At 36.4% G+C, this 72,089-nt stretch overlaps 3 protein-coding genes across 5 annotated transcripts; 2 read left to right on the top strand and 1 right to left on the bottom strand.

Moving 5' to 3' along the window:
* The first annotated feature begins 1,184 nt into the window (after positions 1-1,184).
* On the top strand, positions 1,185-2,517 carry CDSP32 (chloroplastic drought-induced stress protein of 32 kD). The gene has a single exon (XM_086440837.1). The coding sequence runs from the start codon at positions 1,304-1,306 to the stop codon at positions 2,198-2,200; it is 897 nt and encodes a 298-aa protein (XP_086296963.1). The 5' UTR covers positions 1,185-1,303; the 3' UTR covers positions 2,201-2,517.
* A 32,809-nt stretch (positions 2,518-35,326) lies between these two features.
* Positions 35,327-53,289, bottom strand: LOC147404765 (Phospholipid/glycerol acyltransferase family protein). 3 transcript variants are annotated; one of them, XM_086440834.1, is made up of 5 exons: positions 52,909-53,283; positions 52,683-52,810; positions 50,785-50,870; positions 49,432-49,569; positions 35,327-35,912 (listed from the first exon to the last, which is right to left on the bottom strand). In XM_086440834.1, the coding sequence occupies exons 1-5, from the start codon at positions 53,115-53,117 to the stop codon at positions 35,640-35,642; spliced, it is 834 nt and encodes a 277-aa protein (XP_086296960.1). In that variant the 5' UTR covers positions 53,118-53,283; the 3' UTR covers positions 35,327-35,639. The 3 variants fall into 3 exon arrangements, with proteins under 3 accessions (XP_086296960.1, XP_086296961.1, XP_086296962.1); XM_086440836.1 differs by lacking the exon at positions 35,327-35,912 and adding an exon at positions 43,733-45,097 and having other exon boundaries at positions 52,909-53,287; XM_086440835.1 differs by lacking the exon at positions 49,432-49,569 and having other exon boundaries at positions 52,909-53,289.
* Positions 53,290-64,589: 11,300 nt separating this feature from the next.
* Positions 64,590-65,927, top strand: LOC147404764 (putative WD repeat-containing protein C2A9.03). The gene is made up of 3 exons (XM_086437766.1): positions 64,590-65,156; positions 65,242-65,328; positions 65,410-65,927. The coding sequence occupies exons 1-3, from the start codon at positions 65,067-65,069 to the stop codon at positions 65,548-65,550; spliced, it is 318 nt and encodes a 105-aa protein (XP_086293892.1). The 5' UTR covers positions 64,590-65,066; the 3' UTR covers positions 65,551-65,927.
* Positions 65,928-72,089: the final 6,162 nt, after the last annotated feature.

Here is a 72,089-nt window from a genome sequence, read left to right as displayed (position 1 = left end):
TTTCAATTTGACCTCAAACTGAACCAAGTTGCACCCCTAGTTGACACGATGTCTCTATATATATGAACTACCACATATACTAGTATAATATAATTTATATACTTTCTAACATATTATAAAATCGCTTAGTTCAGGATATGATTGATCCAGATCCAATCCAATAAGATATTGGGGTCGAAATCTTATTGGATTGGATCCTTATCAGAATCCAATACATTAATCCAGACTTGAAGTTATTGGACCAGAACGGATTGGACTTTGGATTGGAGCAAATCCAGCCCTACTCAAATCCAAGGAGAAACAAATTCATCAACACATGCCCATCACATCATTATAAGCCCAGCTGAAATGGTCTTATCTAGTTCTAAGTTCTAACTAATTCAGAACCCAAGCCCAAGACATCATTATAAGACAAAAATGTTGAACATTGTTAAGTAACTTGGGCCCTATCAACCGACCACGATGACATTTCCATTGGAAGAAGGAATATTCCAAGGACATTGGAAAAGAGAGAGAGAGATGCTATGTTCAATCTTTTTTTCCATCTTATCATATTGATTTTATTTTCCACCAAGTTGTATGTGCGTAATTCAAGTTTTCACCCCATTCACCTTCGGGAAGTCTTATCTTCTTTCGAGCAACGCATTTTTGTATTTTTTATACAAAATGAATATTTTAACTTGGGCCTATCAATCGACTATAATGATATTTCCATTGGAAGAAGGAATATCTAGAGGAAAATGGAAGAGAGAGAAATGCTATTGCCACCCAAAATTTTACTCATCACACTTCAATTTCTTAAATTATTAACCACAATCCAAACAAAGATTAAAATGCACTTTTCAAATATTATCGAGATTTGATTCAGATATTAATCTTAATAGTATAACACTCGTTCAAATAATTTGAATAATTGTTTACAATTATGATTAGGCTCATGTATAATCTTATTAAAAAATTAAATAGAAAAACACATTTTTATTATCACCCTAACTTTTACTTAATCTTAATCATTGACTTAATTTTTCTTAATTTTTAATTGAGATGTAATAAGTAAAATTTGATGTGCCAATAGCAGTTATCAAAAAAAAATCTATCAAAAATACCCGAATCGTGGACACAACATGAGCCACAAACAAAACGAGTGGATAAGGACTTAATAAACAAGTTTTTCTTCTCATCTCTATCTCTCTCTCTCTGATCTTTAGGAGACTCATCACCAAGGTCTCACACTCCTTCAGCTTCACCAACCCTTCATCATCCCCTTTCATCTTCATATTTCTCAAACCCAAATCAGACTTTCATGGCTACAATAAGAAACTTCTTTTGTAAACCACCTTCATCTCTTCCGACAAGCTTCACAAAAGTCGATTCATGTTACTCTTATTGTTCCTCTGCCCTCTCTTTGTTCTCTAGGTCTAGACCTCTAACACCAAGGCTAGAGATTACTCGTCACAAGATCGTCGCAAAGGCTGCAACCGCCTCCGGTACCAAGAAAGTTGAGAGTGATGAGAGGGTTCAACAAATCCACACCATCGAAGAATTCGACGAAGCTCTTCGAATGGCCAAGAATAAGCTTGTTGTGGTGGAATACGCGGCTAGCCATAGTTCTCATAGTAAAAAGATCTACCCATTCATGGTCGACCTCAGTAAGACATGTAACGATGTCGAATTCCTCCTAGTAATGGGTGACGAGTCCGAGAAAACTAAGGCACTTTGTGAGAGAGAGAAGATAGAGAAAGTCCCACACTTTAGTTTCTACAAAGGAATGGAGAAGATCCATGAAGAGGAAGGAATTGGACCTGATCAACTCATGGGGGACGTGTTGTATTACGGCGATAATCATTCGGGTGTCGCGCAATTGCATTCTAGGGAAGATGTAGAGAAGTTGATTGGAGAACATAAGGTTGATCATAAGTTGATCGTGCTCGATGTGGGGTTGAAGCATTGTGGCCCATGCGTGAAGGTGTATCCGACGGTTCTCAAGTTGTCGAGACAGATGTCGGATACAGTTAAGTTTGCTAGAATGAATGGAGATGAGAATGATAGTTGCATGGAGTTCTTGAAGGACATGAACGTTGTTGAGGTGCCTACATTTTTGTTCATTAGAGATGGAGAGATTTGTGGAAGGTATGTGGGTTCAGGTAAAGGAGAGCTGATTGGAGAGATCCTTAGATACCAAGGAGTTCAAGTCACATAAAAAGATAAGTTAATGTGACGATTATGAAAACATCACTTAATATTTGTTAATAAAATTTACAAGGTCAAATATGGGTTAATTGCTCTGATGTTATTAGCCCTAAATGGTCCATTGCAGTGTTTTAAAAACCGGACTGAACGGGTATCAGACCAGGTTCGACCGGATTTAGTAATGAAATTATTTTAGTTACCCAATCATCGGTTTTTGTGAATGTTATATTTGTATGAAACTAAAGTAATGTATTTCAAGAAAAAAAATATATGTATGTACTTTTTAATTGATGTACATTAGTATTTAATATATTTCTGGTTAAATCATCAATTTGGTTTTTAAAACTGTTGTATTTAGTCCCATGCTGGCCACACATTGCCTTGTCTCTCTCCTTATAAGTTCTTAGGCCTCGTAGCCAATTGGTCTTGAGTTGAAGCCCAAAATTTGTCAAAAACTTCTATCCACAACAGTATATAAAAATTTCCTGAACAAATGAATCATATTGAATAATTCACATACCAAATAAATTGCATGAATGATTCATAAAAAGAATAAAGGCTAGGGTTTTTCATGTCAGAGTTAATTGAATACGTGAAGTGATGCAATACTTTATCACCCTCGTTGTATCTCATCACAATCACAAATACCAAATTGTGGGGGGAGATTAGGTAAGGCTTTCTTTATTATCTAGTGATACTGATGTAATTAGATTGAGCGAAGCTCTCTTTTTTCTTATAAGAGGTTCAGCTCCATGACCATGACTTCGTTAATTATTAATTTCTAGTTCTACTGCTCGTCTCCAAGTCGTTGGGCATGCATCCTACTGGGAATCATTGCTTCAGGTCTATACACTAGTGAAAAGGGAGATTTTTGGTTCATCTTCTAGCAGTAGATCTGTATGCCCAAAGTACCTCTTGCAGTTCTTCAGCCCATTTCGCCTTGAAGTCATTCAGTTTCATTTTCGGATGATCAATAATCACCTTGTTGGTTGTTTTAGCTTGTCCATTTCCTCTCGAGTTTGACACAGATGAAAACAATTGCTTGATCTTGAGCCCATCACAAAACATTTTATGCTTGGCACCCTTGAATTGAGTGCTATTGTTTGAGATAATGGTGTGAGGAAGATCACATCTACAAACAATATTTTTCCTCAAACACTTTACCACTTCTCTCTCGGATTTGTGCTAATTGTAGATGTGTTAGTTTCAATTAAGAAACTTTCTCACCAATTCGGTTTTGGAATTGCCACTATATATAAAATTTTGAGGTGAGAATGGTCACCAAAAACGATTTTAAGCTAAAACAATTTTCTTAACATCATTTCTTGTTTAGAAGTGACTCCAAACTAGTCTTAATCATGAGAATGCGTAAGGAGGTATGATTGAAGTATGGGGAAGGTATTGTTACTTAGTTTTTAGCAAGTACAAGAGCTCTAAGTTCTTTTTTAAAGTATTGTGACATGTTGGAAAGAGTGAGACTTGCAAATTTTGGACTATAGTTTGGTTATCCCAACAAGTGTAGGCAACTTATCTAAGTCCCTTGATGCACAATGTGATGGTATGAGTGCATGAATGAGGTGTCAAATACAAGGGTGCTTGAAATCAATGTGAATGCATGAAATGTGTAGATATATGAGAGTTCAAGATTTTAAATCTCATGTACTTGAGATTAATTAGGAGTCCCCACCGTTCATAGAGTTCAAGGTGTGAATGATAGCATAAAAAAGGTTTTCAAAATATATTTTTTCAAGATTTAGTATCTCACATCTGGTCTAATTTGAGAGGTCAAGGGTAAAGAGGTTCGGTTGTGAGATAAGGAAGGTGTTAAAGACCTTGTCTAACCCATCAAGTTGGTGATTATCAAGTATTGGTCAAAGGTGAAGTATAAACTGATTTTTATTTTTTATTTTATTAATAACTCAAAAGATAGTAGATATTTACAAATCAAAAGAAGTAAATGTATGTCTCTTATCTTGCCTTTGGGTGCAATAAGCAAGTTTATAAAGAAGAATTGAACTTGCTGGAATTTTTTTGTGAACTTGTGAGTTTGGAGTAAATCTAGGTAGATATTACCTTGTGGAAGACCAAGCATTCTACCTCACATATATGTACTCACTTGGGATTTCTTTTTTTCTTTTTTTTGGTTATGCTCTAGGTACACATCCATAGGTTGGGTAAATCCCTTTGGGAGCTTTTACCTTATACATGAAAATATGTCTTCTAGGAACTGTTTATTTGTTGGTTTAGAGTACTAATTAACGAGCCTTCTTGACCAATCAAAATAATAAAAATTGATTTGACTTAGTTTCATTTGATATTGGATTTCCTATCTTAATTATTTATGCAATTGGAATTGGTAGGAGGCTACTATCTCTAAGAAGTATTCATATGTATCTAAAATGAAGACATTTATAAAATCAATCTTCTTAAAATTAATTGAAATTTGCTCAAAATTATTATTTTTTTATTAATATTGATTTGGGCTTTTATAAACTCATAAATTTTAAAATTTTAAGCCCATAAATTTTAAGATTGTTAATTATTGGTTTGGGTTTTACAAACCTAAAAATTTCAATATTTTGATGGAATAAATTTCAAGATTTTTATTATTGGTTTCGATTTATACAAACATACAAAGTTTCAAATTTTGACTATTGTTCAGTTTGTACAAATTCATAAAGTTTCAGATTTTTATTATTAATTGGGTTTATTGAAACCCATAAAGTGTTAGATTTAGATTATTGAAATCCATAAAATTTCAGACTTTCGAAATTATGAAGTTCCAGATTTTCGATTCACAACTGCCATTACTCTTAATAAATCTTGTAATGTTTCAATTTGGGATTATTAATAATTTTATTAAATCTTTAGTTTCTTGATTCCCAATTATTGTTATTATGAATATGTTACAATGTTGCCATTGTTTTAAAGTGTATTACTCATTAAGTTTTCATAGCTGTGATCCTATACTCATAAAATTTTTATGAAGTATTATAATATTTGGCACCTCTTGGAGAGTAACCTAAAACTTTAGTAAATATTAGTGGACAATTTTGATATACATAAATTCTATTAATTTTTTAGTCATCAAAGTAACCTAAATTAATAAAATTTATGAAATATCAAATTGTATTAAATTTTGATCATCGAGGTGACATTGAAAAATAATAATATTTACGATGACAAATTTAATTAGGTAAACGGGATTAGTCCAAAGGAGAATTTCATTTAACCAATTGAGATCTAGATAAGGTAATATAATTTAAGAATTTAATAGAACTACGATTAGATGCCCAAAGATAACAAAATTGACTGAATAAATTATGTAAATTATACTAGCCTTATAAGATAATCCAATTAGATTATTACCCTAAAAATAAGTGAACAATAAATATGCCTAGTTTAATCTTAAGATAAATTTAGGTGATAATAAGTTCATTATTATCAAATAAAACTCAAGACACTTATTAGAGCATTGTCTTATTTTATTATAATTCTCGATTCGTTGCACTCTTATACCTCTACCGTCTCAATCCTTACTGGATCTATTTTTTTGGAATGGTTAGCACATCCAATCACTCTGGTGTTTAGGATCTTGATGTAACACTTATTTCGGTAAAACATGTGAATCTTACTGAGAATAGTAAGGCAGAACAAGAGACTTTCATTCACGTTTGGAAAGATCGAATAGACTCAGTTTGATGTCTATAAGGGTGATAATCGCTAATAGCATCAAAACATCCCTATCTCTCATTGAAAATGCCCGAGAATATTGGAAGGACAAGGAAGAAAATTTTAAATCTATTGATAAATCACTTGTGGCACGTTAATAATTAAGTTGACGATTATAAAGTACGATGGGGTGAGAAGAATTCAATATCATATCCTTAACATGACTGATAAGACTGCGAAACTTAAAACATTAGGAATAATTATGGATGATTCCTTCTTAGTATAGTTTATTCTCAATTCTCTCCCAACTCAGTTCGATCCCTTCAAGATTTCGTACAATACCACTAAGGATAAGTAGAGCATAAAAGAACTAACAAATATGTGCATTCAATAGGAAACGAGATGGAGATAGGAAGGGAAACAAACTGCTTTTATGATAACTAAAAGATTCACAAAAAGTAAAGAACTTCTTTAGATCATACATACTAACATTTGTGGATCCTTTTCTCACTATATTTCTAAGTGGAGAAAGTTATTTTATCACCTTTATAAATGAACTCTCTAAGTATGGTTATGTCTAACTAACTAATACATAAGAAATCTTAATTTGCAAATATCTTCTAAATATTTATAATTGAGGTAGAAAGATAATTACATAAGAAAGTTAAAATAGTTAGGTTAAATAGAAGAGGTGAATACTTTGGTAGATTTAATGAATCAAGCTAGAATCCTGACCCATTTGCAAAATTCTTAGAAAAGTTAGGTTATGTACAATACATAATGGTGTGGTTGAATGGCATAATCATATGTTTATGGATATGGTTAGAAATATGTTGAGTTATTCAACAATTCCATAATTCTTGTGGGGAGAAGTATTAAATACGGTTATGTATATCTTATACAGGGTTCTTAATAAGACAATTCCCAAAACTCCTTTCGAATTATGGACTGGTTAAAATTTTAGTTTTAGACATTTACATATTTGAAGTTGTCCAACAGAAGTAAAGATCTACAATCCACTAGAAAAAAAATTAGATCCCAAGAACATTTTTAGATATTTCATAGGTTATTCAAATAAGTCTAAAGGATACAAATTTTATTGCTCTAACTACAGCACGAGAATAGTTGAAACTGGAAATACTAGGTTCCTAAAAAATGGTGAAATTAGTAGGAATGTAGAGCCACGTAAAATAACTCTTGAAGAAATAACAGTGGGTATCCTACCACATCTTAACCTTCAAGAAATTATTGATTCTTAGGTTGTTCAACAGCCTGGAGAGAATGGACAACAATTAGAATAAATTGGTTTACCATTACATCAGGACCGAATCATTATGATTGAACATTCACCATAGATAGTAATGGGAAGATCTCTCAAAGAAAGGAGACTTGCCATTTCAGATAATTACGTAGTGTATAAATAGGAATCTAATTATGATATTGAGATAAATATAAATCAGGTTAAGTTTTCACAAGTAATAGAAAGTAATGATTTTTCTAAGTAAATGGATGCCATGAAATCAAAGTTAAAATATATGGATCATAATCGTATTTGGGATCTCATTGAATTGCATTCTAAAAATAAGAAAGTTGACTTTAAATGGGTCTTCAAGATCAAACGTGACGTAAAAGACAATGTCAAACGATTTAAAGCCAGACTTGTGGCCAAAAGTTTTACTCAGAAAGAAGGTATCGATTATACTAAAGCGTTATTTCCATTTTCAAAGAAATAATTATTACGAATCATTATAACATTGGTGGCTCATTATGATTTGGAGTTATACCAAATGGATGTTAGAACGACTTTTTTGAATGAGAGTTTAGATGAAAAAATCTACATGGAATAACCTAAAGGGTTCATAGAAAAAAAAAATTAGCATACAACCTTAAGAAATCTATCTACGAGCTCAAACAAGTTTCGAGGCAATGGTATATAAAGTTCAATCATATTATTACATCCTTTGGATTTAAAGAAAATACCGTTAACTAGTATATATACCTAAATATTAGTGGGAACAGGTTTATTATGTTGGTTCTATACGTGGATGATATTCTGTTAGCTAGTAGTGATTTTAGTTTATTGTATGAAACTAAAAATTATCTTACTAAAAATTTTAAGATTGTTGATATGGATGAAGCAACATATGTCATTGGCATAGAAATCATTAGGAATCGAATTCAAGGATTATTATGGTTTTCTCATAAAGAATATATCAATCAAGCCATAGAGAGGTATACTATGCAGTTTTGTTCTAGTGGTGACACACATATCGAGAAGGGTGATAAGTTCAACTTGATGCAATGTCTACGGAATGATTTAAACCGGGAGCAAATGAAGGATATTCCGTATGCCTTAGCCATTGGAAATTTGATGTATGTTCAGACTTGTACCAGACCAGATACTAGTTTTATAGTTTAGACATTAAGTAGATACCAGAGTAACCCAAGAACGGATCATTGAAAAGCTGCAAAAAAGATTATAAGATATTTATAATGAACTAAGGATTGTATTCTCACCTAAAGGAGATTAGATCATCTAGATGTGATTGGGTATTCAGATTTAGATTTTGTTAAATGCTCTGATAGTAGAAAATCTATATTAGGTTTTATATTTCTGCTAGCGTGGTACTATTGCATAAAAGAACATGAAGTAGTGTATTATTGCTTCATCTACTATGGAGGCTAAGTTCATGGAATGTTTTGAGGCCATGAGTTAAGTTTTGTGGTTGTGAAATTTTATTTCAAGACTTGAGATTGTCGACTCTATAACCAAGTCGCTAAAGATATATTATGATAATCCCGTGGTTGTATTCTTTTCTAAAGAATTGAAAGTACTCGAATAGTGTGAAATACATGGAGGCCAATTACTTGGTGGTTAGAGAGAGTCCAGAAATAGTTAGTGTTAATCGAGAATATCAGTAGCTCTCAAATGATAGTCGATCCATTGACAAAAGGGTTATCACAAAAAAATTACAAAGATCATGTTATAAGAATAAGCTTTTTTTGGAGAAATCTCTTATGTACTTGGAATAAGTTGTTTTGAAGTGGTTATGTGATTGACATTAACATTGGCACTAAATAAAATTTTGTTTCTGCTTATTTTCTATTTCCATTTATGTTATAATCATATTTTATTTTAGATATAAGTAATACAAAAAATGTCTTGACATGACAAAGTATAAGAACACAATTAAAGTCTAGGTTAGGAAGGATATTAATGGTGTAATACATGGAATGAGATATAACATATATGACATACAACCATCAAGACTCACATTAGTATCTAATCGAAACATAATATTATAGTATTTAATTAAATAATAGGATTGTAGACATCCTAATTTGATTGAACAAGCCCGATAACTCATTCAAATCCAATGGTGAAGATTAATTTGAGAGTATTTCAATCAATTAGCTGTGACCCACTTAAACCAATCAAAATTAATCAATTAGGTGAAATAAAAATGGGTTTTTCCTAGCCATATAGGCCAAATGGCCAAGTATAACCATGCCTAGCCATGGTACATATGGCCAGGTTATTTGTTGTTCTAACCTTTGTTTTGTGATGCACAGGTATAAAGTTGTATTGGCCTTTCTTTAAGAAAGACCAAGAATAATTATTTATGGCCATTCTTGGCTTATGGCCAAGTCAGTTAGGCGGTTAGCCTACCCATATGTGCACGAGATTCTTCCTAGGAAATGACCTTACCAACCTATCTAAATTTAACTTTCCTTCATCTAATCCCCTCTTAATTCCCTAAGTACCTATGTCTTAAATCTCATAAGTATTCTTCACCTAGGTCTTTTGGTAATCTCCTTTGTCCCCTAATCTTGATCCCAAGTCACCTTTGGTCCCCACTTAAGGAGAATTACTTTCTCTAACCTTAGTTTGTTGAGACACATTAGGATCAAATCACTTTTCTACCCTTTTACTCTTCAAAAAACAAAGAGATTCTATAGCATTCAAGGTAGAATGACCTAAGTCTAGAGGTTATGACAAGTTTACCCATCCAAAATAATGCTCTAGAAATTATGGGCAAAGACACTCTTAGCCCTAGGTTGTTAGACGCCTAGCTAGGTAGAAAATCTTAATGTCTAAAACTCAATAACCAAATTACATGCCATTTTTTATAATTCTCTCTCAATTGACCCAAATCCTAGGATCTAAGACAACTCTACCCCCTCAAAGAATTCTCTAGAAACTATTGGACTTTTACTAATCTATCATTTTTTATTAGTTAGACCCATGGGTGAGTGAAAGACCATTAATGCGAAGTTGATGAGGGGCAAAATAAGTCATTCATTATGATTTTCTTGTGAATTATGGGAAGTATAGGCTTTACGACCAAACTATACCTAAGGGTCTCTCAAAATCCTATAAATAGGAAACCCATCCAAGGCAAAGGGAATGAGCTCTAGAATGATCCAAAATTTTATCAAATATTTGCTAAAATCTCTCTAACTTTCCTTTCCTCATACCTCTCAAAATCTATAAGAATAAAATCCAAGAAAAGAAGAAGACTTAGGTGGGATCAAAAAACTCCTTCTGACCCCCCTACTCTTATTCTCTTGTTCTTTATTTTTAAGTATTTTTTCTTCTTTATTTTCATGTTTTCTAATGTAATTCTTTAAATCTGAGTCTCAATGCTAGGTGAGAAAGAGTAATTCCTCATTGTGGTAATATCCCCCTATAAGTCCTTAATAAGCCCCTTGAGAGTATTATAATAGTTTGTTCTATTTTCATTTATTTTCTATGCAATTTAAATTCTTAGATTACTTGTTTTGTTTTTTTATTTACATTCTATTTGTAATTTAATTTTTTAGACTAGATGCTTTAATTTTTTTTCTTTCGTGGCAATAGAGCTAGATAGTAATCCCTCTTAGGAGGTAATCTTATCTTACTAAGTCCATCCCATGCATTCACATTTGCACACAACAAATCCAATTTTCCAAAAGGTTTAAGAGTCAGAAGTGATGATCTTCTTAGATCCCTACCAAACTCTCTAAACCAACACAAAAACAATCTCAAAAAAGATACAAATCATGCATAAGGTCTTTAGTATTTCCATGGCAGTGTTCAACTCATGGGCACCTCCTTTAAGCTAAACTAACAAAATGATGGTCCTAAGTGAGCTTTTTAGCCTCTAAAAGATCTTTTGGATCCAAAATGGTGGAATCCAAATGGATTCCTACAAAATTCCTAGACTCAAACAAAATCCCAACAAGCTCTTTTTTCACTTTTAGCTTGCTCATTAGTTCAATTTGCCCATTTTCTAAAGATAAACTAGGCAATTTTCTCTAACTCTCTCTATAATCCCTCTACTTTCAAAATCTCAAAAATAGATTTTAAAGCTTTATTTATGATCAATCTATGGAACCATCTTTGGATGGGAGGACAAGGTGCCTAACACCTTCCTTATTCCTCAACCGAACTCTCTTAACTTATATTTTATAAGAATACTTTTCTCTTTATCTTTTGAATATGAGAGTCATTTCAAGCTAAAAAAAATAGATTTTAAAATATTTTTATGGTGTCTATTCACATCTTAATTGAATGGTGGTGACTCCAAAATCCAAGTACATAAGCATAAACTCTCAAGGTTTTGAAACTCATATATTTATAGCTTGGCAACTCCATTGAGAATATATGCTAAGCGGGTTCAAACCAAATATTTTTGACCTTCTTAAAAAAAACTTATTTTTTGTTTCCTACTATCTCTTTGTAGACACCCCACTTTGCATGAACCTATTAGAAAAATCCAAAACTGTCTTAAATTGATTTCAATTTAGAGTTTAACCCCTCCAACGGGCATGTATTGCCACTTGGCATCATTTTTATGCATACATGCATCATGTCATATAGTTTTGCATGCACATACCTTGTCCTTAATCCAATCCAATTTCACACCTACCTTATGAAAGCGCCCTCAATTCGCGGGGTGCAAGGATCTACTTTTGACCTTTGAGGTTTGGGAGTCGCCACCTAGTTATTACGGTCTAGGAACCGAATATAGACTCTAAACGGATAAATCAACTAATCTACTACAAAAATATAGGTCTGGGGATCACGTTACGGGATTGAAAGGTGTTAGGCACCAACCCCGCTCGGCCAATGCCGGTCTCTACTTATCCCAAATAAAACTACATTGCTAACAAAAAGACCTAGATAAAAAAAGTAAAAGAATTTTACCTTCGAACGCAACGATTATATTCCCTCAAATCTAAAAAAAATGTTCCTTGTACAGTACTCCTCGCTTTGTTCTGTCTCAGGATCTGATTTCTGATCTCCGAGGCAAAGTATCTCTTTCTTAAATCTGGATTCTTCGGATTTTTTTACGGATTTCTAGGTATTTTTAAGGACTTCTAGATGTTTTTCAAACTAAAATCGAAGTATGGATTTTAGGGAAGGAATTGGGGCTTCAAAATTAGGGTTTATGGGAGGCTAGGGAAGCTTTTTAACCTACTTCTCTTAGGATTTTTTCTTGGATACAAAAATAGGACATGAGGACCCTTATTTATAGATTTTTTAGGGGTTTGTTTAGATAGAATTAGTGTTTAATTAGGGTTTTAATTAGGATTTTGACTTTAGTCTTATGAGATTAACTTAGTCTTTAGGGTTTTAATTTAGGATTTTGACTTTAGTCCTATGAGATTGACTTGATTAGTTTAGATTAGGGTTTTGAATTTAGTCTTATGATATTGATTTGATTAGTTTAGATTAGGGTTTTGACTTTAGTCTTATGAGATTGACTTGATTAGTTTAGATTAGGGTTTTGACTTTAGTCTTTCTTTGTTGACTTTTAATATCTTGACTTTAGTCTTACTTGATTGACTTTAGGATTGATTTTACTCTTACTTGATTGAATTAAATTTTTGGAGAACCCCCTTTTATTATATCTTTAATTCTTTGGGCCCCTAGATGGAGGGGTCCTTGAATAAATATCTTGGCAACCATCAACAATTTTGCCTAAAAGCCTGATTGATCGATTTTTTGGTTCAAAATTTTAAATTGATTTTATTAATGTTTCACTTTACATTATTTAATGTTTTATTTATTAATTTCAAAAATTTTAATTATTAAAATTGTGAAATTACTATTTTGCCCTCGGAAAGGATTTTTTGCGTTTTAAGTCATTTTTCAATATTTCAAGATGTTTTGAAATCAGTTTTTCGTAAAGAATTAAATGGGAATATAGATTTTTATCATTTATGAAATTTTGTGCGAAATGGTTGCGAACTTTATAAGGGGCATTTTTGTAATTTTGTCGAATTTTATAAAAATTGGCGAAATGATTTATTTGGTTTCGATTTGTTATTTTATGTGTTTGAAAGGGTTTTCCTATGCGTAACGTAGGCTCTAAGGATATTTTAAGGTTAGGGATATTTTGGTAATTTGATCATTTTTTAGTGATTTTTATCGTGAAGCTTCTTTTTGTCTGCAAGATGATGATTTCTATGTTTCTGAGGTCATATTTTTCTAGCGTAGCGTGGTTTCTACAGTTCTTTTAGTTCGAGATACCTCATCTGGATTTCTGAAACATATCTAGTAACAAAATAAAGCATTGGAATAAACATCCATCATTGGGAACCGTTGCGATCGGGTTGACGAGTTGATTAATCAGGCGAATACAAAAATGGGGTGTTTACAGATGCCCCTCTTTGGCAGAGGGTTGAAGCAAACTAGATAACAAATTTATTTTGGTAGATAGTGCGATATTCGAATGCCAAAGCTAGTAACAGTTCATTTTGCAGCCTGATTTAGCAATTCGTCAGGGTGTTCGGATCCTTAAGCGTAAAACTTTCCTCGAACTAAAATGTTGTCAGGTCATTGAACGAGAACTCTCATTGACAGTGTCAGATCCTTGAATTTTAAAAAATTCTCCTTAACTAAAGTAACAACTGTGCAAGTGTGTGTACTTAAAATCTGAGATAAATTTCGAAGAGTTTAAGTTGGAACTGAGTAAAATCTGAGTACAAAGTGAATATAAATTGGGCATAAACTGAGTATAATCTAAGCACAAAGTGAATATAAATTGAACATAAACTGAGCATAATTCTAAGAAAATCCTCGACGGTAACTAAGCATAATTCTGAGAAAACCCTCGACGGTTACTGAGCATAATTCCGAGAAAATCCTCGACGATAATTGAGCATAATTCTGAGAAAACCCTCGACGAAAACCCTCGGTGGCAACTGAGCATAATTTCGAGAAAGCCCTCGACAGCATCTGAGCATAGTTCTGAGAAAGTCCTCGGTGGCAACTGAGCATAGTTCCGAGGGAAGAGGTATTTATAGATGTTTGGAGGGGGTTTGGGGGTATAATGGGGTGAAAGTTTGAAAGGAGGGATAATGGTATAGATTTTAGGGGTGGAATGTTTGAGATTTAGAATGAAAGTGAGGGTATTTGTGTAAAGGATGAAAATGGGTGAGGTTTTGATCCAAATGGTTTGGATCCTACCCAAATCCATTTGGGTAGAGTGTTTGGTGGGATGAGATGAGTGATGATTGATGGGGGAGTGGGGGTGTAAGAGGGTTGTTTAGAGAATGAGTGTTACGTTGGTTGAAGAGGTAATGTGTTTAGATTTAGGAGAATGAGTTGTGTAAGAGGTGGGTAGATTGGTGTTTGGGAGGAGAAAGGGGATGATGCCATGTGGCATATGAGATGAGATAGTGTGGTGATGAGATTGGTTGATTGGTTGATGGTGGTTGTTTGATTAGAGAGAGAGGTATGGGTAGTTAGTTGATGATGAGGGGAGTATGGGTTGAGGTGATTTTATTGGAGTGTTTTAAGGAAGATGATGGGTAGAGATATGGGTGGTGATGTGGGTGGTTGATGATGTTAGAGAATGGTGATGGATTAGGGTATGGGTTGAGATGTGGTTGGTTGGAGAATGGGGATAGGTTAGGTTAAGGTAGGGTATGGGTTGATGTAATTTTGGAGGGAAGTGATGTGAGTTAGATGGGTTGTTTGGAGAATGGTGATGGGGGTAGGTGATTGGATGAGGGAGGTGAAGGGTGGTGATGACATGTGTCATCTTTTGGTGTGAAGATTGTGATTGGTTGATGTGGGTAGTAGTTGATGGATTAGGGTTGTGGGTTGGATAATTGGATATGGATAGGGTGATGTTTTGTGGGCTTTTGGTGTTGGGCTTTGGGGTTGTAGGTTATTTTCGATTGGGTTAGGCTTGTTTTGGGTTGGACTTTGAGGGTGAGTAGGTTTTAGGATTTAGGTGATATGGTTAGTTTTAGGTTAGGGTGTGAGGTGGAAAATTAATTTAGGAGAGGGTTAATGGTCTATGGGCTTTGAATGGGTTTAAGGTGTTCGCGGATTCGGAGATGGAGCGGTGGAAGGTAGATGAAAGATAGGCGTCCCAAGTCTCACATTTTTATTTTTTAATTTTTTGATTTACGATCATTGATTTGATAAAAAAAAATGCCACGTGTTGGCATATCGGGCTTTTTGGGCCCGTTGAAGGATTTCATCGATCGTTCGATTTTCTTAGATATAAAGGCGGGGTGGTGATGTTGAACATGTGCAAGATGGGTCACAACCCTTTTTGTAGGTCCCCTAGACCATTGGGAGGTCTTAAGGGCCTCGGTTAAATTGAATTGCCACTTTTTAACTTTTGGGCCTTAAGAGGCCCGTTGGCCTACTTTGTTGGAAAGTTGGTATTTCGAATGGAGAGGGGTAGATGGGAGCATGCATAATCCTTTTGGTGGACCTACTAACCCATTGAGAGGTATTAAAGGCTTTGATTTTGGTGAAAATGCCACATTCGATGATTCAGGCCATTGAGGCCCGTTGGCAAAATTATTGGAAAAACACTATTTTTGGGCCCTTTTGAGTGAGGGCCCGTTAAAATTGGGGTGTCAACAGCTGCCCTTCTTTGCAGGAATTGCGTGTAAAGAACTGAAAAAAATAGACTAAACCCCTATTTGTACAGGCCAGACGAAAATTTACAAAACACAACTTTGAATTACTAGTCGAGTTTATGACTTTTGTAGAAAATGGTTACTCAAGCACGGGTCTGATAGAGTTACCTTATTGATTCCTTGGTCTCGATGGCGCGAAGCTCGTGTGAGACCTTGGATTTGATGAAGATTTAGTGATTTTTTAAATTTAAGTATTTCTTAATCGTGTTTTAATAATCAAAAATGTGTGCAACTCGAAAGGATTTTTGAACTTTTCTTGATTTTTCTGTCTTTTTTTTTTATTTGATTTTTTGATTTTCTTGATTTTTATTTGATTTTTGATTTTTGATTTTTTTATATTATTTTATTCATTGAGTGATCCGTGCTCGGAATACGGATGGCATTCGATTCAATTTAATCCGTGTTTAAAACGCGGACAACCCTTCCGTTTCTTTTATCCGTATTTGGGGCACGGATGACGCTATTTCTGTTTCAACCGTGTTTGGAGCACAGATACAATAGATTGAGCTGCATCCATACTGGTACCACGGACCAGTATGAATTTTGAACGTTAAAGCCTGCGCGCCCTTCCATTTTCTCCCTCTTCTTTGTTTTCCTTCGGTTTTCCTTCTCTCTCTGGCGATTTCTCTTCTTGTCTATTCATTCTCTCGTTGATTTCGTGGGTTCGGACCTTTGGCGAACTGATTTTGATCATTTTAAAGTGTGCGAGCATCGAGACGCTTGGAAGAGGTTCAAAGTTTCGAAGAGCTCGATCGGATTGTGATTTCACTTCGAGGTAAGTCCTTTCTTCTTGTTCCCTTTTCTTTTATTTTTCGATTCTTATTTCCTTTTCATGAGAACCACATGTGTACCTTGATTTTTTTATTGTGCTATACCATGTCATCTTCTACCACACCATGAGAATTTCATGTTCATCTTAATTTTCTGATTGTTCTTTCTATGCCAATATGATTGTTTGGTTTTGATATTGATGGATATGGTACGGATGTAATAATGGTGGGGTGGACGTGAGTGAAGGTGTTGTTTTGACTGGTTGGGGCATTGGTCAAAGGATTATGGGTTGGGTTTCGATTTGGTTGGATTGGGATTGGGGGTGTTGGTATTGAATGATCGGTGTTTTGGTTTGCAGGGGTGTGGTTGGGGTGACATGGATGGGGTGATTGGGTGTATTTTAGAAGAGAGTTGGCTGGGTTGGATGCATTTTCTAGTCTAGGTTCACATAGTGTGATATTAGGGGATTTGAATGATGGCTTGGATTGTTGGTTTTGTAAGGGGGCTGCATGGGGGTTGTTGGGTTTGTTTAGGGATTGTTGAGGTATAGGTATGGATTTTGATTGCTATCAAATTGCTTGAGTGAGGATTCGGGCCGGTTGTTTAGATTGGATTAGGGGTAGTTTGGAGCGAAAATGGGGTTGTTTAGTGGATTATATAGGATCCTAAAAGGGGTAATGGTATAGTGTGGTTAAGGGTAATTGGGAAGCTGTTTTGGACAATGATTGTTTTGACGATGGTTTAGGTGTCGGTTATGGCCTGTTGAGGGACCGATTTAGGCATCGGTTAAGGGACTGGATTCAGACTGCTTAGGGATTATCTGGATGAATCGATTTCTTTCTCCCTTTTTTTTTTCTTGATCATGCTTGTCACATTTCTCATCTCACTTTAAAATATGGATATTTCGTTTTGCTTTGAGAACCCATGTTTTTTGCTTCTCTTCAAATGATCTTTTGATATCATTGCGATGATTCATGGGTATGAGTTTGATTAGGTAGGATGGGTTATTCTGGGATTTGAACTAAGTTTGGCTAGGTCAAACTAGGTTAGAATGGGTTGACTGGATTTGACTAGGATTAGATGGATTTGACTGAGTTGAATTGGATTTGACTCAGATGGGGTAGGTTGACCGAGTTTGAGTGGGTTGATTGGGTTTTGATAGAGTTAACTGAGTTGACTAGATTGATTTGGGTTGAATGGGTTGACTAGTTTTGGTAGATGGGTTAGGTTGACCTAGATTGGGTAGGTTGGGACTGGGTTGGGCTCTGGTTGACTATGTTTAAACTAGTTTGACTCAGTTTGGGGTTAAACTGGTTTGAATTGACTTTAGTTGATTGGATTGGTTGGGTTTTGGCTTAGATGGATTGGTTTGACTTAGATAGGATAGGTTTGACTAAGTTGACTGAGTTCGGCTAAGTTGGATAGGCTTGACTGAGTTGACTAAGTTAGTTGAGTTGACCCTGGACGGGATAGTTTTGACTTAGATTTGGATAGTTTTGACTGAGTCAACTGGGTGTGACTTAGATTTGACTAGGTTTGGTAGGTTTGACTCAGATTTGACTGGGTTTGACTAGTTGGATAGGTTTGACTTAGATTGGCTAGGTTTGACTGGGATTAGATGGGTTTGGCTGAGTTGCCTCGAGATAGGCAAATAGGACACTTTCCTTTGTCGGCTCAGCATTTTATTATTTTACAGTGGGTAGAGGAAGAGCCGATTAGTACGTTCTTCTGATAAGGAGGAGGAGGTGAGGCCCCGGACCTGGGCTCGCTTTGCTTTGGGGTCTGGGGTGGCGACAGAGTATGGCTGGCAGAGGCAGCCTTCACGGAGACCCGAGTCATCTGTAGCTGGTTCTTTTTCTGGGAGCAGGGTAGACGAGGCCAGTACTTCTCAGAGTGGCCCAGCTGAGGATCTCCCTAGCAGTAGTGGTGGGAGAGGCAGACGTGGTGGCCGAGGCCGGACTGATCGGGCTGTAGGTGCTGGCCGAGTAGGTCGTGAGGTTCCTAAGGTTGAGATCCCTGCGGAGGAGAGTGAGAGGGTCCCAGATACCTCTCTTCTTCACGGATTGGGGAGGCACGTATCAATGTTGGTTCGGTTGGATATTCCTACTCCCTACCTGTCAGCCAGTTTCAAAGGGAGATGGAGCGCATTTCTTGTTACCGCTGCCCTATTTTCTGATGATATCCGGACCTAGTTTTCGACGGTGGACTTTGGCGCATTCCTGCAGATTCCAGCACTAAGAGCGGATCGCCCTTTGTTCTTGGCTATGATTGAGAGATGGTTCCCAGCGACTCACTCTTTTCATATGCCGGAGGTTGAGATAGGCATCAGGCCTTCAGATTTAGGTACTATTACCGGCATTGCGATGGACGAAGAGCCTTTGCCCTTGACCATGCTGACCGTCCAGGAGGTGGACGAGCTGTTGGGCATCACCAGAGTCCCTGCCTCCATGGTGGAGAAGATGGGTAGGATTAACACAGAGGTGCTGAGGGGACTGTTATTGATAGAGGGAGAGGACGGAGCTCCGCCCACTTATAGAGAGAGATCGGCCCGCTTTGGTGATCGTGACTTCGATATCATTTTCCAGATCTGTTTTCTCCTTCTCATCGGTAGCTATTTCTTTCTAAAGGATGATTCTTCAGTTTCCACCACATTCCTCTCCGTCATGCATGATATCGATCACATTGGCGATTTCGATTGGGGTAACCTCATTTATGGTACCATTATGGCGGGTTTGGATCGGGTCGTCGAGGGGATCACTGCGCCCCATGGAGCTGGGATCTCCACACGCTTCTTTTGGCAGTTTGTTGAGGTAACATGGATCTCAATTTCGTTTCTTTTCAATTTCTTTCCCCATATTTCGTTCGTTGTCTGATGCCTTCTTTCTTTTTTCAGATTTTTATTCATGTGTATTTTCCCTTTTATCTACCCACCCGTTGTCATCCAGACGAGGGTTATCCATTGGGGGTATTTTGCGCCACCAGAGATGCTAGGGCCATCCGGAGCAGCCTTAGGAGTGCCCGGGCCCACAATGATAGATGTCGTCTTCGAGACGTGAGTATTCGAACCTTTTCTTTTTATTTGACTCTGAAACTGCCTGTATTTGTTGTCTGACTATCTTTTTTGCAGATCTTCTCTGTTACTGAAAGCGCCCTCGATCCACGGGGTGCGCGGATCCGCTTTTGACCCTTGAGGTTTGGGAGTCGCCACCTAGTTATTATGGTCTAGGAACCAAACTGACTCTAAAACGGATAAAAACTAATCTACTACAGAAAATCTGAATCCGGGGATCATGTTACGGGGTTGGAAGGTGTTAGGCACCAACCCCGTCCGGCCATTGCCGGTCTTTACTTATCCCAAATAAATCTACATCGCTAATAAAAAACCTAGATTAAAAAAATAATAAAAAACTTACCTTCGATCTGCAAAAGTGTTATTCCCTCAGATCTGGTGAAAACAGCTCCTTGTACCGTATTCCTTACTTCGTTCTATCTCCGGATCTGATTCCTGATCTCCGAGGTAAGGTATCTCCTTCTTGGATCTGGGTGCTTCGAATTTGTTGTGGACTTTTGGGATGTTTTTGAGAGGTTTTTGGGTGTTTTTTAGGCTAAAATCGAAGCAGGGGTGTTAAGTAAGGAGTTGAGGCTCCAAAATTAGGGTTTTGGAGAGGTTGTGGAGGCTTCTTCACCTACTTTTCCTAAGGTTTTTTCTTTGATACGAAAATAGGGTGTGGAGACTCCTATTTATAAAGTTTTTAGAAGCATTAGGGTTTGATTAGAGTTTCTTTTAGGGTTTTGACTTTAGTCTTATGAGATTGACTTAATTAGTTTAGATTAGGATTTTGATTTAGGATTTTGACTTTAGTCTTATGAGATTGACTTGATTAATTTAGATTAGGGTTTTGATTTAGGATTTTGACTTTAGTCTTATGAGATTGACTTTAATACTTGACTTTAGTCTTACTTAATTGACTTTAATTTTGACTTTAGTCTTATTTGATTGACTTTAATATCTTGACTTTAGTCTTGCTTGATTGACTTTAAATTTTTGGAGAACCCCCCTCTATTATATCTTTGATTCTTTGGGCTCCCAAATGGAGGGGTCCTTAAAGAAATATCTTGCGAACCCTCAACAATTTTGCTTAAAAACCTGATTGATAAATTTTTTGATTTAAATTTTAATAATTAATTTTATTAATGTTTCACTTTACATTATTTAATGATTTATTTATTAATTTCAAAAATTTTAATTATTAAGATTGTGAAATTATCATTTTGCCCTCGGAGAGGATTTTTTACGTTTTAAGTTATTTTTCAATGTTCCAGGATGTTTTGGAATCAGTTTTTCATAAGGAATTCAATGAGAATGTTGGTTTTTGTCATGTATGAAGTTTTTTTATGAAATGGTCGTGAACTTTATGAGGGGTATTTTCGTAATTTTGTCAAATTTTGTGAAAATTGGCGAAGTGGTTTACTTGGTTTCAATTTGTTGTTTTATGTGTTTGAGTGGGTTTTCCTAAGCGTAATGTAGGCTCTAAGGTTGTTTTGATGTTAGGGGTATTTTGATAATTTGATCATTTTAGGTGATTTTTATCGTGAAGCTTCTTTTTGGTTTGCAGGATGATGATTTCTATGTTTTCGGGGTAGTATTTTCCTAGCGTAGCGTAGTTTCTAAATTTTGTCAGTTCGAGATACCTCATTCGGATTTCTGAAACACATCTGGTAACAAAATAAAGCATTGGAATAGACATCCATCATTGGGAACCTTTGCGATCTGGCTGACGACTTGATTAATCAGGCGGATGCAAAAATGGGGTGTCTACAGTTACGCTTCGAGACCTCCCCTGCACTGTCAGCGGGAGGTAGGAGGTAAGGAACGCCTATCGGCGTAACACCAGACGACATCACTACCCCTTCTTCATCGAAAAGTAGAGATACACATTTTACCTAGAGAAGCGTCTGTTCTTCCAGCATGACGGGAGTCTTCGTATTCCTATCACTCCACCTGAGCCCATCTCGGGGGTCATGACGGTAGAAGAGTATCTCACTCAGGCGGGGGGCGTAGATGCTGCTGGACTGGTGTGAGGGGGTGACTACCAGGCATGGTTCTGAGAGGCGTCCATTAGATGCATCATGCCTGCGGTCACTGCCCGTGCTGGGATCACAGAGATAGGAGGGGTCTTGCTGCAGGAGCATGTTGTCACGGTATACATTCCATCCTTGTCTCTTTTATGTAGAACTCTTAGTTTCTCATCATTCTCACTTGTTCGCTATTTTGATTTCAGGCCGATGATCTTCGTCGTCTCTGCGAGGGTTACGATGTTATCGAGGCCCAGGCAGCTAGGGCCATGGAGATGGAGAACAGGTGGAGGGCCTCTAGGGTAGAGGTGGAGGAACAGGTTGCTCGCATCGAGGAGCAGGAGGCTCGTCTCGAGGCCCAGGCAGCTCGTATCCAGGAACTAGAGTTGGAGGCGGCCTTGCGGGAGTCTCGTTTCCAGGCTGAGATGGTATGTCATTGTTTGCTTCTTTTTCTCATTCCTGTGTAGACCGTAACCTATTTTTCATCTGTTCTGATAGATTTTCTTGTGGTCTTCTCAGGATTACTATCGACACCGAGACGGAGCGAGCACTTCAGCGCGGCCTTCGACACCTCCTAGGGTAAGTATCTACGTTTTAGTTGTTTATTTCCTTACATATGCTGCATATATCACTACCTGTGTTTTAATCTGCTCTATTTTTTTATTTTCAGGCCTCCCCTTCCACTGGACCCTCGGTCCCTGGCGCTGATCTTGCGGAGACTACAGAGCAAGATGCTGCCCTGGATGTAGAGCTCTTCTTCACAGATTCCGAGGGACGACTGCGGATGCATGGTCTACCTTCTTCCGGGGTGTCGGGTTCTGGTGCTGTGGCTGGATCCTCTTTTGGAGCGGTTCCGGAGACTTAGAGCGCTCGGGACAATGCTTCCTCCTCTATCTGATTTTATTGTACCTTGCAACATATGTAGACATTCTTGTATTAGACTCAGACATATTTGTAAATAGTTCACTTATGTATATATATATATGTCTGTATGTTTATCATTCCTTGCTTTCGTTGTATGATCACATGTACAACTGATTCGGGCTCGAACGAGCTTTTTGGGTATGGTATCCATCATTAAAGCTTTTGAGCCTTCTTGAGTGTTGGTGAGTCTACAGGTGGGTAAAGGATGCGATTAGGGTCCCAAGGACCCTTCGAACATGCTCTTTGAGTGATGTGAGTCATTTAGGATCCATGGTGAGTGAGGTGGTCCTTCGAGGTCTGATTTGACCCAATATAATCTTAGCGAGTTCTTACGTGCCCAGCATATGTTTTGAGAGTTTTTGAGAGTTTTTGAGAGTTTTGAATGCATTTATTGAGCACGTAGGAATTTTCATCATTTCCGTGTGATTTTAAGGTATCGAGCCCTGAGGTAATCATTATGTAGTCCGGCATCATCAAAATCTCGAATGACTCAGGCCCTAAGGCTTAAAATGTTCTGGTCCGTGTTCTCAACACGGATGGGGCATTTTATCTTTCGTCCATGTTCCAAGCACGTATGGGTTACATTTGTCTTCATCCGTGTTTGAAACACGGATAGGCTTGTTTTCATTTTATCCGTACTCTGGGTACGGATTGATCAATTTTGCCTTCATCCGTGTTTAAAACACGGACCAGTACAATTTACCCTCCATTTAAGCCTATTTTACCATTGTTTTGCCCTAGTATTTCACTTTTTACTTCCCTCTTTCACATTCTGGGCGATTTTTACTCTTCTCTTTCTTCAAAACTTCCTCTCAAGCTTCATGGAGGTGTTCTCTGATCTTCGCAACTTGAAAAGGTACGGCATTGTTGATTCTTTCTTGAGTAGTTGGATAGATGGCATGGATAATGATGATAGAGCCCAATGGTGTTTGAATAAGTTGGGGTTCATTCTTTCCTTGCCCAAGATCCCCTTGCAATGGAGTTTAATTGAGGCCATGTTGAGGTATTGGATCCCTGAACTTAATCTCTTTCGGTTTGGGGTGCACTAAATGACTCCCACCATCGAGGAGTTTGAAGTGTTGTTGGGACTTGAGATATCGGGCCCCGTTGTGATTCCACCATTGAGTGATGGATACTGAAGTGAGGCTTCCGACTTCTTGGGGATAAGCCGCAATTTTTTGAAGATTCCGGATGATAAATCGATTTTGAAGACAATGTCCAAATCCTTCTTAATTGAACGCCTCACGGATCCCTCGAAGCCATTGATTTATTTTAACGCTCTCACTTTGATGGTGGTGAGTCAACTCCTTTTTTCAGGTGGTGGAGACATCATAGATCTTTCTCTTATTCACGTGATTCAGCAAGTCCGGGAGGGACATCGGTTGGCACCGATGCTTTTGAGCAAGATGTTTCAATCCCTCACAGTTTGTTCTTCAGGTCGTGATCGGATTTTTCGAGTATGTGTTCCCCTCCTACTTGTAAATTCCAAACTTAATTTAGATTTTAAATTTAAATTTGAATTTACTAGTTTCCAAAGTTTAGAATGCTCCTGTTATTGTAGCTTTAGTTTATGAATCATCTGGCTTCAACTAAAATCCTTAACCGTCCATTTTGCGTTAATGCCAATTTTGTGCTTATGATGTTGAGGCGAGTTGCTCCCTTCATCTTGGGTGGCAAAGAAGAACGGTATTCTTTTATCGGTAACCTTGATGATGAAGAAGTGAGATGGGTTGGTGCTTTCCAACCTCGAGGGTTTCCCGTGATTGCATTTGATGGTGCCCGTTTTCTTATTTTGATCGGTCTTCACGCGGTAACTCATTATGTACCACTTCGAGTTCTTCGTCAATTTGATTATGACCAGGGTGTGCTTATCCCTGAGAATTTCAATGAGTTGGTCGGTCCTTTGTCGACTACCCTTTTGAGTTGACTCGTAAAAGAATGGGGTCGAGTTGATGTTCTGAGTCGACCCATCTTTGCAGCGCATCTGTTCCCGGCATACCTTCATTGGATTCGAGAACTCATCTCCAGGAGACTATCAGTGTCGATAGTTCCTCGAATACGTCCTGGTACTTCATCCTTCTTTGATTATCGAGATCGAGTGGAGGAGTCTCAGACTGATCATCGTCAAATTCAGGCTATTTGGCTTAAATCTGAGAAGAAGATGCAGAAGGAGATTGCTCGACTGACATCTGCCCTTGCCCAGTCTGCCCTTGCCCAGTCTGGATCTAGTGATAGTGGTGAAGTGACTAGGCTTCAAGCTGAAGTTGCTGAGTTGAGAGACAAACTTGCCTAGTGTCCTCATTTTGAGGACTTTACAGCGTATTTGGTGAGCCGCGATGCTTTTGATGCTGAAAAGGTGATGATGAGTCAGGCTGCCCGGATTCGTGCCTTGGAAGAATGCCTTGACTCTTTTTTCATTTCTCACCATGATGTTTGACTGGTTGCGCTGTATTCCCACTTTTGTATTTTCTTGTCATTAACTGAATGTATGCAAAAACGTTGAAAGATTAATGCAAAGAAAATAAGTTTTGTACTTACTTGGCCTCAAGTATATCTAATGTTTCTGAAAATCGAAGTTTTGTCGAATGAGTCCTAGATTTGTCATCATTGACCAAAAATAGTAGTTTTGAAATGCGATTTTGTGAAATATCTTTATCAAATGAGTACGATAAATTCAGAGTTTGTAAAATTTTTGGTTATGACGATTTTGGTACTTTTGCCAAACACAGGGCATGCAAGTGTCAATTATCTTTGGGTTCCTTTAGAGTCATCCCCAGTGCCCTAGTATCGAAAAATTGTTGTTCGTTTGGACCACAGGTTTTCTTGGAAGGATGTCGCCGTTCACAATTTATACTCTTGCAAGTCAGGAGTTCTTTTTTTTTTGTTTTTTTTTTTTGTTTACCCTTATTGCCCCTGGTGCCAGTTACTGTTTTCACCAGACCTGGTTTCCACATTTTTGCGCATCGACGTCCTTTTTGAGATTTTCATTGTGCCGGTGGCTTTGATCTTGCCATAGTTTGATTTTTTTACTCATAGAGCCCTTTCGGGTTTTCACTATGCCCTTTCAGACTATGCTTGTATTTTTGGGTTTTTTTACATTTCAGTTCTGTTCGGAGTCTCTGTGTCTCTATGACTTGGTGACTTAAGTTGAGCTACGAGATCAGCGACTCTACTCTTATAGTGACACTCTTTCTTCAGTAATCGATCTAGATTCCCCTCTCGAGTTTGCTGACGACTATTCGTGGTTCGACAACTCAAGTTGAGCCGCGAGATCGGCTACTCTACGCTTTGAGTACTCTTTTTTTTTTAATATCCGACCTAGATTCCCCCCTTGAGCCTTCCAACGACTAATAAGACTTTGAGGTACAGACCAAGTCGCAAGATCATTGGTGCTGCCATTGTCATTGTGTTACCCTAGAACTTTTCCTGATCAAAAAGAACTTTTGTTGGGACAAAACGTTGGCTTAGGCTTATGGTAGTGGAAGGTTACAAAAAGGGTTAAGGTCTGGAAGTATTTAGAGTGGTTTAGACATGGAGCTTATCTATTTTTGTTTCGAAAAGGTGATCTATGTCTCCTCCCAGCGTCTCTCGAACTTGTTTAGGCTGGAGATTTGGGTCGAGCTCAGATCAAGTGTTTGAGTTTTTAACTTTTTTTTATTTTTTTATATTTTTAGCTGTTCACAGTTTATCCTCATGCGGGCTAGGAATATTTTGATACTTTTGATTTTTGATTGTCTCTTTGATTTTCTTTTCTTTTGTCTATTTTTTTTCATTTTTTTTTCATTTTCATATATATATATATATATATATATATATATATATATATATATATATATATATATATATATTTGTACCGTTTTGTAGTTGTTGACTTGCCCCAGTCTTAGGTTAAGAAATGAATGTGATGGCTCAAAAGGGTTAACTAGGGTAGATAGTTTGTACAGGATATCAATGACGACCTTTCGTCATCTCAGGGTCAATTTTTAGGCGTAATATTTCTTGACAGTGTCAGCATTGATCGGTTGCGGGAATACTTGTCCGTCCATCTCCATAAGGATCAGAGCTCCTCCCGTCATCATCTTCTTCACGATGAATGGTCCCTCATAGTTTGGTCTGAATTTTCCTCTGACATCTTCTTGGATTGGCAGAATCTTCTTCAGTACAAGGTCTCCTGGTGAGAAATCTCTGGGTTTGACTTTCTTATTGTAGGCACAAGCTATTCGTCGCTGATAGATCTGTTCATGACAGATGGCTGCAAGGCGCTTCTCTTCAATCAGATTCAATTGATCAAACCGAGCTTGAATCCATTCGGCTTCATCCAACTCTACTTCTTTTAAGATCCGGAGGGTAGGGATCTCGACCTCTACAAGTAAAACTGCTTCCATTCTGTAGACCAATGAATATGGAGTTGCCCCAGTCGAAGTTCTGAATGAGGTTCGATAGGCATGAAGTGCAAAAGGCAACATGTCGTGCCAATCTTTGTACGTAACTGCCATCTTCTCGATAATTTTCTTGATATGCTTGTTGGCTGCCTTAACTGCTCCATTCATCTTAGGTCTGTAGGGTACAGAGTTGTGATGAGTGATCTAGAAGTCTTCACACATCTTGATCATATCCTTATTCTTGAAGTTCTTGGCATTATCGGTCACTAATCCACTTGGAAGTCCATACCGGCAGATAATGTTATTCTTGACAAATTTCAGGACATTGCTTTTGGTGACATTAACGTAAGAAGCGGTTTCTACCCACTTGGTGAAGTAGTAAATAGCTATTAAGATGAAGCGATGCCCATTTGCAGCTTTAGGTGAGATTGGTCCGATGACGTCCATTCCCCAGAGTGAGAAGGGCCAAGGAGTAGTCATATTATGCAATTCTGATGGCGGAGCATTGATTTTGTTGGCGTAGATTTGGCACAGATGGCATTTGCGGACATGCTAATAGCAATCACTTTCCATTGTCGACCAATAGTACCCCATCCTCATGATCTTCTTGGTTAGCATATGACCATTCATATGGGGCCCACAGACTCCTCCATGTACAGCCTCAATTAGTCGTTTTGCTTATGTTTCTGCCACACATCGAAGTAAGACCTCGTGGTGCAATTTCTTGTACAGAATGTCATTGCTGATGAAAAATTACCCTGCCAATTTCTGGATAGTCCTTCTGTCATTAGGCGTTGCATCTGAGGAAAGGGTTCGATCCTCGAGATATGCCCTGATGTCTTAGTACCAAGGCTTTTCTTCGAATTCTTCTACTTCGACGGGAAGAAAGTAAGCCAGTTCATCTTGAATTCCAATCTCGATTGGGTCGATGACCAGATCTTCTGAAATACTAATCATGGAAGTAAGCGTAGCTAGTGCATCTACGAACTGATTCTTAGCTCTTGGTATATATTTAAATGAGATCATGTCAAAGCGTGAGCTTAGTTTCTCCAGATACTCGTGGTAGGGGACCAGTCTTTGTTCTCGGGTCTTCCATTCTCCGGTCGTCTAATAGACTACTAAGTTTGAATCTCCGAAAATATCGATCTCATCTACCTCGAGATCTAGTACTGCTTTCAACCCCGCTATGAATGCCTCGTATTCAGCTTCGTTGTTAGAACATTGGAATTTTAGTTTGATTGCAATTGGTACATGGGACCCATCTGGTTTAATCAAGACTGCCCCTATTCTGTTTCCTTTCTGATTGGCTGCTTCGTCGAAGTACATTTTCCAGCTTGGTTCTTCATCATTATCATCGTTCTCAATCTCGATAAATAGTATGGCTTCATCCGGGAAGTTAGTTTTTAACAGCTCATAGTCAGGCAACGGGTGCTCGGCGAGGTGATCGGCGATGGCTTTCCCTTTCATGGCCTTTTGAGTGACATAGGTGATGTCGAACTCGGATAATAATAATTGCCACTTCGCTGTATGACTTGTCAGTACCGGTTTGTCGAAAAGGTACTTTAGGGGGTCCATCCTAGCTATAAGCATAGTCGAGTAACTTAGCAAATAATGACGCAATCGTTGAGATGCCCAGACTAATGCACAACAAGTCTTCTCGAGCGTTGAATATTTTATTTCGTACTCGGTAAACTTCTTGTTGAGATAATAGATGGCTTGTTCCTTCCGTCCTGATGCATCGTGTTGCCCTAGCACACACCCCATTAACGTTTCTTGTATCGAGATATACATCAGTAGAGGTCGCCCTGGAGTAGGAGGGACTAAGACTGGTGGATTGAACAGATATTGCTTGATTTTGTCGAATGCTTTCTGACAGTCTTTGTTCCACTTCTTCGGGGTATCTTTCCTCAGTAGCTTGAATACCGATTCACAGATAGGCGTCAATTGTGCTATAAACCGACTGATATACTGTATCCTCCCCAGAAAGCACCGAACGTCTTTTTCCGAAACAGGTGCCTTCATTTCGAGGATATACTTAGTTTTTGCCGGATCTATCTCGATACCTCTTCTACTGACTATAAATCCCAATAGCTTGCCTGATATTGCCCCGAATACGCATTTTGCGGGATTTAACCTTAAACTGTATTTCCTCAGCCTGTTCTTTAGATTCACCAGATGGTCTTCTTCAATGCTGGATTTAGCAATCATGTCGTCTACGTAGACCTCCATTTCCTTATGGATCATATCGTGGAATAATGCGGTCATTGCCCGTTGGTAAGTCGTCCCTGCATTCTTCAGCCCAAATGGCATGACTTTGTAGTGGAAAGTACCCCATGGTGTGATGAATGCAGTCTTTTCTAGGTCTTTTTCTGCCATTTTTATCTGATTATAGCTCGATAAGCCATCAATGAACGAGAACATGCCGTGCCCTACTGTACTATCGACTAGAGTGTCGATGTGTGGAAGTGGAAAATCATCCTTAGGACTGGCCTTATTTAGGTCTCGATAGTCAACACACATGCATACCTTCCCATCTTTTTTGGGTATTGGGACGACGTTAGCTAACCATTCAAGATACGTAGAGACTGCAAGATATTCAGCTTCGAATTGTTTCATGACCTCGTCTTTGACCTTGAAGGTCCATTCTGGTTTCATTCTTCTCAGTTTCTGCTTGATCGGCTTGCTTCCCAAGGCAATTGGTAGCTTGTGTACAACAAGATCTGTATTTAAACCCGACTTATCCCTATATGACCATGCAAAGACGTCATGGTAGTTCCGTAGGAATTCGACCATTTCTTCTTTCTGCTGCTGTGTCAGTAAGGCTCCAATTTTGACGATTCGTGGGTCCTCTTCGGTACCGAGATTGATTAAATCTGTATCCTCGATGTTTGGCTGAACACCTCTCTCGTGACGTTCTACCAAGTCTTTGATTTCTTTGGGTGGGTAGTCCATTTCGTCCTCAGACTCTTCTTCTATCCCCATGAGGTCGAAGTCGAGTTCAAGATCGAAATCATACTCATTCCTTTCAAATTCTGTTTTATCTAGGTACTCATTTGATCTAGATAAATCCCTTGAAAACTCTTTTTTTGTTGTTTTTGAAAAATATCTATTTTTTTATAATTTTGAAAGTTTTTTTATTTTTTTGGTTTTTGAGAAATTTTTGATTTTTTTACTTTTTAAGAAATATTTATTTTTTTGTGATTTTCTGGATACCTGAAATAAGAAGAACAATCATGCAAATTTGTTAATAAAGATAGGGAGCCCTCAAAACGGTCTTTACCCAAGGACAAGGGCTCATTATGATCCTCGAGCAAATTGACGTCGCCTAACGGTATTTTTTTTTTAGGCTATGGTAGCCTCAAGGGTCAATGGGAATTCCTCCCAATTGTTTAGAACTTCTCCTTCTCTTAGGGGGCGGATGAAATGATTAAGTAATTTTTTGGATGATTTGATTGATGGTTCGGAGATGATCATGATCTCCGATGGTTTGTTGTCAGATTGGGGCATAGTCCCTCCCAAGCTTGGTGGGATGATGACTGATGCCCAGTCGATGCTGGTAGGGAAAGGTGATTATTTCTTTTGGCTTGTGGTGATTTCTACTTTTGTAGGTTCTTGGGTAGTCTTTGATGGATTTTCATCTGGATCCCCATTTAATAGAACATCAATGCCTTCTACGAAGGATGATTGGGACTCAACGACTTGGTCTTCTTGAATATGTACTGGTGCGAAATTTACCCTTTTTGACTTTTTTGCTGGTTGTGGTTCTGATAAGCTGTTGGGTCTGATATATGATTTTGGGAAGCTAACACTGATGTGAGGAACTTAGCCCAGATTCCAGACGTTCGGTTCACGGTTTTGCCTTCTCGCTAGTCGAAGCTCCTTTTTCTTGTCATTCATTTCTACAATATCCCTTTTTGTGGGCTTAAACCCCAGACCAAAATATGGAGTGTGCTTTTTCGTTTCGACCGGCGTAGCTCTCCCTCTTCCTCCCGGCCCCAACCCTTGCTTGGGTTGGTAACCTGCCCTTTTCATAACCTGACCAATCATCAAATTTGTTCTTGACAGCTTTGCCTTTATTTTCTCTTTCCCCTTCTCGATATTATTGACAGCAGCGAATTGATAATAATGATAGAGTGCCTTGTCCTTTGTCATTTCAATATCGATGAAAGGCACATCTGGAGCTCTCCTAGTCGGAATAAGATTTTCTGCCAGCACGGATATCATATTTTGCCCCATGATAAATTTGACTCTTTAGTGCAATGAGGATGGTACTGCTCCGGCTATATGGATCCATGGTCTGTCCAGTAGCAAATTAAAGGTTGTCGGTATTTCCATGATCTCTAATGTTACTTCAAAGGTGCAAGGACCTATAGTGACCGATAAATCTACTTCACCCAACGAATCCCTTCTTGAACTATCGAACCCTCGGACGACCTTGTTGTTGGGTTTCATATGCGACCAATCAGCGTTGAGTTTTCGAAAGGTTTCAAGCGGACAGACGTTAAGTACTGAGCCGTTATCAATCAGTAGTCTAGCAACCATCATGCCCTTGCATATGACTATAATGTTTAGTGGCTCGACGTGCCCCGTTCCTTCAGGCATAAATTCATTTTCTGTGAAAATAATAGGATTGGGGGCCATGATCTAGCCGACCGTTTGCTCCAACTGCGCCGACGAGGTGGTTGCAGGTACATGTGATTTTCCCAGAACTCTCAGTAATGCCTCTTGGTGTTCCTCTGATTTCTGCATTAGGCCCAAAATACTGATTTGAGTTGGCTATTTGTTTAGCTGGTCCATGATATTATGCTCACTTTTTCGAACAAGCTTAATGAAGTCTGCAGCCTCTTTGTCTGTTATTTTTGCCTTCTCTTCTGTCCTGTCATCCTTATATAGTTTACCTTTTCCCTTTGCTTTCCTTTTTTCTTCGTCGGTTACCTCTTTTGCAGTCTCTCTCGTTTTTTCCTTGATGTTCACCCCATTTTTTGACAATTTCTAGCACTTCCCTGCCCTTGTTATACAGTCGATATTGGCCACCATTGCTTTCTTCATTGTTTCGACCCCGATGGTTGTGGTGATAGTGGTCTCATAGCTCCAAGGAACTACCTGGTCGGAGCTATAGGGGAATGGTTTAGGCGAGCGTATGGTTATGGGGGGTGGATCGGGTTTCATATTGAGGATGAGGGGTGGCAGTGACGATTTGGATGTAATGGTGGTAGGAGGAGCTATATGAGGATTGTATGGAATGACGAATGGTGGACGTGAGGAGTAGGTGTATGGTATATGAAGGGGGGGTCGAGTTGATCCTTGAGGAGTTGGCAGTGTGTATGCTATAACAAGAGGAGGTCGGTTGAATTTTGATGGTTCGGTGATCCATAAGGTATAACTAGAGGTGGTCGGGTAGCAGTATTTTGATGAGTGGGGTGGATGGTGAGGTCGGCCAATCTGAGTGATGGTAGTGAATTTTGGGATGCGTTTGTTGTGTAGTGGTTGACCGTGTTAACCGTTGATGCCTTGGATTCCTAGGTTAGGTGGACCTTGATTTTTGTCCCAATAGGTGCTATTAAATCCGAAGGATTGAAGTCAAGTTCTTCGCAGATGACATTTACCCTGTGCCCACTCCCCTCTCCATTGTGAGTAGGTAGGGGTTTTGATTGATATTCTGTTGTTGGGACGGGTTGGCAGGCCCATCTAAGATGAGAGCCTTTTTATCGATCAAGTTTTGTACTTGATGCTTGAGCTGCCAGCATTGGTCATTTAAAACACCATGTGTCTTGTAATGAGGAGGGTTCCTTCAAAATTTGAAGCGACTTGCCCGTTTCAAAGACTCTATTATCATATGCCTATTTGCGTTGGAGTTGTTGTTGGGCGCACTATAGTGATTTCAAGCATTTGGTGGGATCATTTGCCTGACAGCTTCAAGATTGAGTCGCTTGCTTATGCTTGTACTTCGTGCGCAAGGTATCTCCTCTCTTAATTAAGGAGGTAAGTCTCAAATAAATCCCAGGACCATCATATCTGGGCTACTTAAGGCTCAACTGCCTCAACTTGCCCAATGTATGCATTTTGAGACCCCACATGTCTTACATGTATCAAGTGTACATCATAGCACCCACACCAAGAATACCTAAAACACAATCCTCGAATCGCTTTGTTACCCAAGTATTAAGGCAATTATCATATAGATAGTTTCAAATCTCAACGTCTCATCAAGTACATGGACAAGACCGAGTTCTCTTGGAGAAGATAAACCCTCTAACTTTGTTTTACAATTATTTACGCATGTATACTTAAATGAAAATAATTATAATTTTTTTTTTTTATAAAATATGGTTGATTAGAAGATATTTAATCATACAATTAGGATAGTCAACGGATAAGTAACCAATCGGATAGTACTACATCCAAATTCGAATCTGAAAAAAAATAGTGATATCCGAAATCGAATTTGAATATTATAGGATATCACTAACCAATATTCGAATTCACATCCAAATGAATTATCGGATATCAAATATTATCTGATTCAAATTCGGATAAAAAATTAATAAAAATCTTTGATTTTTTTTTATTTTTCAAACCCAACAAACCGTGAAAATTAAAAATTAATTTTTTTATTAAAAAAATAAAATGTTTTAACTTACATAAAAGAAGAGATGGTTGCAAAACCCTTAGTTTTTAATTAAACACAAGCACATTCATCTTCAACCCTAGATTTTCATCTTCAAATCGTATAAAAAATCTCTCATCTTCAACCTCGATCAATAATTCTTATTTTTTCTCAAATCAATTAATCTTCAAAATGTCAAAGGATATCTATAATTTTTCATCCTCTTCTTTTAGATTCCATCTACTTCAATAATGGAGGAACAAATCAAAGACGAAAGTGGTAACATCTTAACATCTCTAAACATAATTTCACCTCCAAATCCACATAGAAAATACAGCATCGATAATAATCAAATCCCTAAAATCTCACTTTTCTACACCTCCTCATCTTTCTCATCTGAAATTATTTTCAATGGAAGATGAAGAACAAATGAGGAGATGAGGCGAAAGATTTGAACATGGAAAAAAAACTTTGAAGTGGGCAGTCTCCTTCAAAATTTTAAAGCAACTCTCTTTAATAGATTACACGTGATATTTTTAATAAGTGTTTCAAATTTTCGTGGAAATATTGATTGTGAAACAAATGTAGAACGCCACGTATTTATAACGAGAAAGGTTTCTTCAAAATTGAAAGCGGATTGTCGACTTCAAAGTAGGACTCGTTGTTTAAGACTGAGAAGATGTATAACGAGAAAAGAAAACAGTTGTCTTATCACACTTTTATTTATATATAATATATAATATGAAAAGTCATCTTCCGCCACCTTTTATTTATATATATAATATATAATATAAAAAGATGTTTTACACCTTTTATTTAATTGAAAAATTGTCAGACATTTATTTATATATAATATTTAATATGAAAAGTTGTCTTACACCTTTTATTTAATTGAAAAACCATAAAAATAAAATAAAAAAACAAAACAAAAAACCTGCCTTCTACTTTTATTTATATATAAATAAATTGAAAGTAAAATATAAGTATTTTGCATTAGTATCCTATCAAATATTAACAAATCAGATGTATCAACATCTGAATTTATATCTAAAATCTATTCGAATACTTAGAATATATCCGAATCCAAATTTTATATCCAAATTTTCTGGATTTTATCCAAAATTTTAAATACAAATTCGAATTCGATTCGAATTTTCGACTATCCATTGACAGGCCTACATAAAATCATATTTTCTTTCAATGATATGTATTTGAATATTAAAAATAATAATTTTTTTAATTAAAATAACAAAATCCCTGACTGAGCTGACCGAATTCCACTGATTCAGACTAGATTTTAAAAATCTCGGCCGAGTTATCTCGTTAGATTCGGCACAGCTGAGATGCCTTGTCTTTCGATCTCATTCATGAACGATACTTAGATGAATCGGGCAAATCATCTGAGTCTCGGCCGAGATTCAAAACCATGATCAGATATCACAAGTCAAAATAGCATTGAAGCTGACATTAGTTTAACAAGGTCTAGAACTGAGCCAGGACCACCTAAAAACCCTGAAACATAATGCATCCACGCATGTTCTGAACATGCATATAAAAAATCAAATCTGCAAACGATTTATAAACAAAATGATAATCAAAATGCCCATTTTCAATGTGCATACCACAGGCCAACTACTAAAGTAAATTTCTCCATTTCGTAAGGGGAGGAAAAGGGAATGAAAATTAAGCCCATACTTCTAATAACATACGGTGCAAACAACTAAATTAGATGGTTAAGATCTCATACTAACAATGTTAAACATCAAAGAGATGGTCCATCACCAAGTTACTAATTTCATTAAAAAATGGCTCGCCTAAAAAATAAAAGCTAATATCAAATTACTTAGCATTCGCTTACAATAGAAAAAACAGATTAATTTAAAGAAATCCCATCTTTAAAGTATAATGCCTCGCCTTTTGATCTTTCATTAAACAAAAAAGGAACTTACCCGAAGATCATGCCACCAAAAATAAATAAATAAATTAGCACTGCTCAAATTTTGTAAACATTAAGAACTTGCTACTAACTATGGTTCACGGCAAATATATATATATATATATATATATATATATATATATATATTTCAATTTTGAAGTTGTGATACCAAACCTTGCATTACAGCTCGGATCCGGTCTGAGATGGTGGAGTAGAGCCAACTCTGTGCTGCCTCAACAAGTCCATGAGGATTGGTGGGCCAACCCAACCTGCAAGAAGACGGTTCTAGAGACATGGATATAGCTCTCTGCCTCAATTTTGGAAGGTCGAATTCTATCGGCTCACCAACAATTATCTTGATTTCTTTATTGCAAAGTGGCAATGGAGGCCTTCTGCCAAAGAAAGATTTCTCAGGCATCACCTGGAAATTCAAGAAAATGGAAGAATAGGTACTCAACCAACCAAATCGATAAAAGAATAATGAGAATTAGTCAAATCTTCATAAATGTTCAGGTTATCAATGGTTGGATTTTTTTTTCAGCACTCAATAACTGAAAAGGGTATCAGAAATAAATTACAGTTATTTGAACATAGGAAATAAAGAAAAAGAAGGGTAAAAATAAAATTTGATTGATTGGAGTTGAGCTAATAATTCCGCAAGAGAAAGCTTTGGAAAAAGTTGGAAAAACATCGGATTAATTTAAAAAAAAAAATTAAGTCTTAAACTTATATATTTCATATATTAAATGATAAATAACACTTAAAAAAAATTGTGATCAAAGGATGCACCTCCATAGAAATTTAATAGTATAAAATGAATAAATTTTAGGTAAAATTATTTGATTGGGCCAATTTCTATGGCATATGAGATGTCCTAGGTAATGCACTCTTGTTGCTGATAATTTGATTTTTTAGGAATAAAAAAAAATAAAAAACACAAATAAAACACAAACTAATAGTGGAAATTCAGACCTAGTCTTTTATAATCACCACACGATTATCATAACAAAAGAAACATGTTAACCAATCAAACTAAGCACTATATGGAAATTTATTCTGCCTTTGTATGATACAAATTAGATCTTGCAGCCTTCCCCTTCCTGGTCTAGAGAACTACTGGTCCAAGCCCAAGGCCTATTTATAGAGGGAGTAATATAGATTGGCATGTCCAAAGGTGGTATGGGATCCTAGTCGGTTCCAACTTTTAGGCTGTAGACTTCTAATTTGTCTTCTCTTTCTATATTGAAAGTTAAAGACACTATTTTATCTAATTCAAAACTAATCTCAATAATTTTTAGAAGTTCTATTAATTGAAGATAAGCATAGTAAATCATTTGCAACCAAATCCCTGTAGTTAATAATATTACAGAGAACTCCATTCCAGACAATATTTTAATTCTATTGGTCTCCACTAATAATGCTAAATGGGAGACTCACCAGTAGGCTGCCTCAAGGTTGTTCGATATCCCCATGGTACACCATTTATATCCTTGAGCCCATTGCCCTTTAATCGCATCTAATTTCATTTTCAAGACCTCCAAAATACCTATGTTTGAAGCCTCTACCTACCCATTGCCTTGAGGCTATTTAGTAGCAGAAAAATTCTGCCCGATTCCCAGGAATTCACAAACATCGGGTAACATTAGCCCCAACATATGAGGGAATCCAAATCTACAGACTTCAATCCATACCCATGTGAACTTTTTTTTTTTTTTTTCTGACCTTGGCTTCATAGATCGGAGCCAATCAGGCCGCTTCTAACTATTTGGTGAAATAGAAGGTAGCTCTAAGGACGAACATGAGGTTTCCAGGAGTCTTGGAAAGAGTCCATGATATCAAGTCTCCACTGGGCGAACAACCAAGGGGAAGACCACATGAGGTTCTCGATTAGGACATGAATGGACCCTATATGCTTATGATGCTTGTCGTATTTCCTCACCATTATAGAGTATATGCCAACATGCATTGTCAAAAATACCCTTAATTCAGTGCTCAGAGTGCCAGGGTACATTCTCGTGAATGTATCCCACATGGTAAGAAGTACACTATCACGAGCATAGGAGGTCCGACTACAGTTTTCTTTTAACCTAGAAAATGCATCTGCACATTCTCTAGCCCATTCAAAAGCACAATTCTTCAACACTAGTTAGAACAATGGCCTACTCTGAAAATCAACTTGTTTAGTATCACTATTCTTCCCACTAATTTTTGCACGTTCTGAGTACGAGATGACATGTAGCAAGAGCCTGAATTTGATATGGATTTACTTCAATTCCCCTTCATGTCATCAAGTACACCAAAAAATTTCCTCAAGGTAACCATGAAAATGTACTTTTTTGGATTTAGCTTCCTCTTGTTGGAGTGTAACCGGGATAAAACTTAAAAGTCACAAAAATGACGTTCTCTTTAAGCTTTTGATGAGCATGTCTTCCATGCACACGTCCTTTATTTTCTTGCAAGTCTTTGAATATCATTGTCACTAACCTTAGATAGGTTGTCTCCGCATTCTTCAACCTGAAAGGCATTACTATATAGCAATACAATACCCATGTAGTGACCAAAAAAATCTTCTTGGGCAACTAGATATGATTGTACCCAAAATAGCCATCCATAAATCACAGTATCTCATGTCTTGTAGTAGCATACACTAGTCTATCAAATTGTGGCGTAGGAAAGCTATTCTTAACGCATGCTTGGTCAAGGTTGGTAAAGTATATGCACACCCTGACTTCATTGTTCCTCTCTGATACCGCAAAAACTTTAATCACCTAGTTGAGATAATGGACTTCCGAATGAATCTTGTTTGGATCATGTCAACCTTTGCATTTACAGTACTACATCATGCAAAGCTGTTGTTAAGTCTTCTCGGTCTTTATAGGTCGAACCCCTTATTCCATATTTAGTCTATGACAAATTACAACTAAATCAATCACAAGAATGTCTTTTGAATGACCGGATAAATACATGAGTTCTTTCAAGGAATCTCACAAGAAAGGATAGTTGTCATATGCGATCGCATATGCTTTTTTTATCAATAAATCTCATATGCATTGTGACGTGAGGTTGAATGATTTTAGGTTATTATGTCATCACATACGAAAGTATGTGATCGTGATCTATAAAAACCTATTTGTCAGGATCCATGATGGGTCTAGTAATTTCCTATAAATATGATTAAGATCAGTGTTGTGTACCGGAATAATCAAGGATCGAGATTGAAGTCTAAGAAGTTGATCTAAGTTTGTGCAGAAAATCAATTGTGCAGAAGGAATACTAAAGCCAGATTCAACTAGAAGCCATCCAAGCTTTCAAGTGAAGCCATCCAAGCATTTCAAGTGAAGCCCTCATCTTAACATTATGAATACCTTTAGGTTAGAGTATGTTTTCTTTTATAGGTAAATAGCAATTTATTAAAAGCAGTCGAGATGACCAGCTGAAACAGAAATACAACAAAGAACAAACACATGCTACAACTAAGAAACTGAAATACAACAAATATGATCCCACCAAGATCCCCTTAAATTCCCTAAAGATATTACACCAGAAAAAGAGAAAACCCAAAACCGACAAGATAACATCCTCCAACGACTCAGCCTTGCCATCAAAAACTCTATGATTATGCTCCTTCCAAATCCCCCAACAAATGGCAAAGGGGATGACCTTTCATAACGGTCTCTTAGATTCCAAAAACGAATTGCCCCAAGCAGCCCATGTTTGAAAAATACTTTGCACTGACCCCGGCAAGCACCCCACCAAACCAAATAAACCAATGAAATGATCCCAAATCCAGCACGCCAAGGGGCAGTTTTAGAGAGCTCATGTTGTATCTTTTTTATATATTTTATTTTTGGAGGCTTGCAGGAGTGTCCGGGAAATCCCAAGAATTTTTGGGGGATCCAAGATAGGTCGGTCAACCAACATTAGTTCAGGCGACCTTTCCCGATAACCCAATTTCACTAATCATCTGTACATAATTGTGTGGTGTATCTTCAAAAGGATTCGAAGAGATTTCTGATCAGAGAGGCTTAGATGAAAATCCCAAACATTGTGAGGATGATTAAGGTTCCGTCTGAGTGTCATTTTGGCTTGCAAGCCTTTCATTGTGTGTGGTGGTAATCCAAATGAAAATGGATAAAGACATAGAACAAGTGAAGAGCCTTCCAAAGGAAGCTCTATTTCTTGACCACCATATTTTGATGGTGCTAATTATGCGCATTGAAAAGTTTGGATGAGAATCTTTCAGCACACTTGAGGAAAATGCAGGGCATGCTATAGTAGAGGGATGGAGTGAACCCACGGCTATGACATTGAAAAATGATGTTCCCACTCCATCTAAAAAGAGAAAGAATCGATTGGACCATAGATGAACGAGAAATGCCTAAGGCCAATTATACAGCTTTGAATACCTTGCATTGTGTTTCGTCCCTAGAAGAGTTTAAACGTGGCATTGAATGTGATTCTGCTAAACAAGTGGGATATTCTTGAAAGTACTCGTGAAGGAACCTTAACTGTGAAAAGGTCAAATTTTCAAATGCTTACAACTCAGTTTAAAAACCACTAAAATGGAGGAATGTGAGACATTTATTGATTTGTACACTAGACTTAGTAATGTTGTCACCTCCATATGGGGATTGGGAGAGTAAGTACCAAATTCCAAATAGTCAAAAAAAAAATCCTTAGATGCCTTCCTAAACGTTTCTCTCCCAAAATCACTGCTAATGTTAATCAAATTAAAGTTAAAGAACTGATAGGATCTCAGCCATTAAAATCTCAACCAATTAATAAGAACTAAATGGGTACAAAAAGATAATTTGAAGTGTTTTAGTGATTCAAACTGCTTTTAAGGCAGTAGAAACCACTAACTGGCATCTTGATAGTAGGTTCTCCAGACATGACTGGAGACAACTCAATTTTGTTAAATAAATGAATGCAATGATGGTAGTGCAACTCTTGGTGATGGTAGCTATGCTAAAATTATAGGAAAAGAACAATTCAAAATCCTGTTTGCCAAAAAAATTTAAGTTTAGTTACACGATAAAGATCATGTTGTTGAGTTTTCTAATGATTAATGATGATTGTGAAATCTTTAATGCAAAATCTGGAAAAGTCATCATGAAAGGTCTTAGAACCAGTGATAATTGTTATGTGATTGAAAATGATATTAATGTGTGTTGTAATATGCTCAAATAGAAAATGCTTAGATTTGGCATCATAAGCTAGGGCATATAAATTTTAAAGATCTGCCAAGGTTAACTAAAAGGAAATAGTTAGAAGTCTGCCCAAGTTAGAAAAACCCCAAAAATCTATTTGTAGAGTTTGTCAATTAGGAAAGCAAGTCAGGTCAGTCCATAAAAGAAACAATTATCTTACCAGTTACCACTTGTAGACCTTTAAAACTAATTCTTACGGATCTTTTCGACTAGAATAGAAAGCATAGGAGGAAGGAGAGGAATCCTCCTTTCAGATATCAGACTAAGTAACCTTAGGGGGGTAATTTTTTTTTTTTTATACTTTTTTGTAATACCCCGAATTCTAATTAGTATCTCGAGAAAATAAAATAGTGAAATTTGAAGAAATTCTAACCGAGGGACTTAAGGTAAAATACTCAAATTTTGTTCTGTCCATCTTTAACGAAATTTGACTTTACCATTGAATTCAAAATGATCAAAAACATACTTTACCTTGTAAGTACGTGCAAATTCAAGTTCGGACGGAAAAGTTACAACATCTTCGAGTTTCGCATTAGATATTTACCAAAAAGGTAAATGACACTTTAGAAAAATAATTTGAGGAATCCGATCATACTATTAGATTCGTATCGAAAAATAACCCAAAATAGAGTATAAGATTATCTAAATCGGCATTCGGAAAAAATAACTTCTGAAATGATGCTTATGTCCCACTTAAGTTACAAATATCTAATTCTATTAGAAAAATCTGATTTCTTCTTATTCTCTTCTCCAAACAAAACTCATCCCTTTTCCCTCAAAATTTGCAATTAAGATCTATAACGAAGTAGAACGATTCAAGTTTTGTCGTAAGAAGGAAAGTTGTGCACGTCATCAAGGACTACACGTGTACGCAAAGAAATTCGATTTTCGCAGGAGGTAAAATTTGGAGATTGACCGGAGGCGATCTTAAACTCCGTTCAACCGTCGAATATAGCTCAAAGTAGGTTGCCTTCCCTTCTACCTTCTAGTTATGCAATAATTTCATAGAAAATCCAAGTGATCTTCGATAGATCGATTATTTCATCACATTTATACATATTTGAATGTATTAGATCATGTTTGCATGGTTATTTTTTATTTATTTTAGTTCATTTAATTTATTTGATATATTTTATGCATTTTATGAGTAGTATGAGGTTTGTATCGATTTTGATCAAGTTTCGACAAAAAATCAGCAATTCGGAAAGTATTCGAATGTTGAGTTTGGTTCCAATTTTTTTTTGTTGCTTCTATATAGTATGTATACCCATTTCCTACCTTTATTTCATTAAAAACAGTTAAGTATTACTTTAAGTTCTTTAATAAAATGAAGATTTTACCCCTCCCATTTCGAAACGTTGGGAATGGTTGTAAAAATAAAAAATAAAAAAATAACTCGTTTTCAATTTTGACTTTGAAAAATCATTTTTTCAACACTTAGCCAAATTTTCACAGATTTCCAGCTTTTACGTCTTATGGTTTTATCTTTGTTTCCGAGTCTTTCGACTGAACCAAAACCACCGAATGGAATTGGTTGATGTTCTATGGATTTCGAATTACTTTAAAGGTGAAATTACTTTGATAGATACGTAGAAAATTAGATGATCGATTGATCGATTTAATTGATGGAGAACGTATGTTCTCGATTAATCGATGGGACAATACCTCCAATTCTACGTAGTGGCCATACCACGTAAAACGTGATTGATAGATAGAGGGATGAGATGGTTGATGGATGAAAATGACAGATAACTGTCACTGGAGGGCACTACCAAACTTTGTTTGTATTTTTTTATTAAAAGAAATGATATACTATATACAAAATAAACTATTTTGTTTACCAGAAAAGATTCGTAGAAAACCCATAAAGAGTGACACGTTGTTGTGTATCCGAAAGCGACGAGTCAATCTAGGATAGCGTTAGATGTCATATGCTCTTCGGTAGTATAGGATACCTTAGAGCATATTACAGCTTATGAGATCCGAGAATTTCTCCTACTTATTTCCTGGGGAACGTTGCGTGTAAAGCCGGTCTCTGTATAGTGTAGAGGTAGGCGGGGTTCACATGCATTGCCTCTTGATAGGCTTCGACGCGAGGGGTCTCCTGGGCTAGTTAGTGATCACTGTTAGTCTGTAGTCGTCAAACGATCGACCTCACCGTTAGTTGAACTCAGTATTGGGTTCTTAGTCAACGACCAGTCTGAGCCGGATAAATGGTCATCCAACTGTGGTATGCTAGACCGGCCACAAAATCAGATTATAACGATGGGATTCCACGCCGGATTAAAAGTCTGGAATAACGAATTACCATAACCGAGGCGGTTATATCGGCGTGATCCTCTACTCTCTTATCGACTACACCGTCGTGTTTTTATTATGTATCTTTTCCTTATTTTGTGATGTTTGATAGATGTTTTTATTTGAAAGATGCATAAATTACTTTAAATGATAGAAATAATAAGTTGAAATTATTTAACTGTTTATTAAGTATGCTTAGACATTTATCGTATGTTACATTGTGAAAAACTTGCATTATGTAACTGTTTAAATGATTACTCGTGCATGTATGACTCGCTGTTAAAATGACGTTCATCCTGCTGAGTAACATTCCCTTGTTACTCACCCTATCCTTCCCTTTTCAGATTATTCAGCTATTGAAGAGTTGTTCTTTGAGGAGTCTTTTGAGGAGGTCCTCGAGGATGATCAAATTGATGTCTTGCCGCCACCGTATCTTTAAGGATTAGTAGGGGATCCTAACGATTTTTGCTTGTAGATAAGAAACATGTTAGTTTAGAAATTTTTGTAACCTGATGTATTATGAAATTGAGAATCTTAACATATATCAATGTTTGTCGATTTCCGCTTACTTTAGACTCTCGTATAGATGTTAGTCAAATGTTTATTCCGCTGCGTATATTTTTTTTTCCATAAGTATTATTATTTGTGAATGTTCTATCAGGTTGTGTGATTGATTACCTCACACCTTGAGATTCTGACTGATGAATCATAAGGATTCGTGTTGGGATTTTGGGGCGTGACATCTTTCTTAAGTTTAAAGGTGTATTCTTTGAATAGTTTGTTTTTAGGTGGGAGCCTGTGTGCATGAGTTAATTTTTCTTGTAAGGTCGGTCACCTCGACTACCTTCTGTATATTCTTTTGTTTCATATATAAGTACTTATCATAAAAAAAAGACATTGTTTGGTAATGTTCGATGATTATTCGAGATTCACTTGGACTGTATTTTTGCAAGAAAAATTAGATACCTTTGGAAAGTTCAAGAAAATATGCAAGAGAATACAAATTAAAAAGGGAATTCTATATTGAGAATATGAAGTGATGATGGTAATATTGTGATGAAAATGGCATTAAGGATGGATTCCCTACTCCCAAGACTCCTCATAAAAATGGAGTAGCTGAAAGGAAGAATCGAGTTCGTCAAGAAATGTCAAATGTAATGATAAATGATAAGAATCTTCCTAAGCATTTTTGGGCTGAAGCAATAAATACAGCTTGTGTTATACAATAAGTAGGTGTATATCAGACCTGGAACTAATAAGACTACATATGAGCTATGGGTTGAAAGAAAATCGAATATTAAGTATTTTAGAGTGTTTGGAAGTGATTGCTATTTTCTGAGAGATAGAGAAAATCTCAGAAATTTTGATGCAAAAAGTTACGAAGCAATATTCCTAGGTTCTTCTACAACAAGCAAAGCCTACAAAATTTATAATAACAGGACTTTGACTGTCACTAAAACCGTTAATGGAGTGGTAGATGACTCTAGAAAAGCTGCAAAGGAAGAACTTGAAGAAGATGAAAGATAGATAAAAAAGCCAACCAATGAAGAAGATGAAAGACAAAAATTCCTCATAATCCCTCTCATCTATATCATTTAAGAGGCACTATATGGACTTAAACAAGCCCCAAGAGCTTGGTATGAAAGATTGATTGAATTCTTAGTTAAGAAAGTTATCAGAGGAAGTGTATGCAAAACTTTATTTGTAAAGAGAAATGACACGAACATCTTCATTGCTCAAATTTATGTGGATGACATAGTCTTTGTGTCTACATGTGAAGAATTATCTCAATTATTGCCAAGAGTATAAGACAATAAAATCGGAATTTGAAATGAGTTTAGAAGGTGAATTAAACTTCTTTCTTGGACTTTAAGTTAAACAATTGAAGAACAGAATCATTATATCTCAAACAAAATATTCTAGTGAAGAAGTTCGGTTTAGAAGGATCAAAACATGCAAATTCTCCAATGAGAACAACTGTGAAGTTGAGCCAACATTTATCTAGACAAGATGTAGATTCCAAAGTTTATAGAAGCATGATAGGAACCTTGTTATACATTGCCACTAGCAGACCAGACATAGCTTATAGGGTTGGAGCCTGCAGTAGATATGGTTTCCATTTGAAACCAACAGGAAAATTGCTTGTTATTCAGATGCTAACGGGGCAAGAAACATTGATGATGGTAACAGAACCTATGGAGGTTGCTTTTACATAGAAAATTGCCTTTTATCTTGGCATATTAAGAAACAAAGTTATATTTCAGTATAAACGGCAGAAGTAGAATATTTTTCAGTTGGAAGATGTTGTACTCAACTTTTATGGATGAAACAAATGCTAAAAGACTATGGGATTGAACGAGAAACAATGCATTTGTACTTTCATAACACGAGTGCAGTTAACATTTCGAAGAATCTTGCGCAACATTTTCAAACCCAATTGGTGGATATTTTCACCAAACCATTCGATACTCAACAATTCATTTTTCTATGAACATCGCTTGGTGCAAATGCTTATCAAAAACGGATTTGAATATTCATATATCGAATTTGATAATATCCGATATGAAATAATAGATAAATATTCTTTTATTTTTTATTATATAATAAATCTTAAAAGACAATTTTCTTCCTCAATCCATCTCCTCTCTACACTCGAGTTCTGTAGTCTCCATCTAGGGCTTGTAGATGAGGAGAAAGATATCATTTCCATCATCTTCTCCTGCGACTTCAGCCAATCATTCCATTTCCAGGTAAGTCAACTCTCTCACATCATTAAACTTGATCCAAATTCCAGAAAACCCAAGATTTTTTTCCTCAAGGCTTCAAAGTCTCGCATCTCTAAGTCACCTTTGAAGAAAACTCCATTTATTTTATCTATAATTTCATTTCCTCTACTTCCCCAAAAAATCCTATCTTGCCTTCAGTTTTGAAGGTTGAAGTAGATAGAATGTCAAGGTGGCAGATGACTAGTTTTGAAGAAGAAAGGGGTGAAGAAATTTTCATAAAGAAATAATCAGGGTTTTTTCTTTGATTGAAGATGAGGGCATTCTTCAATTTTTTTTAATTTTTATTTTTTACTTTCCCTATAAATCCTATCTTGCTTTGAGATTGAAGGTTGAAGGATATAGGAAAATAATAGGTTTTGTAAAGAAGACTGATTTGAGGAAAAGAATCAAGGGTTTTTGGCTACGGTTGAAGATGCAGACATTCAAGTCATTTTCGCTAGTTTAACACATAAGACTGAGTTCAAAGGGGCATGCAATCAGTTCAAATTTTGGACACGATTTAGTAGTTAACCGAATCAGATATAACCGGATATCCAATAAGATAATCGAAATCGAATACTGGTTCAGAATATCCGTCGGATCTGAATTCGAATTCAAATATCATATATTTTTTCGGATGCGAAGATTGGTGTATTTGAACCGGTTAGTATCCGCTGACGGCCCTAAGTTCAGGTCGATTGAACATGGATCAGACGATCAAGCGAAACGCAAAATGCACCCGACCTGGTTATTATTAAAACATTAAGCCCTAATTTCTTTTTCATTCATTTTCTTCTTCTATTTCACTTCACTCCCTTATCTTTTCACCTTTCTCTTGCCATTTTTTGGTAAATCCAAGCCCCAAATCAGCAATTTTTTCTTTCTTTTTTTTTTTTTTTTATAAGCAAAAGAGTTTATTAGAAAATCAAGGTCGGGTGAGATGACTAACCAAGCGCAACCGTTACAAAGGAACCAACTGAAATTAATACAGCATACCCTATCCCAGTTCCCTAAGAAATCTTCAAAAAACACTCCCCTAAACTCCTTACATATTTTGGCCCAAAAGAAAATCAAACCCAAGATCGAAACGAATAGGGACTGAGAATCACTAGATTTTCCTTCAAAAACCCTGTTGTTCCTCTCCAACCAAAGCCCCCAACAAACCCTGAAGTGAGTGATGCTCCATAAAAATCTCTTCGCTCCAAGAAAGGAAAGGCCTTGCTCTAACCAATCTTCGAAAAAGATTCCGAATGGATCTTGGAAGACAACCAACTACTCCGAACAAATTGAAGAACCTTTCCCAAAGATCAGCCGTCGTTGAACAATGAAGGAGAAGCTCAAGTCTCAAGAAGAAAATCCGTGGCTAATCCATGTCCACATATTTTCATGGGCAGCCATTGCCCTTGATTTCTAGGATAGGATCTAGCATGTTTGCTCTTTGCATTATTTCCACCTAAATATCTCATTCACAGGATCATGCCAGATCTTTTCCGTTCTGGTCTAGTTCCTTGTCCTTTTTTTATTTCAATTCCATCCTTACATCCAAATGATCCGCATTGACCCTTAGAATTTTCAAGCAACGCAAGGTGATAGTGGCTGGATTTTTGAAGTAAATAAAATTACACTTTTTTACTTCCACATATATTTTCAAGAACTTAAGAATTTGGTCAAAATTATTTCATCAATAAAACTCGCATCCAACTGAATTAGGGAAGTAATGAATTAGATAAGACCTTTACAACGTGGTGGATCCCTTATTGGATATTTTGTACCACTCAAGTACAAGGTCAATTACCTGAATACCCATGATCTACCAACACAAGTTTTTTTTTTATAAGTACAAAGATTTTATAAATAAGATAAAAAAGAGAGTATAAAGGAGGCTGAGATGGCCACCAAGAAGAACACAAATCAAACTAAGCAAAATGAAAGCTGAGCAAAGACAACAACAAAGACAAAACACAAGCAAAATGAGAGAAACTAAGAGCTACACAAACTATTCCATCTGAACACAAAGTCTTCAAAGAAAGCCCCAGAGAACTCCTTGTTAAGCTTAGCCCAAAAGAACAACAGCCCTAATATCTCAATGAACAACATGCGCACGTTGTTGTCCTTGCCTTTGAAAATCCTGTTGTTTCTCTTCTTCCAGAGACCTCACACTATGGCCAAAGGAGGAATAGACCGCAAGTGCCTCTTTCTGTGAGAAAAGATATTATATCTCCAACCATCTAACAAAGAGCGAAAGTTGTAGGGAAGAACTCAACTCATATGAAACGAGGAAAGAAATAAAGATGAAATACCTCAAGAGAAAAGAGCAATGAATAAGAATATGATCCACGGATTCACCATCTCTCATACAACGGGGACAATCCATCCAATGGAAATCAGATTGTCTACCATGAGAATTCTCCCTAAGGAGACAAGTCAAGTGAAGAAGGAAACTTTGGTCTTGACAAAATTGAACCAAATGGCAAAGGTTGGGAGACGATTAACTGGCCTTGGTAGAAGGGCTTTGTAAAAAGATCTAATAGAAAATCTCTTATCATTAGCCTTGACGCACTTCCTCTTATCTTAATCATTCTCCCAGAGTTGGAGTTCATTTAAAAGGTTGAGAAGAGGTGTCACCTCAGTTATCTCCCAATCATTGAAGTTCCTCCGAAAGCTCAAGTCACAATAATAAGTGTTCTCGATGCATCTCGAACATTGTTCAATCAAAATATTCCTCTTTAAGGAATAGACATGCGAAAATGGGTATTGAGATGATAGAGCCGAAGTCCCACACCACCTATCTTCCCAAAAAAGAACCATATTCCCTCAACAACCTAAAACTAGTTTCTTTCTCAAAGTCTCCAACCCCCTTCAAAAAACCCCTCCACACACCACAGCCATAAGACCCTTTTGCCTCCCCACTATATCAACACAAATGTGCTGTCACTACTTGGTAAATCAATACAATTGACACATGTATGTAGCAAGAATCAAACTCCTCAGGTCTTAGGAAAAATGTTACATGAGGAAAAACATCTTCCACTCACAAAATGACTTTACCAAGTATAATCTCTTTGGATCCTAATCGGCATATAATAATACATCCATATGTAAATTCAACTCAACTACGTCAACGACCAAAACAAAAGCCATCCTATTTGATAGGAATTCTGCATGTGAAAGCCATGTAAATGAGATGCCTAGTCACATCTTCAGTTATGACCATCTTATGTTTACAAGAAGTTGAACAAATAGATCATTGAAGACAACTCTAAACTATGAACCTGTTGCTCAACATGTTTCCTATGGACCTCAATTCATCTCATGAAATAAAAAAGAATTCCCCATATTATCATCTAATTATAAAGGAAGAAAACATTAATTGTAAGAAAAAGAAATTTAAAATAATAAAAGGTAAGCATTGCACATTTTCCCAATAGTCACGAGTGCATGAGCCATACGATCATACCATAGACAGTCCTTGTGTTTTGATCATAGTGAGTATCTTAGCATATTAAAATAAAATTCAATTAGGTAAACTCATAGCTTGTGTAAGCTCAGAGAGGCGAACTTCTACTCGATAATAGGGAATTGACAATAAGTATATAGGATTGATGAATGCATTAGTTGTTGGGACCAAAATGTCAAAAATAAAAATAGCCAGAATTCGTTAAAATACCTTTTCAAAACCTTGATGCACAATTGGCAAAACAATTGGTGTTATGGGTGCACGCTCAATGAGACTAGCAGTTCCCCATTTTAATCGTCTGATAGGTCCACCTTCTTGGGATACTTTTCCTTCTGGAAATGTATGTAACTACTCCTTGGAGATAACAAAGAACTTTCAGGAATTAAAAAGAATAAAAGATTAACTTCTAACATCAATTAAAGAAGAAAACCAGCTAAAGTAAATGTCATGGTATCCCTCAGGACCAATCAACCAACTTGCATGAAGGTGTACATTGAACATGTGTTTAGCATTTGGTACCACTATTCGAGGATTAGTGACTCAGATCTGAGGAAGATCTTCAAGCCCCAAAATAACTCTTGGTTCTTAACCATCCCATCAGTAATATTGATTTAAAAAGCCAGAAAAATTTTATGGACTACCAAAGAATAAAATGGTGAAATTAAGCATCATTTAATCAATTTCTGGTTTGAAACAAAACTCTTTGGTGGAACCATGGCGACCCCATGCCCCAAAATGTTACCACATGCAATGGAGAGGTCAACCTGACTGTATATTGGATTTCCTCATAAGAAAGAGAAAATCTGAGTAACAATCAGGTAACAAAAAGGGCAGTCCACCACTTATACTTTGATGCATGTGGCCCTTGAGGATGCATCAGATTCCAACTAGGGCCCTCCCCAGTAGGGCATAAAATGGGTCAGATTTTATCCAAAATCCAAGGGATCCAAATTTAATGGGTTTGGACCCTTGGGAGTACACCCGAATAAAAAAAGGGTCAAATATGGGGTGATATCCCTTGATCCAAGTCAGATACAGGTTGGCTACAGATCCATCTCCATATACTCAAATACAGCCCGAACCCAACCCATTTTAAGCCCTATTCCCCAGGAGATCCACTAAGCCAAGTATTCACCCTGACATCACTTCTGCAAGTCTGGCATTTTTTGTGGATGGTAGAAAATATGAAAAATGATTCATTATAGTCCATCCTTTCATGGTTATCAACTTATCATCATAAATCCAAGTAGTTTTGGGCAAACAAGATCTCCAAAGGACCTGATCAAAAAATTGGTCCCGTAGGCCTGCACATATAATAGTGTACCATCGACAGACTATCCTCGGCCTATCAAGCAGTGCTCTCAAATTTTCTTTGTTAAAAAATCCTTCACCCAATTAGAAAGGAAAGATTCCTATGGCCACAACAACATTTGCTAACACCACCCCAATTCATATGTAAATCACCAAAGAATTAGTACACATCTTGGGGTGAAGTTCGCAAAAGTTGGTGTGGCAATAGAAGCTCTCTTAAAAAGGTATAAGAACAGGATAGTAAGTTAATACCCAGGCTCCAGCATTCAAGCGATCAAGAGCTTCATTCATGTGTTCCTGATAAATTCCACCACCCCTTGTTATGGGTATGCATTTACCTGTACAATGTACTCTCTTAGAAACACATCTCTGATTCTGAAGGGTTTAAAAAATGATTTTCTACTAGAACTCAACGAAAATAAGTTGAAAGCAATAGTAGGAGTTGAGTAACAAATCAACAACCATAGATTTATGTTGAACCCGTAGTAAAGCACGAAATTTTTAAGTTGCGAAAACAAATGGGCTTAGTAATGAGCCGATACAAGTCTTATTGATTACCAGCAAGAAAATAATGGCATCCTGCCTGTTTTTTGTGGATTTCTCATAGAACTAACCAAACTGATACCTAATATGCTGTTACAAACCATAAAGATAGATAAATACATTCACAGGCATGGATGTATGCATGAAATGTTACATGTGCATGTGGTAGTAGTGAATTATCCAATGCACTAAATAATGGAAAAGAAGTCAGATTGGATATCCTAAAGCACACAGTATTCTTAATACATATAATAAGCACTCGGTACATGCCATGTGCCAAATTGCAGCAATAAGCTTCAAAATGATATAGTCAGAATGTATAGTAGTCAAGGTATTATTGACCATAACTCAACATGCCTCCACATCTGATGATAACCAAAACCGCATACAATCCATCATCATCATCAAGGTTTAAAATATTGTATCGATTGAACGTTCGGGTTAACACTCCTCTACATTTAGGTGAATATTTGAGATACCCCTTATATTTTCAAACTGATGACCTTTTACCTTGTTGCCCCACCCCTGCCTCATATTTTTGGGTGATTTATACACCCTCTACACTTTGGTGAATGTGTTTTCAAACTGATGACACAACCCGTTGGACGATTTATACACCTTCATCAAATTGATGAATTTTTGAGATATGTTTTCAAACGGGCAACATGCCCCCTTCGACCTTGATCTTCTTTTATAGACTAATAAAAATAACTTAAATACACTCATTTTCAACATACTACCAAAAGCCTTTAATTTTTCTTCCTCTACAGTAAATTAATTTTAATCTATTTAACCATATCTCCAATCCATCATTCTGAACTTTGCCTCAATTCCTTGTTAAAAATAAAACATACAACTTTCCATCAAAAAAGCTCATCTTCTTATACTTCAAAAATCCTATCTTGCTCTTTAGGTTTGAAGGTTAAATAAAGTAGATTAATCTTAAGGTTGAAAATTAGTGTAAAAACTTTACCCAAGAGATTGAAATGACTGGTTTGGGGAAGAGAAATAAAAGGGTTCTCGGTTTCAAGTTGAAGACAAGGGTATTGAGTTTATTTTGCATTAGTCTATTAGAGAAGATCGAGGTCAGGTGATCCATATAGGTGTTTTTGGTGAATATTTATGATATCCTATGTTTTTAAAGAGATGACATAGCCCGTTGACTTAGGTCTTCTGTCATAAACCACTAAGAAATGACCTAAATACCCTCTTCTTCAACCTCTAATCAGAAACTCTATCCCCAAAAGCAGTCATCTTCAAGCTCTTCAATCTTACCACCCTTGGAAGCAGATGTATCATGTGTGCCCGTCCCCATATAATATTCACAATCTGTCAACTCCAAAAAATTAAAAAAAATAATAATAATAATAATAGCAATAAGCCAAAGTTCAATGTTTCAAAAACACAAATCATTTCTAACTATTTATTAACAGACTTCCATTTCCAAATTCAATTCAGCACTTCTCATGAACACTAATAAGTAAAAATGAATTTCGTGTGCTAAGCCCAACATAAGATCAAAAAATTGACTTAAAAAAAAAACAAAAAAAGCTCAATGAAAGAAACACATAAATTGAAAATTGGACGAGCAAAAATAGAAAACATACCAAGCCGGAAAAAGTAGGAAAGAAGTGTATTTTTGAAGCAAATGTCTTCAGCTGCCAGTACCCATCGTGCCAATCTTGCATCCGTAGTTGGGAAACCCTTGAACCCCCACAAAAGTGGATCATCCAACCTGTTTTTTTTTTTTTTTTTTTTTTAAATCAACTAGATATCTTCACACACACAAAAAAAAGAATAAATAAATAAATAAATAGAGAAGGGAGAGCTGACGTGGACATGTGGTTGCTGATGGTAATGAGGGGTGTGCCAGGAGGACGACATCGAACGAGACGAATTAGGGTTTGGGAATTGGAGACGGAGGTGGAGTTGAGGAGTGTCGTCATGACTTTGGCAAAAGCACCAACGCCCATTATTACCAACTTTCGAGGGATCCCTCCCAGATGTCCCGCTTTTGCTGCCCATTGCATTCTCCTTCCCATGCTGCCTCCTCGCCTTCAACCATATATCATACTATTTCTACTTCAACACGAGAGATGATGAACATAGAAAAAGAGTCATGTTAAAGGCACCACACGTATCAATAAGGGCACCCGGTATAGTTGAAATAGTCAAAGAGTTTGAACAGAGGCCACGCCAGATGATGAAGATTAAAAAGGAGTGATGTTTAAGGGTGGCACCCAACTTATTAATAAGGACAATCCAAATAATTGAAAGAGTCATGATTTTCTATCAAAATATATATATATATTTTTAATTTTTTTAATATATATTAACCAACTCATACCCTCCAACCTAAACTGAATGTTGTCCTCAATATTTCAATTTCTAGAAGAAATGCATGAAATGCATAATTGGAATAACTAGAAAGGGTAAGGACAAAAGGGTGAAAAACACCTAATTTGATGTATCTCTAATATAGGAATGACCTGAAATAATTGAAAACACTGAAAACCATTTTTCATCAGAAAATAAATACTACTTTATTCTAAAAAAATTATCGGTTCCCTAAAAACTCTAAAATCATGGGTTGCCTCCCAAAAATGCAAAGTTTAACGTCTTCAATCAAATGGATGGCAATTCTAATCCTTATAAATAGGATCTTCGATTTTCACCTCATTACTCTCTAGAATGGAGTATTCTAGATACGGTCCTAGTCTTTGTCCATTGATTTGAAAAATTGACCCATTCTTAGGGTTTTAGATTTCTATTGCACCATATTGGTGCACAAAATGGATTATGTACGGACTTAATGATCTAGGTTTTAATTTCTTAGGAAAAATATGTAACCTACTGTCATAGTACCCTTTTGCCCTAGGTAAATTTTTTTTAACAACTTACCATCCTATCCAGTATCTAGATCAGATGTTATAATCACAGATAGGGTTTCAAACTCACTAAGGTAATGATAAGATAGTGTGTCTATGAGAGTTTTGAGCTCCAACTTGGGGGGCTCGACAATTAATGGACTTGGCATGCTAGTGGAGACAAGAAGTGGTTCTACCTTAGATTTCCATTTCTCAAAATCTACATTGGAGTTTCATTTTTTATAGTCTAGAGGAGATGTAGAATCTAACAATGGATTGACCTCTTCAACATACTTAATAATGTCATAACCCTTCCAGAATGGGCTAAACAGTTTTCTAGGAGATCAAAAGGGTAGGAACTTTCCAAGGACTCACTAATGCATGTGTCAATCATGTTGACATCATCTACATCATCTAGATCGTGAGTCTGCAGATTATTGTGAAAAATGTTCATATTATCGAAACGAGTGTCATTACTCCATTCCTACAATGGATAACGGTATCTGACATGGTTAGGATAGGGCAACCTAGAATCACTAGAACGTGACGATCAAGATTGACAATTGACTCGGTATTTAATACTACAAAGTCTATTGGAAAATAAAACGCATTGACCTTAATGATAACGCCCTTTACAATTCCCTTGTGGATCTTAATTGACAAGTCTGTGAGATTAAGGGTGATGTTAGTTGGTTTTAACTCTCCCAAATCTAGTTTCTTATCAACTAAGTAGAGTAAGAGACTCACGCTAGCCCTTAAATCTATGAGACATTTTTTCACCATAGTATCACTAATAGTGATTAGGATTGTGGGGCAACCCGAGTCTTTATATTTGGGTGCGATGATTTACTAATTGAGACCTGAGACATGTGTTACCACGAAAACTTGTCGACGGACATATGTTTTCCTCTTGGTGGTGGTGAGAGATCCTTTAAGAACTTAACATATGAGGGTATTTGATTAATGGCATCTAATAAGGGATATTGATTTGGACGTTCTTAAAAATTTCTAAGATCTCCCCGAATTATTTAACCTTACTATTATCTTAAAGGCACATATGTAGGGACTGATGGCATACTTAATGGTTCCTAACCTTTCTTTTGGTTTTCCAATTTAGGGGCCTTGGGCCCCTACAGATCAGCTGGATTACTGACTTGTTCATTGTTCTTTTCAGGAAGATGGACATGATTATTCACTTGCTTTCCAGATTTAGGGTGTGAATGGCTTGAACGGCCTCGTGGCCTGTGTCAGAATTACTACCTACCTCATACTATCCTTAGGGTGATATTTTCTTACTTGCATTGCCTCCCGAGTTGGATACCGTTTGGCTAAAAAATGACTCATCTCTCCCCTATGCATGTGCCAGCTGCCCCATTTGAACTTCAAGCTTTGCAATGGCCTGAGTCTGATGATGTTGATCTTGCATGACTTATTTTAAATTTACTATCTATAGATTGATTTTGTTGTTATATATGATTAATGTATATAGTGCCCTAAACAAACGGACAATATTAGTTGTGGGTATTATGTAATGAGGTTCATAAAAGAACTCATTGAAATTCTTGAAAATAACATAAAGAAGATCTTCAACAAAATAATATGATAAATTTTATTAATTTTAACCTTCAATGATTAGTACGATGCATATTCGAATTACTAATGATTTATAATACGTATTCCGATTCAATATTGATAAAAAGAAGACATATAGTCAGGAAGACATTGCAGAGGTCTAAAGTTAATATATTAACAAAGTTAAAGAGTTAATTTAGATGGTCATGTACTTATATCATTCCTTATGTATTTAAATTCAAATTTATTTATGTATGTGTGTGTACGTTTAAATAACTTGATCAACTATGTTAATTAGTTTGATATTTTAAAGTAAAGATATCTTATAATAATGTTTTGGTGGTAGAAATGATTTTAATAAATCGTACAATGAAGCAAATCATACAAGGAAGCAAATTTAGACAACAACAGTGTTTTAGTACTAGTTCAATTTATTTGTGTTTAAATTTCATATTCTTCCTCTTATTGGTAAATAATTTATATTATATATTTGTTTGTATGATGATCTTCTTATTCAATTTAACATTTGTAAATATAAAATAGGTTGTAAAGGAACAAGGTGGTGAGAAATTGAAGTCTAGTGAGAAATTTGATCGGGTATGGTGATAGGGGCATATGGTGGTGGTTGTGGCATTTTGGTGGTCGTGGCAAGGTGATAGTGGTGATCATCGTGGCATGGTGGTGATTGGGGCATGGTGATAGTGATTAGGCATGGTGGTGGTGGCATGTTGGTGGTAGTAATAGTGGCATTTTGGTGGTGGTGGCATAGTGGTAGTGGTGGCATGATGGTGGTGGTTTTGTCATGGTGGTGGTGGTAGTAGTAGTAGTCGTAGCATGGTGGTGATGGTGGCATGGTGATGGTGATTGGTGCATGGTGATAGTGATTGGTTGTGGTCGGGGTGGTGATCGTGGTCATGATTCGTCATGATTGGTCGTGATGGTGGTAGTCGTATATATGCATGGTGGTGGTGGTCGTGGTTTGTCATAATTGGTCGAGATAGACTATAAGAGATTTTAATATTAGTATTGGACATATGTAAAGCCTTATGTGCTAGGTAACCCAATTATTTTCTTGTAAAACTCAAGTTAGAGCATGGGTAACCCTTTTTGTACTCTTTATTTTGCTATAGTGATTTGTTGTCAATTTATCCCGTAGTGATTTCTCTTCTCATTGGAGGATTTTTTTCATGTTAAAATTTTGGTGCTTTTGTGTGTGCTTGTTACTTTAACTAAGTTAGTTTTCCTTTTCTTTTTATTAATTAGTTTCTATCAAACATATATGTATGCTTGTAAACCTATAAATAGAAGAATTGCAGAAGAAAATTCTCAAGTCTCATAATAAGAGCTTGACATATATATATATATATATATATATATATATATATATATATATATATATATAAACTAAAAAGAGAATGGACATAAATGCCCTTACATAGAAAACTAACAATAGTAAAATAGAAATAAGCATATAAAGAAACTACATATTTCCAATACTCCCCCTCAAACTAGGATAAATATATCAACCAAACCTAGCTTGACAAGGTGTAAGTTAGTGGCAAATAGACCAACAGACATCGTAAGCATGTTGACAACTTGATTTGAAGAAAATATAAATATTGTCTGAAGAGCACTAGATCAGACTTTCTCCCTAAGAAAGTGGACATCAACTTCTATATGATTAGTTCTCTCGTGAAGAATAGAGTCAGAAGCAAGCATAATAGTAGACTTGTCGTCGCAGAACAATGTGGAGGAACTAGAGACATGAAATTCCAGCTCCGTCAATAAAGACTGAAGTTAAATAAGCTCACATGTGTCAAGGGCCATAACTCGATACTCAATTTCAGTAGAAGAACGAGAAACCACTATGTTTCTTACTTCTTCATGAGATTAGGTTACCATCATGAAAAATATAGAAATTAGAGGTAGATTTTCTATATGTAAGAGAACCAGCATAATCAGCATCAGTGAAGTAAGACAAATGAGACTGAGCAGTGGACGAGTAGAAAAATCTAAGATCAAGATGCGACTTCAAGTAGCGAATAATATGATAAATGGCGCCAAGATGAGAAGTGCATAGAACATGCATGAACTGACTGACTATGCTAACTACAAAAGTCAAATCCAGTATAGTGTTAGTTAGATAAATGAGACAGCCTACAAGTCTTTGATAAAAAGAATAATCAAATAATAGATATCAGATTCTGCATGAAGGCGATGATTTTGATTCATAGGAGATAAAGTAGGACGACAACCAAGCATACCAGTATCCTAAAAAAGATCTAATGTGTATTGGCACTGAGATAACAAAATACCGCGACGAAAACGAGCCACTTTTATCCCCAAGAAGTACATGAGGGGACCTAAGTCCTTAACCTAAAAAACACGACCTACTAACATCTTTACATTGTCAATCCACTGTGCATCATATCCAATCAGGATAATATCATTCACATAAATTAGAACAATGGTGCAACAGCCATCCAATCTTCGATGAACAAAGCAATTATGATTTAAGTAGCATATGGAAAACTTCATAGATAAAATAACCTCATAAAAATGTTGAAACCAGGCTCACGAAGACTGCTTCAAGCCATACAAAAATTTGATGAGGCGACATACTTTCCTAGAATACTCTCCCTGAAGACGAAACTCAGAATGAGGGTCCATATAGATAACCCCAATCAAATCACTATTCAAAAAGACATTCTTCACATCGAATTGGTGAATAAGACGCGACTGACATGCAACTAAAGATATAATAATGTAAACAGAAGAAAGTTTAGTTACAAAAACAAATGTAGCACCAAAATCATTTCTTGAAGTCTGCATAAATCCCTTAGCAACTAGGCGAGTCTTGTATCGATTAACAGTGCCATTCGCCAGATACTTGACAATGAAAACCCATTTAGAACCAACAGTCTACTCCCTAGAGGAAAAAGGTACAAGTTTCTAAGTATGATTATTCTACAAAGCATCCATCTTAGTAATCATGGTTGTAGTCCACTAAGGATTTCATAAAGCCTTTGAAATAGATTAGGAAACTCTAATAAAAGCAATAAAGGCAAGGTAGGCCTGATAAGAAGAAGAGAGTCCCTGATAGGAAATAAACTGGGCAATAGGATGATCAGTAACACACCCTCGCTTACCTTTGAAAAGTGCAATAGGTAAGTGAGAGTCAAAAATAGATGGGATATGAGTAGGGGTAAGAGATAATATACTTGATTCCAATGAGGAGGTTGGCATGGCTGAAGAGGGATGAGGAGGACGAGAGTAAACCTTAACGTGTTGGCAAAGTTAAATCGAAGACTGGAGAAGACAACACATAGGAGAATGAGCATAAGAAGAGTCTTACAAAGAAGATGTGGCACAAAAGTAAGGAACATTTAAAAAAAAGTGATATCTATAGAATGTATGACACGATGAGAAATATGATCATAACATCGGTACCCCTTTGACGTAGATGAGTAGCCTAAGAAAACACATCGACCGGCTTTGTCATCTAATTTCGTGCGATAAAGGGTGTGATCCTGAGCAAAGCAAGTGCACCAAAAAACTTTATGTGTAATCGGAAAGAGGCTGATATCAGGACAAAGAACATGAAGAGGCACATGTCCCCCTAAGGTGTGACTCGGAACACGGTTAAGAAGAAAGACCGACACGAGGACCGCCATGTTCCAATATAACTTAGGAACATGCATGCATCGAAGAAGGCAATGGAAAATGTTCATAAGGTGGTAGTTCTTGTGCTCTGCCACCCCGTTCTGCTCAGGGGTGTAGGGACAAGTCAACTGGTGAAGCATACCATACTCATAAAGGTGATAGTGAATCCCATCAGAAATATATTCACCTCAATTATCAAATCGAAGAGCTTTAACAATGATGTTGTATTGGGTCTGAATCATTTTAAGAAAGTTAACAAAAATTGGAAGTACTTTAACCAAGATCGCATCAAGTAAACCCAAATATAACGAGAATAGTCATCAATAAATTTAATATAATACCGATAACCATTAAAAGCAGTAACAAGAGAAGGCCTTTATACATCAGAATGAACTAAATCAAACATAGTGTTAAACAGATGTATACAAGGGATATGTGAAGTAGGAGTATGTTTGTAGAGCTCACACGTAGAATACTGAAACTTATGCCCATTATAAGAATTTTTTAAAGTAGAAAATAAAGAACATAAGTGTTGAAAATTAGCATGTCCTAAATGAGTATACCCCAAATATAAAGATTGAAAAGAAAAAGTATGACTCCTAGAAGAGGATAACACAGAGGTCGGAGTAGCAATATGTGAAGACCTAAATAGGTACATTTCATCTCTTTCATACCCCTTTCCAAAAATATTTCTTAAAGTCAAGTCTTAAAAAGTACAATAAGTAAGATAAAGGGTTACTGAGCAATTTAGAGATTTGGTAAGATTACTCACAGACAAAAGATTAAGAGATAGATGTGAAATATAGAGCATAGAGTCAAGAGAAATACCAAATGATAAGGGGATGGTACCTTTGTTGTGAATAGGTGTAAGGAACCCATCAACAAGGCAAACCTCCCTATAAGTATTAAGGAAAATAGATAAAGTGAAATGGTTAGACTCACTGGTCATGTGATCATAGGCACCAGAATCAATAACCCATGTCAAGGGAACTGGACCAGACTGGGTAACATGAAATGCATAAAATATACTTGGAAATGTGATAAATAAGGCCATAGCTGAATATGAATTAGTATGAATACCGATCTAATCACGAGCAATGGTAACAATTTGTGTCTGAAGCTGTTGTAAATTAATAGTGCTAGGAAAAACAACGATGGAAACAAGTGAGCAATCCACAGTGGCAACACAAGAAGTAGAATGCCCCAACGAAGGAGATGCAGTAAAGTTCAACAAATAAGGATAGGACAAAAAGCATCATACCTTCTCATGGCCTATTTTTCCACAATGACTATAACTAAAGCTATTCCTTTGACCACAATGAGTAATAACAATATCCAAAAACCATCCAGATCTGTCGTTACTATCCAAATAGATTCTCATGAACCGACACCAAGACTGATGCAATGTCATAACTCTTACCAATAAATGAGAGGCATTGCAAAAAGGAAAACTACACTTTGGCTTGAAAAAAAATCTAGCATAATTGCAAAGAACAATAGTATTGTCATATACCAACTTTATTGTGACACATCAACATCATTGGGTCACAGAAGTACACAACCAACATCCTAGTCTTGTTGCACATGCACCACACTATCACAATTTTGATCGCAATAGCATTTATCTCAGCCAACAGCCTGTATCAAGGCCAACAACACAAATCAGTAGCATTCTAGTTACAAAGTCCAACCCTATCGAACAAATCAGAAAGAAAGAACATAGGAGGGGGCCAGTTGTGTCGCACAGTCCAGAATGTTATCGTAACACCCTAACAGCAACATAATTACTTTTCCAAGGAAGCAAATAGCTCAACAGTACCTCAATTGTTGTTGTAGGGCAAACACACAACACACATAGATGTTGTCGTAGGGTAGAAAAAGACTTCAGAACTAGTGCCGCACAACCCTGTTGTTGTAGCAAGGTAGCAAATAGCCTACCAGTTGTTGTCCCAAGGTAAAAAAGACCCCAAAATCAGTGTCGCACAACCCTATTACTATTGCAAGGTAGCAAACAACCTACCAGTTGTTGTCCCAAGGCAAAAAAACATCCTAGAACCAATACCGCACAACCCCATTGCTGTCGCAAGGTAGCAAATAGCCCGTCAATTGTTGTCACAGGGCAGGATAACTCCATTTGCGTAGAAAAAACTCCCAACAACACCCTTTAGCTATCGTAAGGCAGACCTAATCCAACCGTTGTTGTTGCAATACCTAAGGGGGGTTTCGTAGGGTAGCAACAAGGGCAAAGGCCAATCGTAGGTCTCCACTAATCACCTTATCACAAACACAAACCCTAGCATAGGGTAGAATCCAAACAAAAAATCTATCACAAGCTAGGAACCCTATTGTAGGGCAAACAACATAACGCGGAAAATCAATTGCAACATGTGAAATCTTGATAAAAAATACTATCACAACATGCGATTAGAAGAACATGAATAAAAAAAACCCCAAAGGGGAGACCTTTTAACGAAACTACTCTAGGTCAATAGGTCTCGAAAAACTAGAGAATAGGGGAGAGAAGAAAATAGAAGAAAAACTAGAGAATATATATATATATATATATAGGGAGGCGTTCGGAGGCATCAATTTCGTCAGCCATTTTAACAAAAGTTACCCGACCGTTGGATATAATTAAATCGGACGGTCGAGATTGCTTATTACGTTTAAATGATAACTTATAAGTTTTTACTGCGCCATCCCTCATCTTTTGACTTATTAGTGTCACCTCCCTGACTAAAAAACAGCAGAGAGTGCTTATTACGTTTAAATGATAACTTATAGGTTTTTACTGCGCCATCCCTCATCTTTTGACTTATTAGTGTCCCCTCCCTGAGTGAAAAACAGCAGAGAGAACTCGTCTGTTCTCTCTCGTCTGTTCTCTCTAAAAGTCTCAAACAACCCTCCTCTCTCTCGCTGCAACTCCTCGACGAAAACCTCTCTCTCTCTCTCTCGCGACGCCGAAACCCTCGAACCTCCTCACTCTCACTCTCTCTCGTTGAAACTCTCCTCTCTCTCGCTGCAACTCCATCGACGAAGCACGAACACGAACACGAATGGCTCCTCTCTCTCGTCGAAACCCTCCTCTCTCTCGCTCCTACTAAGTTACACTCTCTCTCGCTTTCGCTGCAACTTCGTCTCACGAACACGAACGGAGGTTTGATTTTGATCTTCACTTTGATGCATCTATGATCCATGATATACATTGATTTCTTTATCAATTTGGGGATCTAGATTTTCTTCGTTGATTCTATTGATTTACATGTATTATGGTGTTTATTTTACGATTTTGGATCTGGTCTTTTCTATTTTTTGAATATTACCTTTGCTCTCCTGGCATTGGGCATGTTGTATGGGCCACTTTGATAATGGAAACCGTTGATACTGTTGTTCCCCTTTGATCCATCAAAAAGAGAAATTCCCAAGTTTAAATCAAGATTGAGATCAGTGGCTACAAAACAATAATAAGAAACATACTTTAGATCAATTCATGTAAATGTGTTTTGTTGGAGGCTCACAACAATAGCATATAGTATCATCTCCATTACAACTAACTCAACAAAACTGGATTAATTACATTGACTAATACCTCCAACCTATCAAAAAATAAAAAACAATAAAAACAAAGTAATACCTCTATTGTTCCTCTCAAAAGTAATCTCCCTCTCATATGTGCTCCACTCAAAGTTGGTGACGGCTTCCTTTCCATTACATTTTATGGTCGCCTTGTCACAAGCCTTGATTTCCGTAATAATAAATAAATAAAATGACATTCACGTTAGTTTTTAACTCTATTAAGTTTGAGAATTTGAAAAACAAAAAAAAAATTGAGTATTAGGGTGATTGAAATTTATGATTTACATGTATCTATATTTTCAATTTGGGGATCTATATTTTCTTCGTTGATTCTATTGATTTACATGTATTATGGTGTTTATTTTACGATTTTGATATTTTTTTTGCCCTTAATCGAGTAAAATTATGTTTTTTCCTTTACAAAATTATGGTGTTTAATTTTTTATTTTTTAATATATATTTGATTTTGAAAAGTTGGATTACTTTTCCTATTTCAAGCTTTGTTAGAAATGGCTGAAGCAAAGCCATTTCTTAGTATGAGGAAACCAGTGGGATGTTTTTTTACCCTTAATCGAGCAAAATTATGGTGCTTATTATTTTTTTTTAATATATATTTGATTTTGAAAAGTTAGATTACTTTTCCTATTTCAAGCTTTGTTAGAAATCATAAATGATTTCATTGAATTTGCTTCCAAATTCAAAAAGAATTATTATGCTTCCAAATCATAAATGATTTCATTGAATTTGCAAGAACATGGAATTCCTCCCAATTGATCACTCTATAAACCAATCCACTGTAATACAATCACTAAGGCCCACTTAACTTAACTTTATAAGTTAAAAAAATAAAGTAAATTCTAGTGATGGATCAAAAGCCACTGGGGATAACGAACTCTCGATTGGCGAATTTCGAGTTGGGTAGTTCAAAATTTTCCATTTTTGAGGAATTTCGATTAGAAATTGAGATACCCACTTCGAACACATTGAATCGAAATTGAGACACCCACTTCACGAATAACTGACGTTGTTTGTTTGCTTGGTAGTTTAGAAATTCTCATTTTTGAGGAATTTCGATTAGAAATCGAGATACCCACTTCGAAAACAGTGAGTTTTGAATTGGGTGGTGGTTATTTTTTAGAAATTTTTTCTAGTGGAGGAGGAAGAGAGCCTTCCACTTGATTGGAAGGCTGAGGAGAAGAAGAAACTCAAAGAGGGATTTTGGGGTTTCAAGTTGTGCACCCCTGGATTGGTTCAGAATGCTTTTATAGGGAAATGCATTGGAGTTTTGTTTGGGGAGTTGTGGTAGTTTATGGTATTAGTCAAGGGATGGGAGGAGGTTTTGGTAGAGTTGGTTATGAGTATTATTGGAAAGATGTTCAAAAGGTTCAGCCTTCTGAATCACAAGCTTATTTTGGAATAACTTTAATTCTTTAGATAGTTTTGCATTACCTTCAATGAAGGCATACGATTGGCATAACTTTGAATCTTCCTTTAATGCATTGATTGTGATTTAATGTATCAGTGAAAATATTTCATGGATACAATTGGCGTTGACAAGTGTGGGGAAGCGACTATTGGTGAAACTATTGGATCTTCATCGAGAATCCAATTAGATAGTGGAGAACATGTTGATTGTGAGAGTCCTATAAAGAATGTTGAAAAGTTGAATGTACCGTATGTGGGGATGATCTTTGATTCAATTGAAGAAGCCAAGAAGTATTATGAAGATTACGGGTATCAAGAAGGATTTTCCATTCGTATTCAAACAACTACTAAGGGTCGACGAGGTTCAAAGGTGAGCATTAATGAATCATTGATTAATACTTTCTTACACTGGACCACCTTCTTTGTATTGTAAATAAATAATTTTTGTCACCTTCGTGTCTCCGTATGTGTCATTCCAGCATTTTCCTTTCCTCTTGGGCTAGCTTTAGCTTCACTACTTTTAACTTCCAACACTGATAAAATTTTACGAGTAGATGGTGGGTTGATGCGATTATACGAGTAAAATTTTCAAGTAAAAATGATGTATTAAGAGCGACTATGTGATGCACAAGCACCCATCGAGCATTAACAAATTTTGAACCTGTAACATCCTAAGTTCCATATATTTGTGTTCTTTGAACTGAGCAATGCTAAGAATGGATTTTATACATTATTTTTATTTATGTATTCTGTTGTGAATGATTTGCCAACTAGGTTTATTTTTCAAGGGATCCAAGTAAGAATGTAATCCCATCTCCCTTCCACTACTACTAATAGAAAGAGACCATATTACCTAACTAGTCGTCCTACAGCGGCTCGACTAGACTGATGACTGCAAGCAATGATGCACTAGTGAGGGTCTTCGACACTGAAAATTTTTCCTGCCTGAGTTGCTTTGCCTTCTCCTGGTCTATGAATGTAAGTACATTGTAGCATCATCTCCTCTTTACGATCTTCATTTGACAGCCACACCATGTTCTCACTAGCTTTAACATTTCTGCAGAACACTTCTGTTAGCCCCGATGGTAAATTGCTCACCGTTCTTAGAGATAGTGTGGATTGTTTGATTGCAGACACCCAATCAGGAAAAGTGAGTTACATGTTCAACTGGATTGGAAACTTCATTAGTGGTCTAGCAGTACTGAACTCTAATATATTTCTCTCTTTGTAGGTGGTGGGGAATCTAAGAGGACACTTAGACTATTCCTTTGCATCAGCATGGCACCCTGATGGGCGGATCCTTGCCACCGGAAATCAGGACACTACATGCAGGTTGTGGGACATAAGGAATCTATCGCAATCCCTTATTTGAAAATTTTGGGTTGGCTGCAGAAATCTTGATACCCCATTTAATTATATCCAAAGATATCTTGGGATCTTCATTTTTGCTCCCCTAGTTATTGTGGTCCTGTGCAAATTGCTAAATCCAATGTTGGGTTAGTACTATTAGGTTTAGAGCAATTTGTTTGGGTGAATTTAGGTGACAATGGAGATGATTTATTATCTCCACTAATAATAAGATATTTGATGTTAATTTTGCTATCAAATGTGGTTGAGGTGGACGGTTCTCCTGTGTCTAGTTTCGAGCACAACCTTCCTTCCACGTAATGTAATTTACTTGGAAAAAACTTGGGCACACTTGGGTGCCACAACATCCAGTTTATTGTTTGGGGACTCAAGGGCACAATTGCCAGAGATCAGTATCTATCACTGATTTGCTCCACCTAAGACTAAGAGCTTAAAAGCCTACTACATCTAACGTTTTAAACTGTCTGAAACATATATTGAATTCTTTTGGAGAAGAAAAACAATAGATTGTGTTGTTGGTTTTCATTCATTTAAGTTTTTGAAATTGGAGATCTCTCTACTTATAATAGCACAATCACTTAGTAACGTGTAAGTTTTGAACTAAAATGTTGTTCATTCATTAAAGTTCAATCTTCAAGCATCAAAACTGGATAGAGGACTTGTTGGAATATAGAAAATAAAGGATTTTCTAGATAGAAAATCAAGGGTTTTTTATATGGTCAAATTTGTTTAAAGAAGACGAATTTTGGGATAAAGGCAAGCTTCAGTTTGAAAATCAGTGAGAGGTAATACTCCCCACTGTAATTCCAAATAGCAACTCATAGCACAAGCTTCAGTGCTGAATCAGATCCACCTAAAATACTCTTACCTGATATTTCCCACTAAAATAACTTCTCATTCAGAAGTAACTGCACAAAACAAGTTTATATGCCAAAAAGGTGGTAAACTCTTCACTAGCTCGAATATAAAAATGTAATATGAGTTTCAATCCCTCATTTCTTCTCCACCAGTAATTAAGACAGATCGAGTAACATTCTTCGTAGCCATGCCGATATCATGATACTTAAACGATGAAGTTCATGAAAAAACATTAGATAACTGTAGACACCCTATTTTTGCATCCGCCTGATTAATCAACTCGTCAACCCGATCGCAAGGATTCCCAATGATGGATGTGTATTCCATTGCTTTACTTTGTTACCAGATTTGTTTCAGAAATCCAGATGAGGTATCTCGAATTGACAAAACCTTAGAAACCACGCTACGCTAGGAAAAGTACGACCCCAGAAACATAGAAATCATCATCTTGCAGACCAAAAAGAAACTTCACGATAAAAATCACTAAAAATTACCAAATTACCAAAATACCCCTAACCTCAAAACAACCTTAGAGCCTACGTTACGCTTAGGAAAACCCATTCGAACACATAAAATGACAAATCGGAACCAAATAAATCATTTCACCAATTTTAACAGAATTTAACAAAATTACGAAAATGCCCCTCATAAAGTTCACAACCATTTTACACAAAAAATTTCATAAATAATAAAAACTAATATTTCCATTGAATTCCTTACGAAAAACCGATTCTAAAACATCCTAGAACATTAAAAACCGACTTAAAATGTGAAAAGTCCTCTCCGGGGGCAAAACGGTAATTTCACAATTTTCAAGATAAAAAATTCCGAAATTAATAAATAAAATAATAAATTATTAAATTTAAATATTAATGAAATTAATTTAAAATTTTGAACCTAAAAAATCGATCAATCGGACTTTCGGGTAAAATTGTTGAGGGTTCGTGGGATATTTCTTTAAGGACCCCTCCATTTGGGGGTCCAAAGAATTAAAGATATTTTAGAGGGGGGTTCTCCCAAAATTAAAAGTAAATCAAGCAAGACTGAAGTCAAGGTATTAAAGTCAATCAAGTGAGACTGAAGTCAAAATTAAAGTCAATTAAGCAAGACTGAAGTCAAAATATTAAAAGTCAATCAATTAAGACTAAAGTCAAAACATTAAAAGTCAATCAAATAAGACCAAAAGTCATAATAGAATTATAATTGATTAATAACTCTATCTAATAGAGTTCTAACTTAAAAATAATTCTACCTAAAACAATTCTAATTAAAACATAATTCTACCTAAAACAAGTCAAACTAAAACACAACTCAAATTAAAAGATCTCTAATTAAACACTAACTCTATCCAAATCAACTCCTAAAAACATCTATAAATAGAGGTGCTCACACCCTATTTTCGTATCAAATCATAAACCCTAAAAGAAGTAGGTCTAGAAGCTCCCCTAGCCCCCCATAAACCCTAGTTTTGGAGTCCCAACTCCTTACCTAACATCCCTCCTTCAATTTTAGTCTAGAAAACACCTAAAATCCCTCCAAAAACACCTAAAATCCCTCCAAAAACACCCCCAAATCCGCAACAAACTTGAAGAGTTCAGATCCAAAAACAAGGAGATACCTTGATCTAGGAGATCCGAAGTCAAATCCGGAGACAGAACGAAGCAAGGGAGTACAGTACAAGGAGCTCTTTTTGTCAGATCTGAGGGAACAAAATCCTTGCTATCGGAAAGGTATGTAATTTTTTTATTTTTATCTAGGTTTTTAGCAATGTGATATATTTGGGAAGTTAGTAGAGACCGGCTTTGGCCGGGCGGGGTTGGTGCCTAACACCTTCCAACCCCGTAACATGATCCCCGAATTCAGATTTTTTGTGGTAGATTAGTTCTTTTTATCCATGTTAGAGTCAGTTTGGTTCCTAGACCACAATAACTAGGTGGCGACTCCCAAACCTCAAGGGTCAAAAGCGGATCCGCGCACCCCCGCGGATCGAGGGCGCTTTCAATAACCATGTATGTCTCTTCCAGAAGTTTCACTTATGTATCTTTCAAACCCATTTCTTAATGTCTCATGAATACCTTCAACCACATCATAACCTGTTCTTCCAAACATTTTTAGGGTGTTTCCGAAATACCCATTAAATATCATACAACATTCATCTGTAATCCTGATATTTGGTAATGAAACCACATGACTCAACGTGTTGGAATGCATATTAGTAAAGAAATCTGCTAGAAGATAACTGGTCTCAAACAAACAAGGGGTGGTGTTGAGGTTGGGCTAAAGACAATAAATAATTACATGCAAGATAGGCTAAAGGCAATAAATAATTAAAGTCAATATACAATATATATTCACTCATCAAGATCCAAAATCAATTATTCTCTTGAAATCTACTAAGTTCAAAGAAAATACATACCCATGACTAAAGACAATATGAAAATAACTATACAAATTACATGTAAACTCTTAAATACATTTGATTTTTTCTTGAATTCCACATGCTCCACTTCATAGAATTCTTGCTTCAAGTCATGGCATTGATCCTCTACTTCATGGAATTTCTCTTCAACTATATTACGATTACGCCTATCTTCGATAAAGTGCCTTGTGGCTTCCTCATACGATGAAAATGATTTGTAACAAGCTGATGGATATCTATCCACATACTGGTGACATTCTTCCCACGTGAAAAATATCCCGGTCTTTCTCCCTACAAAAACAACATAAAACTTGCCCATTTTGATAGCAAACCTGACAAAACCAATTGTGAATGATTTCACAAAATATGCATCAGAGATATATACATCAATGTAAGAATTGTAATTCTCTGTGAAGTAATAATAAATTCAAATCAGATCAAGTAAACCAATAACAAGAAAATTATCAAAATCAAAAGTATATTTGTGCACATGGCCGAAGAGGACCAGTAGGTTAAAATAGAATTTATAAATAAATAAATAAAAATAAAAGAATTCTTTAAGATTGGTGTGCAGCTAGTCGGTCCCTAAAAATATGAGACTCTGACATAAGAGTGAAATAGAATATGGATGATTGTTCGAGAGTCCTGCCTAACTACAAATTAATAATTCGAAAAGGGCAAATCGCTGCCAGAAATTTTTTTTATAAAGAAAATAAAATAAATTGGACTAAAATTTGAAATTTTCTTCTTAATAACGGAAACGAATTGAAGACTACTTGTACAAGAAGAAGAAAAAAAGGAAAATAGTGTGTGTGTGTGTGTGTGTGTGTGTGTGAGAGAGAGAGAGAGAGAGGATAAAATCATGAATGAAGAAATACAGATGATGAAATAAAATTACTAAAACATGAATTCATCGGAAAAAAAAAAAACAGACCAATTAATATAATTTGTATTAGAAAAAAGAATGTGTAGATAACAATACTCTTAAAATTTGAGAAATCAAGCGTAAATTTAGAGAAATTCTTTTTTCCTTTTTTCATAGGAAGTAGTATAGAAGAAAATGAAATGTATACCTGATGGTTTTTAGGTGGTGGAAATCCAGTTCCAGAGAATGAGATAGCCGGCTAAATCTCAAACTCTACTTTTACATAGAGTTTTTCAAGCTCTTTGATGTACACTCTCCATTATTCTATATCAAATTTTTGTGGCTTTTGATCCATCACTAGAATTTACTTTATTTTTTTTAACCTATAAAGTTAAGTTAAGTGGGCCTTAGTGCTTGTATTAAGGTGGATTGGTTTATAGAGTGATCAATTTGGAGGAATTCCATGTTCTTGCAAATTCAACGAAATCATTTATGATTTGGAAGCATAATAATTCTTTTTGAATTTGGAAGATAGTTCTATTAATTTTACTTGAACAATTTTATATGTTTTTCTTTTGGTTTTATTGTAGCTTTGATCTCTTACACCTACATAATTTTTACATATAATTGAATATATGGTTATACAAATTAAAAAGATGGATTGGTGAACATGAAATCAGTGTTCAAAAATCGTAAAATAAACACCATAATACATGTAAATCAATAGAATCAACCAAGAAAATATGGATCCCCAAATTGATAAAGAAATCAGTAGTATGTCAAATGCATTAACAAAAGACATGGATCATAGAAGCATCAAAGTGAAGGTCAAAATCAAACCTTAGTAGGAGCCGTTCGTGATAAATAACCCAAAAAAAAAAAAAAAATCGAAAAAAAAACCTAAATAATTCCGGATTTATTTGTCTTCATAAAATTGGAAATCAAATTATACAAATAATTTTACCAGTGTTTGAGATTTCAAAATAAAAAAATAAAAAAATAAAAAAATAAAAAAATAAAAAAATAAAATAAACTTACAGTTATCGAGAGATCGTTCGTGCTCGTGAGACAGCGAGAGCGAGAGAGTGTAACTTAGTAGAAGCCGTTCGTTTTTGTGCTTCGTCGGAGCGAGAGTGAGGAGGTTCGAGGGTTTCAGCAAAGCGAGAGAGAGAGAGAGGGAGAGAGAGGTTTTCGTCGATGGAGTTGCAGCGAGAGAGAGGAGGGTTTCAGCGAAGCGAGAGCGAGAGAGAGAGGTGTTCGAGGGAGAACAAACGAGAGAGAACAGAGAGAACAGACGAGAGAGAAGAGATCTGTCGTTGTAAATCACTCGGGGAGGTGGCACTAATAACGCCAAACATGAGGGTGGGCGCTGTAAAAAGCCCATAACTTATAAGTTAAACGAAATCGACAATCTCGGCCGTCCGATTCAATAATATCCAACGGTCGGGTAACTTTTGTTAAAACTATTGTTAAAACTAATGCATCCGAACGCCTCCCATATATATATATATAGATAAAGAGAATAGACATAAATGCCCTTACATAGAAAATTAACAATACTAAAATAGAAATAAGCATATAAAGAAACGACATATTTCTAATATAAATGACTAGACTTAGAGCTAAGAATCTTTGAATATATATATATATATATAATTTTATAGTTTTCTATTTATTGCATATAGTTTTCTATTTATTACATATAGTTTTCTATGTTTCTATTTCTGCAAGTTGCATGTATGTTTCTATTTTTGCAAGTTGCAACAACAGGTTGTTTTATTTTGTACATGGCACTGCTTAGAGAAAAAATAAAAAAAAATTATTAAAAAAACCTATATATAACGTCGGTTTTTTTTATATTATTAAATCCACGATATATCATAATTACAATTAACAATATTTATTATTATTAACTTGCCTTTGACGACGGAACATAAAAAGCCAACGTTATTCCAAAAATATAACATCAATTTATAATTGACGTTATAACCCTTCATTTTAGACGTCAATCGATTTAATGTAGGTTTTGTATCCGATGTAAAATACAGTAATGTCAGTTATAAACCGATGTTAAAAGCCTTATTCCTACTAATAGGGTATTGTAGACACCCCATTTTCGTATTTGCTTGATTAATCAACTCGTCAACCCGATTGTGATGGTTCCCAATGATGGATGAATATTCCAATATTTTTTATTTGTCACTAGATATGTTTCAGAAATTCAGATGAGGTATCTCGATCAAGCAAAATTTTAGAAACCACGCTACGCTAGGAAAATATGACCCAAAACCTAGAAATCATCATTCTTGGGACAAAAAGAAACTTTACAAGAAAAATCATTAAAAATAAAAAAATTATCAAAATACCCCTGACATCAAAACATCCTTAGAGCCTATGTTAC

The sequence above is a fragment of the Akebia trifoliata genome, chromosome 4, assembly GCF_017979445.1.
Source record: "Akebia trifoliata isolate Shusen 1 chromosome 4, ASM1797944v1, whole genome shotgun sequence".
In the NCBI taxonomy this organism is placed as follows: domain Eukaryota; kingdom Viridiplantae; phylum Streptophyta; class Magnoliopsida; order Ranunculales; family Lardizabalaceae; genus Akebia; species Akebia trifoliata.
Note: the sequence above shows the minus strand (reverse complement) of the source record. Positions and strands in the feature narration are given on the sequence as shown.

What these genes read in the sequence shown, in the direction of transcription:
- LOC147404764 (XM_086437766.1), top strand. Translation starts at nt 65,067, where the DNA reads ATGACTGCAAGCAATGATGCACTAGTGAGGGTCTTCGACACTGAAAAT. An exon ending in CCTTCTCCTGGTCTATGAAT is followed by an intron (nt 65,157 to 65,241) that starts GTAAGTACATTG and finishes ACATTTCTGCAG; the next exon opens with AACACTTCTGTTAGCCCCGA. An exon ending in CAGACACCCAATCAGGAAAA is followed by an intron (nt 65,329 to 65,409) that starts GTGAGTTACATG and finishes CTCTCTTTGTAG; the next exon opens with GTGGTGGGGAATCTAAGAGG.
- LOC147404765 (XM_086440834.1), bottom strand. Translation starts at nt 53,117, where the DNA reads ATGGGAAGGAGAATGCAATGGGCAGCAAAAGCGGGACATCTGGGAGGG. An exon ending in ATCAGCAACCACATGTCCAC is followed by an intron (nt 52,811 to 52,908) that starts GTCAGCTCTCCC and finishes AAAAAAAAACAG; the next exon opens with GTTGGATGATCCACTTTTGT. An exon ending in GCTTGAATGCTGGAGCCTGG is followed by an intron (nt 49,570 to 50,784) that starts GTATTAACTTAC and finishes TCCAAGGAGTAG; the next exon opens with TTACATACATTTCCAGAAGG.
- CDSP32 (XM_086440837.1), top strand. Translation starts at nt 1,304, where the DNA reads ATGGCTACAATAAGAAACTTCTTTTGTAAACCACCTTCATCTCTTCCG.